The 72,089-nt window shown below is 43.3% G+C and overlaps 1 long non-coding RNA gene and 2 gene segments (V, D, J or C); all 3 read left to right on the top strand.

Moving 5' to 3' along the window:
• Nucleotides 1-17,363: 17,363 nt before the first annotated feature.
• On the top strand, nucleotides 17,364-17,939 carry LOC115461314. The segment is given in 2 exon segments: nucleotides 17,364-17,451; nucleotides 17,640-17,939. Coding segments are annotated over 2 exon segments (350 nt in total).
• A 19,905-nt stretch (nucleotides 17,940-37,844) lies between these two features.
• On the top strand, nucleotides 37,845-51,746 carry LOC115461317. Its single transcript, XR_003940687.1, has 3 exons — nucleotides 37,845-37,882; nucleotides 40,129-40,135; nucleotides 51,661-51,746. It is a non-coding gene; the product is annotated as an uncharacterized LOC115461317 (long non-coding RNA).
• A 1,764-nt stretch (nucleotides 51,747-53,510) lies between these two features.
• On the top strand, nucleotides 53,511-54,060 carry LOC115462144. The segment is given in 2 exon segments: nucleotides 53,511-53,562; nucleotides 53,753-54,060. Coding segments are annotated over 2 exon segments (360 nt in total).
• The last annotated feature ends 18,029 nt before the right edge of the window (nucleotides 54,061-72,089 follow it).

The following is a 72,089-nucleotide window of genomic DNA, read 5'->3' on the forward strand; positions in this document are numbered from 1 at the left end:
ACCCTGCCTTTAAAAAAAAATTTCTGAAGCGGAGTCACAGGCAGGCAGTGCCTCGCGTCTGCTCTGCTTGTAAAAGAAGTAAATCTGCTCCTCGTCGTCGGGCCTTCCATCACTGTGTCCTGCCCTCCGAGGTAACTTCCTATTTCCGCGAGAGCGGGACATAATGACGGAAGTTCCGACGACGACGAGCAGATTTACTTGTTTTACAAGCAGGGCAGATGCGAGGCGCTGCCTGCCGGCGACTCCACTTCAGAAAATTTTTTTTAAAGGCACGATGGAAGCAGCAGAAGAGGGCTGTCATGGTGGGGTGCCCAGATGGGAGAAGGAGATGGGTGGGGAGCCCAGATGGGAGAAGGGGATGGGGTAGGGAGCCCAGTTGGGAGAAGGGGATGCAGAGCCCAGATGGGAGAAGGGGATGGGGTGCCCAGATGGAAGAAGGGGATGGGGTGGGATGGGGTGGGGGTTCTCAGATGGGAGAAGGTGACGGGTGGGGAGGCGAGGGGGTTCTCGGATGGGAGAAGGGGACTGGAGTGGGGTTCTCGGATGGGAGAATGGGGCTGGAACTGGGGTCTGAGAAGGGGCCATGCCTGGGGCTGGTGGAAAAATGGGGCATGCCTGGGTCAGGTGGGAGAATGGGTCTGGGGCTGAAAAGGGGGGCCCTAATGCAAGGCATGTGGATGAAGGGGGCTGGAACTGGGGGCTGAAAAGGAGGGTAGGTGGGATAAGGGGGCTAGTACTGGGACTGGGGGCTGAATAGGGGCAGGGGCTGAAACTGTGGGGACTGGGGGCTGAAAAGGAGACAGGGAGAATTGGCTGGGGCTGAAGCTCGAGACTGGTGAGAGAAAAGGGCTTGGGTTGAAACTGTCTGGGGGCTGAAAAGGGGAAAGGGAGAAGTGGCTGGGGGCTGAAGCTCGGGACTGGTGGGAGAAAAGGGCTGGGGCTGAAACTGGGGACTGGTGGGATAGTGGGGCTGGAACTGGGGGCTGAAAAAAGAGGCAGAGAGAGGGGACAGATCCTGGATGGAAGGGGGAGTGAGAGGGAGGGCAGACCCTGGCAGGGCCGTGCCTAGGGTCTCTGGTGCCCTCCTACAGACTATCGGTTGGCGCCCCCCCCCCCCCAGCAGAGCAGGAACAGAAGGGAGCAGGCAAGTAAGCCGGACCTCAGGAAAAAATAGCACTGTATGTATCCCTCATTGATAAGTCTCTGACTCTAAAGTTTAGCAATTTCATTAAAGCAAAATGTATTTTCACATATCACATCCTATCCAAGGAGAATGTTTTATATATGTCACCCGTCTGTGGTAAAACTTCACACAGTATCAAAATACCTCTAATATGTAGTCGTGCCAGCCGAGGAAACTAACTGTGCTCAGCTCACAAGAGACAGAGTGAACATAAAATAAAACTTCATCCTTAAAAGATAATATCGGATGAATGCATGAAGGTGAATATGAATTCCTGTGAATGGAATCAATTTGATTTACAATAAATCCAGATACTACTCCCTCATATATATAACAAAAAATTATTTAAGTGGAATGGAATTATTTGACTGTACTGGTAAACAGAAAGAAATACTCTATTGCATTCTAATCTCCTTCGCACCAAAGGATATAATTCAGATCAAACATTTATCTCTGATCAACTATCTCAGATCAAATATTTATTTCAGATCAAATATTAAGGTTTCCTTGCTTACAGTCACTTAAATCTACCTAGCCTTTATATAGCTTATAGGATTTAAACACTCTTAAACTGAAATTCACCCTTTTCTATTCTTCATAAACTTCAAGTAATCCTGAAATATTCAGATCCTTTTCTCACTAGAGAAACTTCAATCGCCACCAATCTCTTTTCACTTATATTTTCTCATTTACCACAACCAGGCACTCTTTTATAACTGCAGTCAACAAACACAGGAAGTCACAGCTGGATGTCTCTCTTGGCAAAGGACAGCTCTCACTCTGCTCACTTCCCGGGCAGATTTCTTAACAGAAGCTGATCATCCAATCAGAGAGCTCTATTTGAATGCAGATTAACATACAGACACTCATGGGAATGTTTAGTAAAAAAACACCGGACTAATTTGCATATGATTTAAACAAATCTGAGCATATGACAACCAAGTACAGACTCCCAGCACCTGAATTCTGCAATTAGATTTAAGGCAAATACTTTTAAAACTTATTTTTAGCACTTTTAAAATTTCAGGTTCTCTTTAATTTGAATGCTGTTTCAAGCTCTGAAACTCACCCTGACTGAGGAGCTAGCCCCAAACTGAAGCATAAATAGCAATCTGGTTGTATTCTCATGTAACTTGAAGAGCGTGCCTGCCTCAATTAATACTGCTCCTTTGCATGAAAAGGGGAGGGCAGCAGAAATAGGAGAATCACAAGTTCAGGTGAAAGATTTTGCAAGTGAGCAGATGGACGGTGCTTACTGCATCAGCACGGCCCTAGACCCTGGATGGATGGGAGAGGGAGGGCAAATGGTGGATTGAAGGGGCAGACAGTGAATGGAAGGGGGAGAGAGAGCGGACAGACAGGGGCAGATGGTGGATGGAAGGGGGCAGATGTTGGATGGAGGGGACAGCAGAGAGGGCAGACACTGGATGGCAGAGAGAGATCAAAGACAGATGCTGGATGGAAGGAAGACAGTGAAAAGAAGATGAGGAAAGCAGAAACCAGAGACAACAAACTGTAAATAAAATATATATTATTTTTTTTGCTTTAGGATAAAGTAGTATTGTAGCTGTGTTAATAAATGTTTATAATAGAACGTAAACAAGGCAATCTTTTTATTGGACTAATTTTAATAATTTTGGCTAACTTTCAGAAAAAAAAAACCCCTTCCTCAGGTCAGGATAGGATACTGTAACAGCACTATACTGTATTGACCTGAGGACGGAGGTTTTGGCCTCTGAAAGCTAAATGTATTTGTCCAATAAAATTGTATTATTCTATTTTCTATATTTGTTTTATTTCTCTTTGTTAATTTGTAAAGTGGTGATTGGTACTTGTTAGTTTTTTCAAATTTACATCTGCTGTCTTTATATTTTGCACACTACTAGGGGACATTTTCTGTTTCTGTGGTGTTGCATTGTATGCAGAGTCTGGCATCTTAGGGGTTCAGTTTAATTTTTGTCTATATAGAAAGTTTATGATTACTTATTTTATAGTGGATTAGGGTGTATCTGTGTTTGTGAAAAAGACATGGCTTTCAGTTGGCATTGACTGTGCAGGATCGACGATCTGTACTATTCTGTCTGGTTTCATTTTACAATAGGTGAATTGATGTTCTAGTGCTCACTGTAGTGTTTTAAGATGTTTTCCTTTTCCTTGTGTGACTCGTAGAAATGACTGCTTATGGTATGGTAGAATTGCTCTATAGGTCCTGAGTGTTTTGCATTCTCGGCATGCCTAGTACTAGATTTTGGAGGGGGGGTGTTAAAAAATGACCGGCCCTGGGTGTCAACTACCCTAGCTACGCCACTGACTGATTCTCTTCAATGTCAAAGCAACACAATGAAACCTTGTGTACAGAACAATATTAACTCAAAGTACAGCAGGAGCACTGCAAGCCCAGAGTATGCCCTGTGGGGTAAATCCTCAAGAGCTCCCAGCATGCTCCCAGCCTTCCCATTTCCATTACACCAGCAAGGGAAACCAATGGACTGGGCACTAGAATTTTCAGCCTAATAAATGTAGGTGATGTGTTCTGATGTAGAAGAGTCTGTTTTGCATATTCACCCCCAGGAGATATTGCACAAATGCTGAGAGGATTTATAAATGTTTCCTCTTACTCTTTATGGTTTATTAATCAGCAACTGCTAGTCAGAAAGGATGAAGATATTACAGACTCAGCTCCTCTGGATCCTGTTCCTCTGGGTTAAAGGTAAGAATATACATTTTTTCTTCATCCAGCATAAACATATTACTCAGGAAAATGACTAATTTTCAAACATAATGTAGATGGTTTAAATAAGCAATCCCCTGCTTATTGGCACTGCTATGTTATTGTTTGGATTCTCTTTTACAATTTTGAGCTATATTCATGTAAAGTAGGTGTTAATCTAATCTTTATATTTGAGATACTAAAGGACAAGGTTACTTGCCCAAGGTCACAAGGATTTTTAGAGACAGGATTTCAACCCTGGCTTCCCTGCCTATGGTTCTAACAACCAGGCTGCTCCTCCCTTTAAATTTTGTTATATTTCATTGTATTTTTCCTCTATCCAGATTCCAGTGAACAGACTATGATGACTCAGTCTCCAGACTCCTTATCAATGTCAGTGGGGGACACAGTCACCATCAGCTGTAAAGCCAGTCAAAGTGTGAGCAGCAATTTACACTGGTATCAACAGAAACCTGGACAGGCTCCAAAGCTTCTGATATTCTGGGCTTCCACCCGTGCCCCTGGGACTCCATGGCGGTTCAGTGGCAGTGGATCAGGGACTGACTTCAATTTCACAATCAGTGGAGTTCAAGCTGAGGATGCTGCAGATTATTACTGTCAGCAGGGTAATAACCTCCCTCTCACACAGTGACACAGACCCATACAAAAAAAACTTTGTCTCTCTTTTTAGCTGTTGTTGCTGCTCTTCTTTTAACAACAAAGTATAAAGATAGGTCAGAATTCATCCCATAACACAGGATCCCTAATGTGCCCTGAAATCGCAAAGACCCACCCTCTTCTCATCCATTGTAAAGAAAAATCTCTCTTTATTGATTTATTTTATTATTGCAAATAGCAGAGATTTTCCTTTACCTTAGATGCAATACAGTGCACATTCAGTGAAACAATTTTACTATGACTGTAGAGATGTAGTTAATGCTGATATTGAACTGTGTTTAATTTAAATGAGTGTTAATATAAAAATAAAAAATTTATGTTACTATAAATTAAGTATCCAAAGGGGCATTTAGGTTCAATACGTTTTTATACTTACTACACATTAGGTGCAAAACTTAATGCACCCTAAGTGCAAAGTTTGTGTTGTAACAGTTGGGGGTGGGGGGGGTCTACCCTCGGTCCTATAATTACTGCAAAGGACAGACACTTACACCATGGTAAATGTATCACATAGTTACTCTGTCCCAGCAAGCAGTTTTAAGATTTTCCAATGTCATCAAACTTATATTCACATATTAACACATATATTATTTTTTTTTTTTTAAAGGGGATCCTCAGATGTCACAATACAAATGCTATAAACAACAAATCAAAATAATAGGATCTAGTTCACATAACTTGAATAGGTACACAACCACATAACGCAAGGAACATGAAAATGCTTGAAAAGGCTTTATATATAAAAACCTAACAATGCAGGTTTATATTTTCAAAAATAACAGGAGGAAGAAACCTCATCCAACTGAGATGGGTATTACAGCTCTCAGCTAAAAAAGTAGTCACTGATCTGAAAAATCTCCCCCAAGTTTTCTATTTATTTTTATATATAATCCGTACTGTGCATTTCTGTATATCAGAGCATTACCATGCAGCTCTCTCATTTATATTGTCCGTCACATGTACAAAAAGGGTTACTTACCATGAAACAATTTCCTCATGTGGTTCAAGAAGTGGCAAAAAATAATTCCTCTGCTCTTTTACATGTTTTTTTTTAACAGGATTGCTTTTGTAACTTGTTTAAACACAGCTTTTATTCTGCAGGCATCAGTGTGGTGAAGTCTCTTGAGAAAGCACGTGGCAAAACGGGTCTCCGTCGGGACTGACACTGATTTGTTCTTGGGCTCATGATCGTAGGACGCCCGCATTTGCTTCTGCTCATTGGCCCAATGTGTGGTAAGTATAAAAACGTATTGAACCTAAATGCAGTGGATATGAATGTATCAAATAGTTTGATACTTTCAATTCACTGATGTTGACCCACACGCGCCTTCATCTGGTAACTGCGAGCGGGTGGGGGTTGATTGGTACAGTCGCTCTGTGGTTGAAATCCTACTCGAAGGTTGCTTTAATGTACACTGTTGTGTTGTACTATGCATTTTGTCCCCACTGGAATCAGTATCATTCATTCGTCCACTAAAAACATTCTTAGCTGTGGTCTTCACTAGTTTATCTTTCTGCATCCAGTAGTAGACAATTATTTTCATAACCCCGTTCGTCTCTTTTAAATTTCTTTTTTTAAACTGATAAATACAATCACATGTAGTCTGCAATTTGATGGTCATTTCGAGATGCAATTTGTCATATTCTTCTTTAGAGGATTTCTGTTGTAAAGTAGTAGAAATCTCAGTAACCTCAGTATCCAAATCTTGTTCCATTGTTTCTGAAGTTTCCACAATCAGCAGCATTAAGTCCCTACTACATTTATTTAGAAACACTTTCCATTTTCATCATATCTAAACAGGGTTGGAGCTTTTTGAAAACGTGAACCCATAGGTATCATATGAAATGCAGTAATTGAGGTCTTATGCATAAAAAGAACCTGACTCTCGATGACCACACTCCCTCTCCAAAATAGCATCAAGCCTTGTATAACTATAATCCCACTTCCCACCCTCCAAAGAGCATCAAATCCCAATGGATATAACCCTCCACCACCCTAGAGAACATCAAGCCCCCAATGACCATAACCCCTACCCCCTGAAATGGACTCTGACCCCCCCCCCCCCCTTCTCAGTTTTCCCTCTAGCATTTACTGGGGATTTTCCTGGTGACAGTGGTGAAGCAGGCGTGATTCCTAGATACCCCTCCTACTCATTGTTGTCCTCCTGGCTCTTATCCCTACCAGTTGTCAAGTTGCCAAATAAGGATATGTCACTTCATGATAGATGGACAAGCAGTAGATTGTAAACAGAGTAAAAGAAGAGTGCCCAGACAAGGCAAAGAGGAAAGGCATTAAAACAGTAGAGAAGTTAGTTCTAGGAATGAAGGTAACCACCTATACTCTTGCTTTGGGGGGGGGGGGGGGGGAATTGACATTCAGGGCCATAAGAGGGACCTCACACTCCTGCATCCCTATCCTGCAGCTTGAAGACTCAGAACTATGGTGAAAAAGAAGTTTACATCCAAATGCATCCCTGACTCCTAGTCAGAAAGAGAAAGTCAAGCAGAGACTTGAGAAATGTATTGATGGTGATTTGTTTTTTATTGTTGTGCTGGAAGTGGTGGGTTGGTGAGTCAGTGAGTATACAGAAGTTAGTATTTTGGCAACCATAGCTATAGTAGCGTGCAGTGTTAGCTCATTATTTAATATTCCATAGAGGAAGGTTGACTTTCCAAGAACATCGGAACAGAAAGAGAAAGTGAGAGAGAGAGAGAGAGAGAGAGAGAGAGAGAGAGAGAGAATGAGAGAGAATGTGAAAAGGAAAGTAGCTACTTAAGAATTAGTCCAAGGGAAGACAGCAAAGAAGTCAAAGGATTTCGAACAATCATCTGTCTTTCAGCTTGTATATTGTCACCCGAGGAAAGGACTGTACATTTCTTTTATTGTGGGGATCACCTAATAAAGTTTTTTGTTGTTTAAAATTATTTGGGTTGATATTTAAAAACATTTATCTGGGTAGCAGCACCTGCTGCTTGGTGGCATTTTTTACATGTATATTTTTACAGATCGCCATAGAAGTATCCGGGTAGTGTTGGAGTGGTGTGAGACATAAATTAGGTGTGCCAAGTGATGCATACAGGTTATAGTAATCTAAAAACTATGCACATTAACTGGGAGACACGCTTACGGTCCACCAATGCTCAGCTTACTTATACATCCACCTTTGCAGTTAGGCATTATGTCACATAGGTATTACCTTGTAGAATAGCCTTAGTGCACATGGGGGCCTCTCAGCTTATGGCGCCTTTGATGCATGTAAGAAGTGCCGACCTCTAGGCACCGCTTGATAAAATTGTCCCCATAGCAAACTTGGCATACTGTAACAGCTCTAGCTCCCAGGTTCCACTGCAACAACATTACCTATGAAAAGCAACAGTATAAATATTACTCTGGGACATATAGCACCAATATATATATATATATATATATATATATATATATATATATATATATATATATATATATATATAGCATACTATGCCATACTTTGTATTTTGATTGAATATTTTACTGCTTTAATTGCCTATTGCTTATGTTTGACTTATTACATATGTATTGCCACACTGGGACAGACCAAAAGTCCATCAAGCCCAGCATCCTGTTTCCAACAGTGGCCAATCCAGGTTACAAATACCCAGTGCATCTTTTCTAGCAAAAAATGTGCCGGTACTGAAATGCTAGGCCACCCTTCAAGGGTGAGGTGATAACTGAGGGACCCACCCCACAACAGCCAGGCCCCCTGCAACCAGTCACAGAGCCTATGACAAGGCAGAATGGGTGTGTAGAACCTGAGCTCTTTCAGTAAAACTTGGGGTCCATGGGTCAATTTTAGCAGAGAATGGAAAAGGTGCCAGTACTCAGTACCCCCAAGTACCCCCTCAAAAAAGCCCTGCAAATACCTGACAAGATCCCAAAAAGTACAAAGCATTTTATGCTGCTTATCCCAGAAATAAGCAGAGAATTTTCCCCAAGTACATTTAATAATGCTCTATAGACTTTTCCTTTAGACTGCGTAGAGTGGATTCTTTCTAAAAGGCAGTAAATAAATCCTAATAAATAAATAAATAAATGTGTTTATTTATTTATTAGGAATATAGATAGATAGATAGATAGATAGATATTGTAGTTTTATATACATGTGTACTATGGGAGCAGACTCTTACCAAACTGAAATGGAAGTGGCCCTGCCTCCCTCCACCCCCAACACACATACACAGATTTTATGAGCAGCTTGATACTGGACAAAAAGAAACAGGTATGAATTTCTTTCTATACTTTGTGTAATACAAAATAGAAAAATGTGCATTTCTCATCCATAAAAAATTGGGGTGCAATATTCAGTGGGAGATAACCAGATAGAGGAGGCTCCTACACAGTTACCTCCTGCTGACTGGGTGATCCTAGGGCTGCCGAGAGACAGGGCCGGGCCCGAGACAAGGCCACCCCCGAGGTCGCCGCCACTCCCCCTCCACCCGCTCCCCTCCGTCCGCCACCAGGCTGGGCCCCTGCACTATATGTAGATCCTTCAAGAGGTAGTGTGTCATGATTTAGGCTCTATACTTTTTCTGATGTTTTGGTGCCACCTCAGTAAGGCCAACACACAATCTCTCCACTGCAAAACACTATGCACAAACTTGTGCAAAAACCCACTCATAACCTTACCAATCCATAACAGCACTAATTCCAAGGACAGGACAAGCTACAACCTTATGCATGGAAAGGCAGCACTGTAATTACACCGGGCTTTAAAACACCAGTACACTACATAATGAAAAACAAAAAGGGCTGCAAATACTACACACTAGCAGAATACTGCACCTTGATCACACATGAAAAACACATGACAACAGATATGACACAAGGAACTAAAAATAAAAAAATATGAAGGCAAAATACTGAACTAGAAAGTTACCTCAAGAAGTCAGACTCAGCATGCAGCAGTACTAGAAAAATTGAAATTTACATGAAAAATATCACAGATACACATTTCCAAAAGCTGACATATTCCAATTAATAAATTCTGAATAAAATACTTTTTTCTACCTTTGTTGTCTGAACATTTAGTTTTTCTATTCACTTTGGTCCCAGTGTCTTCTGTTTTATGCAGTGTCTTCTTTCCATTTTGATATTTTTTCTCTCACCATGTCCACCATCCTCCTGTGTCCTTTTGCGTCCTGTCTACCATCTGTAGCCCTGTCCCTATCCTTCCTCCAGTTTCAGCATCTGCCCTGAAAGTGTTCCGATCCAGCCCTTAAATTCAGCAATTTCATCTCCCTCCATATCCAGCATTTCTCCTCACTCCCCTCCCCTCCATCCATGTGCATGTACTTCCTGTCTTTCCTCCCCTCCATCCATGTCCAGCATTTCTCCTCTTTCCCTTCCCCTCCATCCGTGTGCATCTCTTTCCTTTGTCTTTCCTTCACCTTGTCCAACATTTCTCCTCTCTTCCCTGCCCTCCACTCCATCTATCCATGTCCAGCATTTCTCTACTCTCTTCCCTCCCCTCCATCCATGTGCATCTCCTTCCTGACTTCCCTCCCTTCCATCCATCCATGTCCAGCAACTCTCCATTCTCCCCTGCCCTCTCCTCCATCCACCCATATCCAGTAAATTTCCTCTCTCCCCTGTCCCCTCCATTCATCCATCCAAGTTCAGCAATTCTCCTCTCTCCCCTGCCCTCCCCTCCTCTCCTGTCCAGCAATTCTCCTCTCCTCTCTCCCCTGCCCTGCCCTCCCCTCCTCTCATGTCCAGCAATCTCTTCTCCCCTGCCCTGCCCTCCTCTCCTGTCCAGCAATCTCTTCTCCCCCCTGCCCTACCCTCCTGTCCAGCGATCTCTTCTCTCTCCCCTTCCCTCCCCTCCTCTCCTCTCCATGTCCAACGATCTCTTCTCTCTCCCCCCTGCACTCCTCTCCATGTCCTACAATGTATTTTTTCTCCCCCTGCCCTGCCCTCCTCGTCCAGTGATTTCCTCACCCCCTGCCCTCCCATCCATTGTCCAGCTATTCTCTCTGCCCTCCCTCAGCTCCCCGACAACCCTCCTTACCATTCCTTCCTACCCCCGCGCGCGTTTAACCATTTTACTTTCTTCATCCGTTGCCGGCAGTGCTGCCATTCATTCTCACAGGCAGCTCCGCTCCCCTCTGCCATGTCCATCTGGCCCTACATAAACAGGAAGTGCATCAGAGAGGGCCGGATAGACGCGGCAGAGGGGAGCAGAGCTGCCTTGTGAAAATGAATGGCAGCGCTGCTGGCGACGGATGAAGAAAAGAATGCTGTATGCAAGGGACATGCAGCGCCGGGCCCCCTGGGGGCCCGGGCCCGGGGAATTTTGCCCCCCCCCCCCGTCCCCACCTCTCAACGGCCCTGGGAGATCCCTAGATATTCAGTGGCACATCATTGGATAGTACCATTGAAAAATCCAGGGAGACCACTGCAGCACTATCTGTTTAGTGCTGTGGTGGTTAAGGGGCAAAATCTGAGCAGGGCTAATCCTGCTATATGAACTGTGCAGATGTCAGGGTTCAAATCATGAGAAATGCCTCACACTGGAATGTTCATGTGTTGTCTATTATTTTATTTTTCCAGTTGGGTTAGTCCTCATCTCTTTACCACTTCCTCTTATTGGCTTTATTGCTAAGTGCTTTTTCAGGATCTTATGTTCATCTTCTGTTTCTTTCCTTCCAAACCCTATATCTAACTCTGGCATTGATCCATTTGTTTTTCTTATCTGCCTTTTTATCTATCTATAGCTAGATAGTTTTCCATGTTGTCCCACTCCAGTCTTCCTCTTTTCACCTTTCACCTTTCATCTACTTAGCAGCTTCCATTTCACACTGTTCTTACCATCCAAATCTTCCCATTCACCACCTCTGTCTCATTACTTCCCCAGCCTCATATTCTCCCTTCTTCCATGCAATTTCTAGTCCCCAATTCAACCTCCCCAGCCTCATGTTCTTTCCTCTGCCTCTCAATCCTTTACCAGCTCCAGCTTCTTCCCTGTCACTCATCCCCTCTCTATATCTAGTCCCTTGACTACATCTTATCACTGTATCCAGACTCCCATTTCCCCTAACATTGTCATTTGCACAGCCACCTCACACATCAACTAATTGCATATCTAGTAAGTACAAAACAATATTAGCTTGGGAATGGTTTAGCTGGCTGTAGAAGCTTTTGGGCTTCACCTAGCCTAGAACAGAACAGAATGTATTTCACTCTCAGAAACATGGATTAACACTCATTCCTTGAAACTTAATAGGGATAAAGCCAAATTCCTACTTTTAGGTCAACCAAATGACATATGGAATGAGTTTGCTAAAACCAAGTGGTCAGCAGTTCTCATTTGAGAATAACATTTAGAAGTTACTTAATCGGAATCACTAACGGTGGAATCTCATATGAACTCTTTTATTAAGAAGTCTTTGTGATGAAAAATTCAGGAACATTTGAAAAATGCTTAATACCTATAAGTTTAAGCTCATTGTCCAAAGCTTTCTCTTGTCAATTCTAGATTACTATAGCAGCATCTATGCAGGTTGTCAGAAGAACCTTTTGAAAAAGATTCAGACAGTTCAGAACATGGGAGCACAACTGATTTTTTTTGAGTTCACAAAAGCGATAGTGTCTCCTTTGAGGCGGGACCTTCACTAGTTGCCAGTGTATGCATATATTCATTTTAAAGTATGTATATTGGTTTTCAAGATTCTTCAAGGGACCGTTCCAGCAGATGTGTCAAATTGAGTTCAGATGACCACTAAGAACAGGGGGGGTTTGTGATACCTATCCATAGGAGCCGACTCTGTGGGTGCTGTGGGTGCTTGAGCACCCCCAATATTGAGAAAATTCTTTGTATGTGTCCAGGGAGGGGTTATTTCTACTGGGCTTAGCACCCCTAATAATTATGAAAAGTTGGCTCATATGTACCTATCAACTGCATTATCCTGTCCGAGTGGCTTAAAGCATAAGACCAGTTTTTCAGCCAGTTTTCTTTATCAAGCACTTACTCTTTGGAATTCAAAATCATTATGTTTCTCCACTTTCCTGAGCATCAATTGCCCCTTCCTTCCGCCTCCTCATATATTTCTCCCCTTCCCTAATTATTTTCCATGCATATGCCCTTGCTGCTCCTCACACTATCTATCCTCCTTTCTCTTCTCCCCAGCAGCTAACCCCAGCTTCAAAATCTTTCTCCTAGCTTCCAGCATCAAACCTCCACCCCCCCCCCCCCCTAGTATCAGGATCAGTCTCTTCTCCCATTCCCAACCCCATCAATTTCAGCCCCCTTTTGTCAGCCTCCAGCTCCAACTTCCAACCCCTTTCTTCTAGTCTCCAGCTCTAGCATCAGCCTCAGCCTTCCAACCCAGCCCAAGCTCTCATGCTCAGCATCTGCATTGCGAATACAGCAGTTGGAACATGTTCCTTCACTCTTGCTGCTGTACTGTTCCTCTACTCCTCATATCCATGGCAGTGGGTCAGGTTTGAACCATGAGAAGAGGCATATCCTCTTGGGGCCTGGTACTGACAATGCAGATATTTGCATTGAATCTTGAAGCAGCCTTTATGTGAAACTGGGATGATTTTGAAATGAAAAGTGAATTGTTTTTGTATTTCATGATTTGACAAGCTGGTTTGGAGCTATAAATGTGAGACTATATGGATTTTGTATTTTGTGATAGTTAAGAATATTAAAAAGAAATGAAAGGGACAAAAAGAGGTTTTTTTCTACCAGTGTTTAAATGAATAGCCATTTTTTCTTAAAGGATTTTCCTTGAGAATAGAGTTTTCCATTTTCATAAATGGGTTATATTTTTTCTTAGGTGTTTTCCTCCTTTTCATGAATATTGAAAATAAAAATAAAAAACTAAGAGGCCCTTTTACTAAGCTGCGTTAGTGACTAACGCATACCTAAAGCAGCAAAATTGTTCTAATGCAGGACATGCTAAAGCATCCTGCATTAGTTTCACCATCTGCTCGCTAAGAGCATGGTATTTTTATTTTTTTAGGAGGAAAGGAAGCAGGGCATGGAGATGTAACAAGAATTCATTTCAGTTCTTAATATCCATTAAAATATTACAAAAATTTTACAGTTCTAATATGATATTTAAGAGCAGGGGGAAATTGCTCAAAGCATGTGCTGTATTTCTAAGCCTTTAAGAGCATGTGCTCCGACCATGTGGTCTCACACAAAGGCTATGCACGTCTAACCTTAAAAAAAAAGAATTTATTTTTACTACAGGTACTGTAAGAATGAAAATGTAACGTTATAAGAAATATTAATTTGGGGATATTACTCCAGAGCACTCACTAATATTATGGATCTTCGGTAGAAAATAAATGTAAGGTGTACGTGGATATTGTGTAAAGAGCCTTATGATTATATAGTACTAGTAAAAAAGGCCTGTTTCTGTTTTAAAGGAAACGGGTGCTAGCAAGGTTTTCCTCGGAGTGTGTATGTTTCAGAGAGAGCATGTGTGAGAGTGACTGTGTGAGAGAGAGTGAATGTGCGAGTGTGTGTGTGACAGAGAGAGAGTGAGACTGTGTGCGAGTGTGTGTGTGAGAATGAGAGTATGTGCCAGGGTCCCTCCCTCCCCCCTCCCAGTTGCAGGGTCGTTGTTTCCCCAACCCCCCCCCCCGTCTGTCTCCCAGTTGCAGGGGGTTTCCCCCCTCCCCAGTTGCAGGGTCCCCCCTCCCTTCTCCCTCCCTCCCAGTTGCAGGGTCTGTCTATCCAGTTCAAAGAGCTTTTGACTTGTTTCAGATGGAACTACATTTTTAAAACGACAATGTGAAGCAGCCGCAAGTGTTTGCTTGTTTCTGAGTGTATACGAATGACGGCTGCGTATGGGAGTGCAAACAGAGATTAACCAATGTGCTTCATTTCTTACCGAAGACTTGCTTTGCTCACTGTGTATTGAACATGCTGCAGCATCTCATAGGTCTCCTACCTTTGTTTTGAGTGAACGGGGATGACAGGTGCGCTGTAGTAGGAGCCGCTGCTCTTTGCCTCCTCCGTCTTGCGATTCGCCACTGGACCCCGCTCCCTGCCCTCAGCCGCCTGCTGCAGATTGGACATTCGCAGCAGGCGCTCGTTCGCTGTGTCGCCACCCTCCCTCTTCTTGCTCTCCGATTGAGGGCGGTTAGTGTGCGCCGGTGTTTCAGGAGGTTGGCAGGCAGTCTGCAGCGATTCCTAGGCAGGGGGAGGAGTAGGGAAACACGCTCTGCCTGGGTCGCTGTTTGCTGCTGGCTGGTTTGCCTGGGTCGCTTTTTTGTGCTGGCTGGGTCGCGTTTTGTTGCTGGGCGTCGGGCTGGAGGCACAGCCAATCAGTGGCACTTCCTGAATTACGTCACTTATCTACTCCACTTTTCTGAGCACCTGTGGCCAGAAACCACGGTTCCAGGCAACCTCAGAATGTTGGAGGTGAGAATTTATATAGGATAATTTGTAATTTATTTAGTGTTTGTTTCTCAGAAATCAATTAAATGTAATTAAAAATCTAATGAAAACTGCTCTCTTGTTGTCCTAATTAGAATATGTGAAGAGTTGAGCTAGGGGTGGGTGGGAATGTTGACCAAATTAAGCCCTACTGTGCATTCTACAGACTGTTAATGCTGTAGCAGAAAATTCAAGTTTTAACATTATGGGGAAAACGGTAAGACTAGCTAATGAAGTTTGATATTTTTTTTTAAATTCTGTTTATCAATACGCTACAGTTTCTCTTTTAAACCCAATCTTTAAGTTACAAAGCACAGAATAAAATAATGTCACTTACCCACAGAAATGTCCTCTAAGAACTTCTCATGGCCACATCGGGTCTTTGCTTTAATAAAACTTTGGTGTGTGATTTTCACTTCTGATCCATCCCTTTTCCCTGTTCTATTGGATCTAAGGATCTGATTTGCCTCTGATTTTGGACACAACCAAGTTTTATTTTTTCTGAAATTTTCTCCGTTTTTGTTCATTTCTCATGTGTTGTTAAGGTGTGTAAAATATGTAGGTTAAAATAGTTTTATTTGTGCAAGTCAATTGGGCATGCATTAATTCATAAGTGTTTGTGTGCACAAACATTTTTAGGTACTGAAACTAACCAAATGCAAACTAACAAATGTACATACCTAGTACCAGGCTTGCTGGACCTTTCGGCTGACTCAGTATGGCAATTCTTAGGTTTTTATTTTTCTCTGTAGGAATGCCTCTCCATGCTTTCCCTACTTGTTAAAATCTGAAGCTGAGTATTGTACACTTGATTTCTATTTATTGTTTTGTATGTTGTAGGTTTCAGTTCCTCTTTAGTTTTGCTCTAATATTTAGGCCTAACACAATAGAATCCTTTTACAAAGTTGTGGTAAGCACTAATGTGTGCTTAATGTAGATTAAAAAGCACTTCCACAAGGTTTGCTTAGGCATCCCATCGTTCTTTTGGCACCTGTTTGCACGTTCCACATGTCAATAAATATATTTTTTAGCACTGGTGGGCAGAGACTAGGCATGTTCTGCACTAATTGGATAGTGCAGCTACATCGTCAAATGTTAACCGATTAGCATGTGGTTAGCACATGAGCCCTTACCATCTACAAAATAGGTGGCAATAAAGGCTCATGCACTACTGGCCACATGCTAATAGGGAATTTAGCACATGGCCATTAATAGGAAAAATGGAAAATGGGGCCCTTTGTATCGCTGCAGTAAAAGTGGCCTCAGCACAGGGAAAAGACCCACGCTGGGGATAGCACAGGTCACTTTTTAGTGTGGTTTCGTAAAAGGGCTCCATAATTCAAGATGTAGCCAACTTGGATTTTACAGTAATAGATAGTTTCTATTTTAGTTCTGCTGCACTGATAGGTTTAGAGGTAACAATCAGACTAGAGCCATCACAGCATAGAAAGTAAAAGGGCCTCTTAACAAACTATCTAGCATTGTTAACAGCTCTTAAGAAGCAATAATAAGCACTCATTGGTAATAATTATAATTTACACGTACAAATGCCCAAGCGTATTCTGTAACATACTGCGCCTAAATTCAAATGTGTGCAGCAAATATTGGGCTTGGTTATGGACATGATATGGACATTTCATGGGTGTTCCAAAATTTACATGCATTGTTACAAAATGTGGCCCAGTGTGCATAAATCTACATGCAGGGATTTACACCATGTTTCATTGGTGTAAATGGGTGGACGCAGTTTTAGTCGCTTTGGCGTCTGCCTATGTGTATTCTATATACCACATGTAAATCTACTACTACTACTACTTAGCATTTCTATAGCACTGCCAGGGTTAAGCAGCGCTGTACAAGTTTAATCATGGGGAAGGACAGTCCCTGCTCAAGAGAGCTTACAATCTAAATCTAAGCAGTTCTTATAGAATACGCCTAGGTGGAGTTGCTTACCACACAGATTTTTCAGCACCATATATAGAATCCTCCCTTAGAACACTAAGGGCCTCTTTTCAATGGGCTCCGTCAGCATTACCACGAGGTAGCCGCAAGCGCAACTTGATAAAAGAGGCCCTAAGGACTTCTTTTACAAAGCCACACTAGTGATTCCTGTGCAGTAAATGAGAGGAAGCCTATTCAAATCCTATGGGCTTCCTCTCATTAGCTGTGCTGGAATCGCTTTGTAAAAGAAGCCCTTTAGTAAAAGGGATCCTCAGTTTATCACCACATTCTTTATTTTCTGGGGTATTTACAGGGTTGACTTAGAGGAAGTAAAATTTGCATGGATCAGATATTTTGCTTATTTTTCTGCAGATGTTTCTCCTCGTTGTTCTAAACCTTTATAAAAGTTTTATCACATGAAGGATAAGAGTTGAAAAGCTCCTAACACAGAATAATGAAGATGGTGTCACAGACTCAGTTTGTCTGGATGCTGATATTATGGATTTCTGGTAATAAATGTGAAAAAAAAAACAATTACATATTATTAAACTTAAAAATTATTACATGGATTATTGTGTCACATTTTGTAACTTGTATTACTAGTATTAGCTAAAACTTGTAAATGCATATTTTGAATTGTTTTCACTCATTCCGGACTGTATTTTCTGTGTCTTTTGAACTTTTTTTTTATCTCCAGATTCCAGTGGAGAGATTGTGCTGACTCAGTCATCAGAATCTTTATCAAGTCTGTTGGAGACACAGTCACCATTGGCTGTAAATCCAGTGAAAGTGTTGGCACTGCTGATTTACACTGGTACCAGCAGAAACCTAGACAGGCTCCAAAGCTTCTTATCTATCAAACCTGTAACCGCTATACTGGGACCCCAGAGCGATTCAGCGGCAGTGGATCTGGGACTGATTATACTCTCACAATCAGAGGAGTTCAAGCTAATGATTCTGCAGATTATTACTGTCAGCAGGGTAACAGCTGACCTCTCACACAGTGATACAGACCCCTACAAAAACTTCCTCCTCTACTTTAGAGTGTTCCATTAACAGTTATCAGTTTTAATCAAGGTTATTGCTTCTCTTAATTTAGAGGGTTTCTGTGTATACGTTTAGGCTGAATACTTTAAATTAGAGGCACTCTGACCTCTCCTGGTGTAATGGCAGCCTATTAGATTTTCATGGTGTGCATAATGAATATGGTTGAGATTCATTTGTGAGCATAGAAATGTATCTCATGCATATTCATTGTAGATATCCTGAAAATCTCTCTACATTGTGCTTTCCATTTAAAGTGTGAGAAACACTATTTTAAATGTTTTGACTTTATTAATACAAAAAATATAAAGTAGGAAAACTTATTGTTAAAAACAACTAATTAAAATTAAAATCAATTAACAAAATAAAGTTGATTGATTACTGTCACAGACGCCTAACACCCACCTGGGATTAACTCTGCGGCCACCTGGAAGTTCTGCCGTCAGCACTGCTCTGGCCCACCTGCACCTGTTGTCCTGGACTGACTAAGAATCCTGTTTTGTTTTTTGGGATCTGTGGGTGCTTTCTAGGAACTGTGGGACCCCTGGAATGTGGCCCCAGTGTCCTAGAAATCACCAGGGAATAACCTAAATGTAGATGGAAAGCGATGACCACAAATGCTCGCAGTCTAAGCAATAAAGTTCATGACCTTCAAGCCCTGATGTTGGAGGCAGACTTGGATGTTGTTGCAATCACGGAGAAGTGGCTCAATGGTTCCCATGAATGGGATGCAAACATACCAGGCTATAATCTATTTAGGAAGGATAGAGAGGGTCGTAAAGGTGGCGGAGTAGCTCTGTATGTGAGGAATGATATCACGGCGACTGAAATGACAGGGACCTGGGGAAAGGAAGAAGCGATATGGATCACCTTAAAAAGAGAGGATAGAACCTCTGTCCACGTGGGTGTTCTCTACAGACCTCCGACACAATTGGAGGAATTAGATAAAGACCTGATCGCAGATATTCAAAAGTTGAGAAGCAAGAGAGAGGTGCTGTTGCTGGGAGATTTCAATCTGCCGGATGTAGATTGGAAGGTTCCGTCAGCGGAATCAGAAAGAAGTAGAGGGATCGTGGATGCTTTCCAAAGTGTTTTGCTCAGACAAATGGTGATGGAACCCACGAGAGAGGGAGCGACACTGGATCTGGTGCTCGCAAATGGGGATAGCGTGTCAAATATCCGAGTGGGTGCCCACCTGGGCAACAGTGACCATCAAACGGTTTGGTTTGATATAACAGCTAAAGTGGAGAGCAGCCACTCAAAACTCAAAGTCCTGGATTTCAAGCGTGCTGACTTAGTAAAATGGGGGAATACCTGAGGAAAGAGATGATGGGCTGGGAGGAAGTACAAGAAGTGGAAGGACAGTGGTCCAGGCTGAAAGAAGCTATAAATAGGGCCACAAACCTTTATGTAAGGAAAGTAAATAAAAGCAAGAGAAAAAGGAAACCGATATGGTTCTCCAAGCAAGTAGCTGAGAAAATAAAGGCTAAAGAGTTGGCGTTCCAGAAATACAGAAAAACTCAAGAAAAGGAACACATGGAGGAATATCGGATGAAACTGAAAGAAGCCAAGAGAGAGATACGACTGGCAAAAGCGCAAGCGGAAGAACAAATGGCTAGAAATGTAAGGAGGGGTGACAAAAATTTCTTCAGGTATATTAGTGAAAGGAGAATGACTAAAAAGGGAATTGTGAGACTAAAAGATACTGCGAACCGCTATGTGGAAAATGATGAAGAAAAAGCAAATTTGCTAAATAGATACTTTTGTTCTGTTTTCACTGAAGAAAATCCTGGAGAAGGACCGCGATGGACTGGAAATAGTACAAATGAGAATGAAGTGGATAGAGCACCGTTCATGGAAGAAATTGTGTATCAACAACTTGAAAAGCTAAAGGTGAACAAAGCCATGGGACCGGATGGGATCCACCCCAGGATATTGAGGGAGCTCAGAGAGGTTTTGGCGGGTCCTCTTAAAGATTTGTTTAATATATCCTTGCAGACAGGAAAGGTTCCGAGGGATTGGAGAATGGCGGAGGTGGTCCCTCTTCACAAAAGTGGTGATAGGGAAGAAGCTGGAAACTACAGGCCGGTAAGCCTCACTTCGGTTATTGGAAAAGTAATGGAAGCGATGCTGAAGGAAAGGATAGTAAATTTCCTGGAAGCCAATAAGTTGCAAGATCCGAGACAACATGGTTTTACGAAAGGGAAATCGTGCCAAACGAATCTCATTGAGTTCTTTGATTGGGTGACAGGAGAATTGAATCAGGGACGAGCTATGGACGTAATCTACTTAGATTTCAGCAAAGCTTTTGACATGGTTCCCCACAGGAGGCTCTTAAATAAACTGGAGGGGCTGAAGATAGGACCTGAAGTGGTGAACTAGATTAGGAACTGGTTGACGGACAGACGCCAGAGGGTGTTGGTGAATGGAACTCGCTCGGAGGAAGGAAAGGTGAGTAGTGGAGTGCCTCAGGGATCGATGCTGGGGCCGATTCTGTTCAATATATTTGTGAGTGACATTGCCGAAGGGTTAGAAGGTAAAGTTTGCCTATTTGCGGATGATACTAAGATCTGTAACAGAATGGACACCCGGGAGGGAATGGAAAACATGAAAAAGGATCTGAGAAAGCTAGAAGAATGGTCTAAGGTTTGGCAATTAAAATTCAATGCGAAGAAATGCAAAGTGATGCACTTAAGGAATAGAAATCCACGCGAGACGTATGTGTTAGGCGGGGAGAGTCTGATAGGTATGGGCAGAGAGAGGGATCTTGGGGTGATAGTATCTGAGGATTTGAAGGCGACGAAACAGTATGACAAGGCGGTGGCCGTAGCGAGAAGGTTGCTAGGCTGTATAGAGAGAGGTGTGATCAGCAGAAGAAAGGAAGTGTTGATGCCCCTGTATAAGTCGTTGGTGAGGCCCCACCTGGAGTATTGTGTTCAGTTTTGGAGGCCGTATCTTGTTAAGGATGTAAAAAAAATCGAAGCGGTGCAAAGAAAAGCTACGAGAATGGTATGGGATTTGCGTTACAAGACGTATGAGGAGAGACTTGCTGAACTAAACATGTATACCCTGGAGGAAGGAGAAACAGGGGTGATATGATACAGACGTTCAAATATTTGAAAGGTATTCATCCGCAAAGGAACCTTTTCCGGAGATACGAAGGTGGTAGAACGAGAGGACATGAAATGAGATTGAAGGGGGGCAGACTCAAGAAAAATGTCAGGAAGTATTTTTTCACAGAGAGAGTAGTGGATGCTTGGAATGCCCTCCCGCGGGAGGTGGTGGAAATGAAAACGGTAACGGAATTCAAAAATGCTTGGGATAAGCATAAAGGAATCCTGTGCCGAAGGAATGGATCCTCAGGAGCTTAGTCAAGATCAGGAGGCGGGGCTGGTGGTTGGGAGGCGGGGATAGTGCTGGGCAGACTTATACGGTCTGTGCCAGAGCCGGTGGTGGGAAGCGGGACTAGTGGTTGGGAGGCGGGGGTAGTGCTGGGCAGACTTATATGGTCTGTGCCAGAGCCGGTGGGTGGGAGGTGGGGATAGTGCTGGGCAGACTTATACGGTCTGTGCCCTGAAAAGCACAGGTACAAATCAAAGTAGGGTATACACAAAAAGTAGCAAATATGAGTTATCTTGTTGGGCAGACTGGATGGACCGTGCAGGTCTTTTTTCTGCCGTCATCTACTATGTTACTATCAGGCTCATTTTCAAAGCACTTAGCCTCCCAAAGTTCCATAGAAACCTATGGAACTTAGCCTCCCAAAGTGCTTTGAAAATATGCCTATATGTAACCTGAGAGTGGGAGACTAGCCCAGAGGCAAGCGGGACCCAGTCAGTGGAAAAAGGGTGCTAGTATAGAGCATAGGAGCCAACTTTTCAAAATGATTGGGGGTGCTGAATTTTTTTTTTTAAGGCAGTGCCTCCCCCCCCCCCCCCCCATACCTTAAAATTCTGTCTACTGCAGTCTTCACCTGGGTAGTGGCAGCGCCACTTATAGGCTGCCTGCAACCTGCACCAGGACTTCATTCCTGAACAGCCCCACCCCTCTGTTATGGTATTCTGTTCTGACACAAGAAAGGAGGATTTGGTCTCCAAACATTAGTCAAAAATGTATTAAAATTAGTCCAGTAAAGATATCACCTTACTTCCATTTTCTGTATTTATTAACACAGCTACCACACTACTTTATCCTAAACTAAACATAAAATTAATTTTTTCCTACCTTTGTGGTCTGGCCATTTACTGTTTCTAATTGTGTTGGTCCCAGTCTCTTGTTTCTTCTTTCCTCTATCTTTAACTTTCCCCCCTTTCCATCCAGCGACTCCCCCCTCTCTCCCCCCTTTCCTTCCAGCATCTGCCCCCTCTCTTCCCCCTTTCCATCCAGCGTCTGCCCTCTCTCTTCCCTCTTTCCATCCAGCGTCTATTTTCTCCATCCATGTGTAGTTTTTCTCCTCTTTTCCCTTTCCCTCATCTCTGTCAGTACGCATCTCCTTCATCTTTCTTTACTCCCCTCCATCCATATGCAACTCCTTCCTTTCTCTTTCCTCTCCTCCATCCATGTCCACCATTTTTTCTCTCTCTCCACCCCTCCATCCATGTTCATCTCACTTCCTCTCTACCCTCCCCTGCATCCATATCCAGCAACTCTCCTCTCTCCCCTGCATCCATTTCCAGCAACTCTCCTCTCTCCCCTGTCCTCCCCTGTATCCATGTTCAGCATCTCTCCTCTCACCCCTGCATCCATGTTCAGCAACTCTCCTCTCTCCCCTGCATCCATTTCCAGCAACTCTCCTCTCTCCCCTGTCCTCCCCTGTATCCATGTTCAGCAACTCTCCTCTCTCCCCTGCCCTCCCCTGCATCCATTTCCAGCAACTCTCCTCTCTCCCTTGCCCTCCCTTGCATCCATGTCCTGCAAATCTCCTCTCTCCCCTGCCCACCCCTGCATCCATGTTCTGCAACTCTCCTCTGTCCCCTGCATCCATGTTCAGCAACTCTCCTCTCTCCCCTGTATCCATGTTCTGCAACTCTCCTCTCTCCCCTGCATCCATGTTCAGCAACTCTCCTCTCTCCCCTGCATCCATGTTCAGCAACTCTCCTCTCTCCCCTGCATCCATGTTCAGCAACTCTCCTCTCTCCCCTGCCCTCTCCTGCATCCATGTTCAGCAACTCTCCTCTCTCCCCTGCCCTCCCCTGCATCCATATCCAGCAACTCTCCTCTCTCCCTTGCATCCATTTCCAGCAACTCTCCTCTCTCCCCTGCCCTCCGCTATATCCATGTTCAGCAACTCTCTTCTCTCCCCTGCCCTCTCCTGCATCCATGTCCAGCAACTCTCCTCTCTCCCCTGCATCCATGTTCAGCAACTCTCTTCTCTCCCCTGCCCTCTCCTGCATCCATGTCCAGCAACTCTCCTCTCTCCCCTGCCCTCCCCTCCATCGATTCATATCCAGCAACTCTCCTCTCCCCCCCCCGCCCAATCCCACATCCATATCTAGCTATTCTCCTCTCTTCCCTGCCCTCCCCTCCATGTCCAGTGACACCCCAAACTCCACCTGCACCCCGAGTTCCAGTTTCAAACCCCCCCTGCCCGACCTCTTCTCCCTCAATAGCCCTCCTTGCCTTCCTGTCGCCCAGCCAGCTCTTAAAACTCATTTTACCTGACTGAACGGGAGTGAAAGAAGCAGAGCAGAGCAGGCTCGCCTTCAACCTTCTCCGTCCCTCTCAGCGTCCCACCCTTGCGTAAACAAAGTTATTCAAAGTTGTTAAATTTCAAGAGGATTGTGAAAACTTAAAAGGGGATTTTACGAGACTGGGAAACTGGGCATCCAAATGACAGATAATGTTTTATTGTGAGCAAATGCAAAATGATGCATGTGGGAAAGAGGAACCCGAATTATAGCTACGTAATGCAAAGTTCCACATTAGGAGTGACTGACCAGGAAAGGGATCTAGGCACTTTCGTTGATGATACATTGAAACCCTCTGCTCAGTGTGCAGCGGCAGCTAAGAAAGCAAATAGAATGTAAGATATTATTAGGAAAGGAATGGAAAACAGAAATGAGGACATTACAATGCCTTTGTATTGCTCCATGGTGCCAATGCACCTTGAATATTCTGTTCAATTCTGGTCACTGCATCTCAAAAAAGAGATAGTAGAATTAGAAATGGAACAGAGAATCGTGATGAAAGTGATAAAGGGGATGGGATAACTTCCCTATGATGAAAGGCTATAGCAGTTAGGCATCTTTAGCTTGGCGAAAAGACGGCTGAGGGGAGATATGATAGAGGTCTGTAAAATAATGAGTGGAGTGGAATGGGTAGATGTGAATTGCTTGTTTACTTTTTTTAAAAACTCTAGGACTAGGGAGCATGCAAAGAAGCTACAAAGTAGTAAATTTGAAACAAATGGGAGAAAATGTTTCTTCATTCAATGTGTGCGTAAACTCTGGAATTCGTTGCCAGAGAATGTAGTAAAATCAGTTATCTTAGTGGGGTTTAAAAAAGGTTTGGATGGTTTCCTAAAAAAAAAAAAAAAAAAGTCCACTGCTTATTTCCAGGATAAGCAGCATAAAATGTATTGTTCTTTTCTGGGATCTTGCCAGGTATTTGTGACCTGGATTGGCCACTGTTGGAAACAGGATGCTGGGCTTGATGGACCTTTGGTCTGTCCCAGTATGGTAATACTTATGTACTTATGTCCATCACAACTTGAATATAATTTTGTGTAGATCTGAACTAAACAGTAAAAGTAGGCTTTTAAAAAAAAGGCAGATCTGAACTGGGGTTAACCTGATGGGTACAGTAGCTCTAAGATCAAATTTGCAAAAATCGTATATTGACTATTGTTTTTTTTATTATTATTTAATTGTTCTAAATGTACAGAAGTAAAAAAGAGGTTCAGCAATTATTATAATACAAACAATAATAAATTGCAGGAAAACCAACTAGTCCACATCGAGAGGATGCAATTATAATCAAAAGAAAACATAACCAAGAAAAATAATTAGGCTACTCTAACCTTACACATTATAGTGTTAACTTATCTATTTACTCCTATACCTTTAAAGCTTTAATTCTCCTGTCCTTTCAGAAACTGTTCTAATTGTAACAAATCCCAAAATATATATTCTTTGCCCTGGAAGGTGATAACACATTTAGAAGGGTAATTTTTAAGAAAATACAGCACCTAAAGCCACGACTCTTGGCTTCAAAGCTAGAAAAAAGCCTTGCACCTAAACTGTGAACTTTGGTAACATCAAGAAAAATACAATTTTTTGCACTACAGAAATTCACTTGTTACTTTTGAAAGTAATGCTTCAAGATCAATGATTTATCACTCTCAATACCTAATGCTATTATTAGAGTAGATCTTGTATTAATCACACCTTGAGTATCTTCAAGAAAAATTTAGATCAATTTCAAATGAGACTAATTGATCCACTCCTTGTTTATCCATTTGAAGCCTATTTTTCTATTTGATAAGTAGTAACAGTTTGTAACTGGTATAGTTTCAAGGGTAGCTAAATCCAAGATCTCCTTGAGGTATTTCCTCAATAAAATCTCGTGATAATAGGTAGATACAAGGAAAATTTAAAAATGTGAGGCACTTGTCGCATGGCTAATTTGGAGGGAGCACTTACCACCAACCACTGAGGTAACGGTGAGGGTTCCAGCACTAACCTGGCGGTAACTGGACTCAGCACAGGAAATGGCTCAAATTGGAGGTGGGAACTACTACCGAGCTGCTGCAGTTGCCTGGCAGTACTTCCAGTTTAGTGATCTGGCCGTGTCGAGTCTTTTTTTTTTCAGAATTCATGATCTTCTTTTTATTGATTTTTATCCAGTCTCACTTTGTTTGCTTGTCTGATTTGCTTATTTGACTGTTTTTCTTCTCTATCTCTTCTAATAGCATTTTCCATCATTTATAACTTCAAATGAACATTATGAGGCCCTTTTACAAAGCAGCGGTAAGGCCACGGAGGGCTTGCCGCGTGACAATCCAGAGCTACTTCCACTCCAACACAGGCACTGGTGGTAATTCCAGCGTGTGGCATTTATTTAATAAATATTTCTGCAGAGGGTTACCTGGCAGTAATCGGGCAACATCACGCTCTACAGCTGGGTTAGTGCTGGAGCCCTTACTGCCACATCAAGTGCTTCTCCCCGCTTGGCCACACATTAAGAGCAATCTTACTGCACGGCAGTAAAAAGGGCCTCAACACTCAGCAAAAACAGCTGCCACAGCTGTCAAAGGACCCTTTTACGGCAGCTTGGTAAAAGGGCCCCTATATGAATCTTTTATAACAGAGACAGAAGCAGCTTGTAGAGAAGATACCTGCACTTCCATTCTGGCAAACTCATCCAAAATTACTATATTAGAATCCACAACTTCCTGGGAAAAGGTTATATTCTGAGAGATAACAGAGCCTAAGCATCCCCTCCAAGCACTGATTTAAATCCCAGAAGTATATATTGATTATTCATGAAAGATACTGAAAGGTTCATCACTATCAAGAAGAGCCATGAAGTGCCAAAAAGATGTGAAAGTCTGTAACTATGTTCTCCCGCTACTCTCTTAGCACAGATATCTTCTTTATATCAACTTTTCTGTGGCCTGTCAGTTTCCTCCTAGTCGTTGAGATCTAATTTAATCAGCACCAACCTCTGATGACCATGAAAGTTCTTTTGCAACTTCCTGAAGTTTTTCGCATTTTGGGGCCCTTTGACTAAAGGCTTACAGAGCAGCAACCCAGATCTACTGCCAGTCCAACATGGGTGCAGGCGGTACTTCCACCCCCAGTGTGCGCCATTTCTGGTGTTAGCAGAAATATTTAAAAAATATTTGTCACGGGGTTACCCAGCTGTAATTGGTCAGCAGTAAGTGCTCCCCCCAAAATAGCTGTATGGCAAGTGCTATTTCATTTGTGGCCATTTTCACCCATGTGGTAAAAGGGTCCCTGACACACGAAAAAACAGGCTACCGCTGCTAGCGCAGGGCCCCTTGTATTGCAGCTTAGTAAAAGAGCCCCTTTGGAATCCTCCACCTCACCCAATTCTCCACCTAGATCAGTTGCAGTACTTGAGGCACCAACTATTGTGGATCTCTCTAGAACCTAATATAGCTGCATCTTAAGTCCAGATAGCTGGTGTCATTGTTAAGGGGTGAACACTGGTTCTGGAGCATCTTCAGCTGATACTGTACTGAACAGCAGAAGAGAAACCTAACATCGTGCATGAGTAATCAGGTTGACATCCTGACCATTAATTATGTTTCATGTCACCAACTCAGACTTCTGTCTGATTATCTTTGTCATTCTTGCTCATTATCATGCCTTCATGTCTCAAATTGGCTAGTTTGTCACCAGTGTTGGAATAATGTATTGTATTTTACATGCATTGCCTGTCACCAATTTTTTCTCTGTGATTACTCTGTGACCTCTGATGTAAATTGCTTAGAGAGGTCACACCCATGCAATTTCCTGTGGGGGTTAGGCACAGCACATGGAGCTCATGATCTCTCCTAAGCTGAGAGAATCTATGGTGTGAGCATCCATTACCATCTAAGCACATGGAAAGAGCTGATAATCCAAATGTATAGTATTATGTATATATAAGCCTGTCTGAATATAATCTAACTACAAACTGTGAGTAAACAGATGTTTTGTTACTTCAACTTTAAAGTGACTCAGCAGTGAATTATTCTGGGGTGTATGAGAGAGATGAAGAAAAGAAATTAACATTTCTAAAGCTGAAGCTGTGTGTATAAAAATCTGCTAATTATTTACTACAAATAATCCAACAAAAGGGTTATGGGCCCAGGGGCCAGGAATTGAAAAAGGAAGAAGAGAAATATTACCAGGCAGTAAAAAAGCCACATTTTTCTCTTAAGTTTTAAAAGAAAGATTCAGTCTGTCTCTCTCTATCCCCCCACACACCAAGCAGGCAAGGCTAAGAAAATGGCTGAGGGAGGAAATTCACCATTTTTCCACTCTCTCAAGGTGCCTAAATTAACTGAATTTAATTATCAGCAGTGGGAACTAAGATTCAGATGTCTCCTTCAAGCAAAGAAATTAAATATATGCTTAGACCAAAACAGAACAGCTGAAAATATGGCTGAATGGGACAATGCAAACTATTATGTGAAGTGCATGTTTTTGGAAGCTCTCTCAGAGAAACAAGCCATATTAGTGGAGGCAAAAGATACAGTGAAGGACATTTTACATAAACTAAGAACTATGTATGCAACTACACATGCAAAACAGCAACCAATTTGGTTAGCAGAGTTGAATGAAACCAAATTAAGGGATAAAAGTAAATGTAATGATCACATTATGCATCTTATGTCTTCATTTCAAAAGTTAGAACTTTCTGGAATTCCCATGTGTGATGCATTCAAAAGAGCATTTCTTTTTACCTCACTATCAAAGAAGTTTGATGTTTTTAGGTCTGTAAATGAAGCCATTGAAGGGCAATCTTTTGAACAGGCAGCATCAAAACTGAGGCAGGAATGCATAATTAATGATTCTGAGGAGAAGTGTTCTCAAAGTCAGTCAGAGAGAAATGAAACAAATTTCTTGGCAAAGAACAGAGGAAGGCGGAGCTATGGGAAAACTCCACCCAAGGGCAAGCTGATTTGCTACTCATGTGGAAAGGAGGGACATGTATCTAAATGGTGTAAGGAAACACAAAACACTCCCTCTAGCTCACCTAAGCCAATGGAACAAAAGAATTCTCCAACCAGGAAATGTATGAAGGACAATAATAAACATAAGAGCTTTCTAATGGCAGAAAAATCTTTGACTATGGTAAATAATAATTCAAATGAAAGTACTTGGATTTTGGATTTGGGGAGCACATGCCATTTAACCAATTGTAAGGATTTCTTTCAGGAAATGTGTCCAGAAGAAGGTATTCTTAATACTGCAAACGCAGGGACTGCTAAGATCCAAGCAAAAGGCATTGGATTCTTAAAATGCAAAGTGTCTAATGAAGTTAAAGAAATTCCTGTAAGTGATGTCTTGTATATTCCCCAAGCAGTTTGCAATATGCTTAGTGTATCTACATTAGATAAGAAGGGATTTGTGATTCATTTTGAAAACAGTAAGTGCACAATCTCTAAAAATGATGAAGTGTATGCTGAAGCTTTTATGCATAATGATGTTTATAAACTGAGCATTTCAGGTGAAGCCTCACATATGGCGCAAGTAAGGAAGAATGATGGTAAATGTAGTCTGGAAATCTGGCACCGCCGCCTGGGACATCGTGATTTTAAGGTGATCCAGGATCTTTACAGTAGGCAACTAGCCACAGGCATTCAGATCAGTGCAGATACTGGTAAAATGGAGAAATGCATAGACTGTGTTACTCAAAAAGGTGTGAGACCCTCATTTCCTGCATACACAGGAAATAGGAGTAATAAAGTACTGGACTTAATACACAGTGACTTATGTGGACCGTTTAATATCCCATCATTGGGAAATAACAGATTTGTGCTAATATTCTTGGATGATTTCTCTAGATATTGTGTGGCCTATTTGCTGAAAGAAAAAAGTCAAGTCACAGACATGCTGAAGAAATACGTAGCCATGGTGAGCAATAAATTTGAAAGAAAACCAAAGGTTCTTCAGACCGACAATGGTGGTGAGTTCACTTCACAAAGCATGCGCACATTTCTAGAACAAGAAGGCATTCAGCATATCACAACAGTAGCTTACACACCAGAGCAAAATTCTGTTGCAGAGAGAAAATTTAGGTCACTTGTGGAAATGACCAGATGTATGCTGTCAGATAGCAATCTCCCTAAAAGACTATGGGGGGAAGCCATTCTCACAGCAGTGTACCTACAAAACAGAATGCCAACTAAAGGCGCTGAGCGCACACCACATGAGACATGGCATGGTAGGAAGCCAAACCTGTCACACATAAGAACATTTGGAAGTACAGCATATGCTCATGTACCAAAGCAAAGAAGGCATAAGCTGGATTCCACAACAGAAAGGGGCATTTTAGTTGGCTATGCTCCAGGACACAAAGGATATAGAATTTTGAATCTGAAAACTGGCATTGTTGGCATAAGACATGTTACATATTTTGATGAAAACAAAAGGGTTGATAAAGGCTGGATTATCCCAGATGAGCCTTATCATCCAGAATATGAAACTAGAACCATAATAGACATGCCAGTGTATATAAATGCCATACCAAGGCAGATGTCTGAAAGCAACTCATCTGTATCTAACGAGGAACAGGCAGAGGAAGCAGACACAGAAAGGATCATCGCAGGAGACAGTACAGTTGGAGAAGGGGAATCAATTGCTACTACTACTATTTAACATTTCTAGAGCGCTACAAAGTGTACGCAGCGCTGTACAAACACAGAAGAAAGACAGTCCCTGCTCAAAGAGCTTACAATCTAATAGACAAAAAGTAAAGCATTTAAATTTAAAATATTTAAGCAGTCAAGCACAAGAGAACAGTCACAGAAGGACAGAAGATGTTGAAGGGTGGTCAGTGTGATTAGGTGTAACTCTGGTTGGAGTAGTGGGAGAAGGTGATAGAAGAATAGAAATGGGTGAGGTAAAGTAATGAGTGGGTTGATAGGGAGGTTATATAAGACATGTCACTCTAGGGTGGGTGGGTAGAGGGGTAGGGTGGGTAGGATTAAGTCTAAAGCAGGAGAAGGTATTCTCTGCAGCCTATCTGTGAGATGGAAAATGCTCTCTGAAGCTGCTGCTATAAGTTGTTAGTTTTCTCTCCCTGAAAGAGATCCAAGCCACACCCACGAAGTTCAAACTGTCAGTGGGGAGGGTGAGGGGAGGAAATGGCAGTGCTTGATGAAAAAGAGAGCTCAGTTTGATAGGAGATATACTATAGGATGTCATTCTGAGGCCAGGCTAAGTCTAAAGCAGGAGAAGGTATTCTCTGCAGCCTATCTGTGAGATGGAAAATGCTCTCAATTGGAGAAGGACTCTCAGATTTAGAGGATGCGGAAAGGTCAGACCAACCTGTTGTCAGACGCTCATCCAGGGAAAACAAAGGTGTTCCACCCCCAAGACTGTCTTACCTAACAAAGTCAGCAGAAGCTCAAGAGCCCTTAACATGGGATGAGATTGAGAAAATGCCAGCAGAAGAAGCTGCTGAATGGCGTAAAGCTGCACGAGAAGAAATTGATGCATTGGATAAAAATAATACTTGGATTCTTACAAAATTACCTCCTGGCAAGAAAGCTATAGGATGCAAATGGGTATTCAAGTTAAAAAGGAATGCACAAGGAAAAGTGGAAAGGTATAAAGCCAGATTAGTCGCAAAGGGATATCTTCAAAAATATGGAGAAGATTTTGATGAAGTGTTTGCACCTGTAGTGAAACACACGACAATTAGAACACTTCTGAGCATTGCAGTCTCAAAAGGCATGCAAGTCAACCACATTGATGTGAAAACAGCATTTCTTCATGGAGATATAACTGAAGACTTGTACATGGAACAGCCAACAGGTTTCATAAATACAAAACAAAGACAGCTAGTGTGTAAATTAAACAAAGGTCTTTATGGATTAAAGCAAAGTGCAAAATGTTGGAATGACAAATTGCATGAAATATTGACAAATTTAGGATTTAAGCAAGGTGAAGCAGATAAATGCTTGTACACTAGGTGCAGAAATGGACAATATGCATACATTTTAGCTTTTGTTGATGATCTGCTCATTGCAAGTGAAAGTGAGCAAGAGTACAAGGACATTGTAAAATATTTAAACCTGAATGTTGAGATAAAAGAACTTGGTAATGTGTCATACTATCTTGGTATAGAAATTGAGAAACAAAATGATGGTTCTTATCTTCTAAGCCAGAAGCAGAAAATAAATGAGCTTATTGAAAGTTTAGGTATGCAAGATGCCCAAGTTGTAAGCACTCCCATGATCACTGATTTTCTGAAGGATGAAACAGTAAGAGAACCTTTACCAGATAACATCCAATATAGATCAGCCATAGGTAAGCTTTTATATCTGACTACCACATACAGGGCTGATATAGCAAATGCAGTAGGAATTTTGAGCAGAAGGGTCAGCTCACCTACCAAATCAGATTGGACTGCAGTTAAAAGGATGGTAAGGTATTTAAAAGGTACCATTGATTGTAAATTAAAGATTTCAGCCAATAGTAATCCAAAACTAATATGTTACTGTGATTCAGATTGGGCAGGGGATCATTCTGATTATAAATCCACAAGTGGATATGTGTTTATGTATGGAAATGTACAAATTTCTTGGGCCAGTCATAAACAAAGTATTGTGAGTCTGTCTTCTACAGAAGCTGAATATGTGGCTGTATCAGAAGCATGCAGAGAACTGATGTGGATTGAAAAACTTTTGCTGGATTTTGGAATAGCTGAACAGAGACCAATCCAGTTAATGGAAGATAATCAGAGCTGCATCCGACTGTCACAGAATGACAAGGTTCAGTCACGCACCAAGCACATCGCAACGAAATACCACAACGTGCGAGAGCTGGCGAAAGAAGGGGTCATCAGTCTACACTATTGTCACACCAGTGAGATGACAGCTGACATCATGACCAAACCGTTACCCAGAGAACGTTTTGAGAATCTGCGAATAAAGCTTGGACTTTGTATGAATAAATAATTGCATGACAGTTATGCATGAGAAGGGGTTTGTTGGAATAATGTATTGTATTTTACATGCATTGCCTGTCACCAATTTTTTCTCTGTGATTACTCTGTGACCTCTGATGTAAATTGCTTAGAGAGGTCACACCCATGCAATTTCCTGTGGGGGTTAGGCACAGCACATGGAGCTCATGATCTCTCCTAAGCTGAGAGAATCTATGGTGTGAGCATCCATTACCATCTAAGCACATGGAAAGAGCTGACAATCCAAATGTATAGTATTATGTATATATAAGCCTGTCTGAATATAATCTAACTACAAACTGTGAGTAAACAGATGTTTTGTTACTTCAACTTTAAAGTGACTCAGCAGTGAATTATTCTGGGGTGTATGAGAGAGATGAAGAAAAGAAATTAACATTTCTAAAGCTGAAGCTGTGTGTATAAAAATCTGCTAATTATTTACTACAAATAATCCAACAACCAGAAGCTCCAAGAACATGATAGTAAATATCATTCAACTATCTATAATACTGAATAAAGTGAAACACGGGTAAAGTGACCTGCCTAAAACTGCAGAGTCAGTGGTAGGCACAGGAATTAAGAACTTCTCTAAACAGTCCTCTGAATGAACAGGATAAATTGGACTGCAGATTCTAAATTTGATTCTCTGCATTGTCAGTTCAACATAATGAAACCTTGTGTATAGAACAATAATAACTCAAAGTACAGCAGGAGCACTGCAATCCAGAATGTGCTCTGTGGGGTAAATCCTCAAAAACTCCCAGCATGCTCTCAGCCTGCCCACTTTCATTACACCAGCAAAGGAAACCAATGGACTCAGTTCTAGAATTTTCAGCCTAATAAATGTAGGTGATGTGTTCTGATATAGAAGAGTCTGTTTTGCATATTCACCCCCAGGAGACATTTCACAAATGCTGGGAGGATTTATAAATGTTTCTTTTTACTCTTTATGGTTTATTAATCTGCAACTGCTAGTCAGAAACGATGAAGATATTACAGACTCAGCTCTTCTGGATCCTTCTCCTCTGGGTTAAAGGTAAGAATATACATTTTCTCTTCATCCAGCATAAACATATTACTCAGGAAAATAACTAATTTTCAAACATAATGTAGATGGTTTAAATAAGCAATCCCCTGCTTCTAGGCACTGTTATGCTATTCTTTGGATTCTACTCTCTTTTAAAACTTTGAGCTGTATTCATGTACAGTAGGAGTTAATCTAAGCTTTATATTTGAGACACTGGAGGACAAGATTACTTGCCCAAGGTCACAAAGATTTGTAGAGACAGGATTTGAACCCTGGCTTCCCTGCCTACTGTTCTAACCACCAGGCTACTCCTCCTTTTAAATTTTGTTATATTTCATTGTATTTATCCTCTCTTTATTCAGATTCCAGTGAACAGCCTGTGATGACTCAGTCTCCAGAATCCTTATGAATGTCTGTGGGGGACACAGTCACCATCAGCTGTAAAGCCAGTCAAAGTGTTAACAGCTATATAGCCTGGTACCAACAGAAACCTAGATAGGCTCCCAAGCTTCTAATCTATGCTTCCATCCATGCCTCTGGGATTCCAGGGCGATTCAGTGGCAGTGGATCTGGGACTGATTTCACTTTCAGAATCAGTGGAGTTCAAGCTGAGGATGCTGCAAATTATTACTGTCAGCAGGGTAATAACTTCCCTATACCAACCCTCCTGCCTTAGATTAAAAAAAACATCTCTTTACAACTCACAAATATATCTACACAGTACCATAAGATACATTAACTTAGGAACACAGTTCAAGGGTCCTGTCATAGTTCAGGAAAGGTAAGCCTTGAACTCCAGCCGAGTTGCCAATACTTGGTCAACCTGAGTGTTAACCAGGCCCCAACTGCCAACAGGTAAGACATCCACAGTAGGCACAGGACTATGCACAGTAGGCAACCAGAGTCTGGGTTAACAAAAACAGAAATCCAGGCTGGAACTGAAGGGTTGGCAAGGCCTAAAGGCAAGGCAAAAATTGAGGCAAAAGCTGGAACCATGGCAGGAACTGAGGCAAGGCTGGAATCGAGGCAGGAACTGAGAAAAGGCTAGAATTAAGGAAGCAGGAACACACACTGGGAACTACTAAGCAATCCATTGCAAAGGCACTGAAGGAGAGCCCCAGCCTTCCTAAAATATCCCCAAGCCCCACCCAGACCTGTGTCATCATCCACAAGCGAACCGACAGTTTCCTGCCACTGGCCCTTTAAAACCTCGTGCAGGCCTAGGAAGGATGTTAGCATGGCAGGAAGGCATGCAGCAGCCACAGGGCCCAACCACTTTGACCCTTCCCTGGGAGAGGTAAATCAGCTCAAGTCACAGCGGTGGCGGTTACAATGCTCCCTCCTCAAAGGGCCCTTCTTCTCAGGAGCAACGAAACAAGACAGTAGCTAGCAGCTTCCCTCAAGCTGTCCTCAGACCTGTTGATTTTCCTGGAATCAGGGGGGTCCTGGACCATGCTTCCAAGGTCCGGATCTTCAGGCATGGTACATTATATAGGAGGTTGAGCAAGTTCCTTAGGAAAATATCTAGCCATGTAGTCAGCCATGGCCTGGGTCTTGGAAGTTGAGAGTGAGTAAGTTTTACCCTGAAGAAGCCTCCCTCCCAGTAGGTGATCCATGGCATCCCTATTCTCCTGACGAGGAGGACATGTCTCTGCTTGCTGCTCAAGGCATAGCTCAACCTGAACCTCACTGGTTTGGGGTGAATCATCAAGAATACTAGTAATGGCTAGGGTAACAGCAGATATCACGGAGTCTAAACAACGTTGATGACAGGTATCACTCCAGGCAGTAATTTTGCCTCTCACCCAGTCTATTGTTGGATTTTGTTTCTGAAGCCATGGTAAGCCCAAGACGATTGTCTTCACAGATGTCTGGAGGACATAAAGGATGATGGCCTTACTGTGGGTATAGTTTGGAGTATAAATTTTTAATTAAATTTATTCAAGTACCCCAAGAAAATATGTGAAAAATCTTTGCCCGATTAAGCATGAGGCAGAGGAGGTTCACCTGTTTCGGTTGTGAATAAACTATAGCCCAGAAAGGATAACTGACTTGCCAGAGATTTACAGTAGTTCAGTGGTAGGAAGTGGAATTAAAATGGGAACTCTATAACTGAGTGACCGCATTTACTCACCCCTATCCCTTTTACACATAAACTTATACCCCCAGAAATTCAAAGGCTTTTAACCGTCCAGGATCAGCACTTGGCTGGTTAAATGCCACATAGCCGGCTATCTGCTGATATTCAGCAGGACAAGGCCGGACATGTCCCAGTGAATATTGCCAGTTAACAGCCAATACAACTGACTATCCATCGATTTTCTGGGCATCATCGCTTAACTTTAGCTGAATATCGGCTTGGCAGGTCAAAGTCAAGCCAACCAAAAGTAAACTGGATATTCAATACCGGTCACCGGAAATGGCCAGACATTGAATATCCTGCTTTACTGCCAACTGCAGGAGTTAGCCCAGCCAGCTCTAGCAATCTAAATATTGGCTTCATAGAATACTAGCACTCACATTTCTCAATATACTCATGAGCACAAGTATTAGCAGGGAATCTACGAGCTATTCTGAAAGACTGTGTGTAAGTGGCATAGCGTTTAAATGAGAAGCAGACCTTAAGAGAAAATAGTCTTTATTAACTCTTTAAAACTCCCAGGTGTTAAACAACGTTGCCGAACACCGCCATGCCTCACCAGACGGCTATGTCAGGGGCAAGAAAACCAGCTGGTGAAAAGTCTCAGGTTGCACCAAAACTGATAATACCAGTTCCTCGGCTAGGATAAACTGGACAGCATTTTTATATAACTGAATCTCTGCACAGTATAAGTACTTCATAACGTGAGGATGGTATATATAAGAATAACAGTAACACAAAGCTTGGCAATTATAGAACCAGAGGATGCAACAATCACAAGGAGCATTCTGAATTGGGTACGCCAGAAAATATTTATTCACGTAAGAACCAACACGGGCTGTGTTTCGGCAGATGGCTGTGTCAGGAGTCGTGAATGTTATGGAAAAGGAACTTACTGTCCCTTTTCTTATTTCTTCCCAAGACAAACAGCAGCATAGGAGCTCACCATTCAAAATTATTGGGGTTGCTAACCCCCCCCCCCCCCCCCCCAAGAAAGGAAATTACTTCTTCCTGGACATAGTGAAAGAGGTTGTTCAATATTGGGGGTGCTCAAGTACCCGCAGCACCTACTGAGCTGTCTCCTATGAACAGCAGTAAACCATGATGGTGTGGCTGGAAGGCTGGCCTGCTCTCCCCGGCCAGGTCACAAAGTACTTTGCTCCAACTTCCAGCTCATGCACTTCAGGGTTGGCCACGTTCCACCTTGGCATTGGCAACAACAGTTTGCCTAGCGTTCCAGCAGTGCCGTTGTGATTTACTGCTGTTTGTCTTGGGAAGAAAATAACAAGGACAGTGAGTCCTTTTTCCACAACATTTACGACCCCTGACACAGGCATCTGCCAAAATATAGCCCATGTTGGGACTTATGTGAGAACATATTTTCTGGCACACCCAGTTTAGAAGGCTCCATGTGCTTGTTATTTCCTCTTCTCTCTGTACACTTTGGATTCCCTCTTGGTTTTTCACCAATTTATAGAACCAGCCACACAGAATGCAGGTGATGTGTTTCTGGTATAGAAGTGTCTATTTTGCATATTTACACTCAAGAGACATTTCACAAATGCTGGGGGGATTTATACATGTTTCCTTTTACTCTTTAGTGTCTATTAATCAGCAACTGGACAGGAAGGATGAAGATATCACAGACCCAGCTCATCTGGATCTTGTTCCTCTGGATAAAGGGTAAGAATAAAACTTTAATAGTGGATTTAAAACTGACAAGCGAAATGAATTTAGAAACATACTTCTGTTATCTGAAAAATGTATTAACGGGTAATTCTTTGTTCATAAACATTTCATGAAGTAATTGGTTTAAACCTGTTCCCTCATGATTAAATAATATGCCCATGTATGTATTCTTTTTCTTTCTTTTAAGATTCCAGTGGAGAGATTGTGATGACTCAGTCTCCAGAATCCTTAGCAGTGTCTATAGGGGACACAGTCACCATCAATTGTAAAGCCAGTTTCAGTGTGCAGGGTAGCTACAAGTACCTGGCCTGGTACCAGCAGAAACCTGGACAGGCTCCAAAGCTTCTGATGTATGATGCTTCCACCCGTGCCTCTGGGATTCCAGGGCGGTTCAGTGGCAGTGGATCTGGGACTGACTACACTTTCACAATCAGTGGAGTTCAAGCTGAGGATGCTGCAGATTATTATTGTGAGCAGCATAGGAGCACCCCTTTCACACAGTGATACAGACTAGAGAGCTGCACGGGAACGGGGTTCGCGGGAATCTCGCAGAACCTGCGGGATTCCCGCGGGGATGGAGGCAGTTCCCGCGGGGTTCCCGCGGGGATGGAAGCAGTTCTGCAATCTTCTCGTAGAAGTGTAAGCTGCACCTGCACCAGCCTCTCATCTACCGAATACCAATTTCTTTGAGTGCTGTCTTCTCCTCCTCTTCTTCTTCCTTGCTTTTAACAGCACAAATGTGGAAAGTCTTCCATTAAGGAGGTGGTAGAGTCACAAATGATGATGGAATTCAAAAAGGCGTGGGATGAATACAGAGGATCTCTACTTAGAAAATGGAAGTTATATAAAACCTAACCTTAAATGGCTGCATGTGTGTGGATGTGTCAAGTGACGCTTAGATGGCGACTCTGGCTGTGATGAACTAGGACTGATACCTGGCAGACTTGTATGGTCTGTGTCTCATACATGGCAATCTGGTTTAGGATGGGCTGGAAAGGGCTTAGACAGCGACTTCAGTGGCTGGAACATGAGGACAGTGCTGGACAGACTTTTATGGTCTGTGTCCCACAAATGAGAAGACGAATAGACTGGAGTGGGCTTCAACGGCAACTCTAGTAGTTGGAACATAAGGATAGGGCCAGATAGACTTCTGTGGTCTTTGTTCCAGAAACACGAAAGAAAGACCATAATCAAGTATATAATATCACACTCGTTGATTTAATGATGAATTGATCATGAGTGTGACTATTGGCAGAGTGGATGGACCGTTCAGGTCTATTTGCTGTCACTTACTATGTTACTATTAATCCTCTTTGCTACCAGGCTGGTGCACAGACCTCAGCTCTGACACAGGCACAAGAATCAGATGTCACCTGACCTACTGGCGCGTGCATGTGGCGACCTCTCAGCACACAGTGCAAGTGAATCGGAGACAGGTCTTACATGTGCGCACCAGAGTGTTCCAACTTCCGTTCCTTCCTTGCCTACAGTGCTGTGGTTCAAATCCAGAGAGAGACTAAGGGAGCTGACTGGAATTTTCCTTTATGTACCATTAAATTCTTATGGGGATGGGTGGGGATGGGTTAAATTCTTGCGGGGACGGGTTGGGATGGGTTAAATGTTTGCGGGGATGGGTGGGGATGGGTAAGATTCTGGTGGGGACGGGTAAGATTCCAACAGGGACGGGCGGGGATGGGTAAGATTTCTGTCCCCGTGCAACTCTCTAATACAGACCCATACAAAAACTCTGCTCTTTTTAGCTGTTGCAGCTGCTCTTTTGTTTCCACCTACAGCACAAAGATAAGACCTTGTATAATGAGATGATCTCTGAATTAAGTAAACATATTTGTTCAGAGTAAAAGCAATATCATCAGTACTGAATGAAGGATATTTTGGCTTTGGCATAGCAAGATCATGGATACTACATCACATCTAATTTATAGAATGTCTCATTAGAGATAGATGTATGTATATGTTTACGTAATATTGTTCCCATGATCTCATTATGAAAGAGGGCACTGGGCAGCAGGCAAACTTCAAGATCTTTAGGGTGCAGCCCTGCAAAATACTCTTTAAACTTAAGATATTTAAATTCTTTACTGAAACAAAACTCTTTATCAATAGAAACTACATGACAAAAGTGCTCCAACTTGCTGAATCATCCATAGCCTCTATTCAGGGGCGAACTGACAGTGACCTGGGCCCCCAAGCAGTGAGGGTGATCTGCCCCCCCACTGCCGCTCCAAACCCTCCTCCCATACACCATAGTGCCCCAAGCCTCAGTTGGCCCTTCCCGGCCCTACCTTGAAGGGCCCTGGTGGTCTAGTGGCTTCTTCAGGGGCAGGAAAGAACCCCACTCTTTCCTGCCCTCTACCACTGTTCTGCTTTGTGCTGCCATGTTTTCTAAATGGTGGCCAAGACTTCCTGCAGTAGTCTCGTAAGTCTTGACAGTCTTGTGAGACAGCCGTATGGAATCTTGGCAGCCATTTTTTAAACATGGTGGCACCAGACAGAATAGTGGCAGCGGGCAGTAAAGAGTGTTTTTCTAACCTGCCCCCCCCCCTCTCCACGCAGAGGCCACTAGACCACAGGGCCCTTCAAGGTAGGACCGGGGGGGGGGGGGGGTTGTAGTGTGTGGAGGCGGCAGGTAACTGGGCAAAGCCACTGGGCCCCCTAGAGCCTCTGGGCCCTCAGGCACTGCCCGGTTGCCCAATGGTCAGTCCGCCCCTGCCTCTATTCATTCATCCAATAGCTCAATTTGCCAAAATAGTGCATGTAAATTCTAATTAATGTCAATTAGTGTTAATATCCTATGATCTGTGCAGATTAGCTAGTTAACCAATTAGGTTATGCACATTATTATAGAATACACCTCGATGTCCACGCAGAAATTTTGCGTGATTAATAGAATCCAGGGGAAAGTGCATTAACTTTCCTCATGATAGTGTAAATCTGAGAAAAGTAGTAAAACCAGGGCAGAATATTGGTGAAAAAAAAGACAAAACAAAACATTAGCATGCCAGCTCTGCATCATTGGGTCACTACATTAACATCTTTGGATTCCACTCCAGCCAGTGGCATAGCCAGACTGCCAATTTTGGATGGGCCTGAACCCAAAGTGGGTGGGCACAAAATTTTCTCTCTACCCCACCCCCCAGCAAAATTTAGTCACACTCAGATGCATTTGTCACACAGGGTAAAGTGCTGCTTTTCAGTGCATCCGATTTCAGACAATTTATTTAATAGCCTAATCCTTTTCAGTGAGCTTTCAGAGGCCAAAACCTCCTGCCTCAGGTCAGTATAATGCTGTTACGATATCCTCTCCTGACCTAAGGAAGGAAGTATTGGTCTCTGAAACTTTATTAACATCATATTACTTTATCCTAAATTAAAAATAAAATTATTTTCTTTACCTTTGTTGTATAACCATTTACTTTTTCTCATTGTGTTGCTCCCAGTCTCTAGATTCTGCTTTCCTTCGTTTTCGCTTAACTCTTCTGCCAGGGTTTCCTGGCCATTTGTCATTTTTCTCTCGTTTTTCTTTGCTTTCTTCAATATTTTTCTGCCTCTCTCTGTGTCCAGATTTAATTCATTCTTACTATCCATTCTTTAATTTCCTTCATCTACTTATGGCTTTTCATCTTTTTCTCAACCTTGTTCTCCCCATGCCCCTTCCTCTTATTCTCCAATCTTTCACTACTCCCCCTTTCCATGCAGCAGCTCTCCTCTTTCTCTCCCCATCCTTCCAGTGTCTCCCCTCTCTCTCCCCATCCTTCCAATAGTCTCCCCTCTTTCTTTCTGCATCCTTCCATCGTGTCACCTTTCTCCCTTCCCTTCCATCCAGCGTCTTCCCTCTTTCTCTCCCCATCCTTATACCCATCTACCCTCTCTCCTGATCCTTCCATCTATTGTCTCTCTCCCTCCTTCTAACCAGTGTCTATCTCTCTACCCTTTTCTGTTCAGTGTCCCTTCTCTCTCCACATCCTTCCAGTCTCTCCCCTTTTTCTCTGCATCCTTTCATCCATCTCCCCTCTTTCTCTGCCATCCTTCCATCTGTTTTCCCTCTTTCTCTGCCATCCTCCCATCCATCTCCCCTCTTTCTCTGCCATCCTTTCATCTGTTTTCCCTCTTTCTCTGCCATCGTTCCATCTGTTTTCCCTCTTTCTCTGCCATCCTCCCATCTGTTTTCCCTCTTTCTCTCCCCATCCTTCCATCTGTTTTCCCTCTTTCTCTGCCATCCTCCCATCTGTTTTCCCTCTTTCTCTCCCATCCTCCGTTTTCCCTCTTTCTCTGCCATCCTCGCATCTGTTTTCCCTCTTCCTCTCCCCATCCTTCCATTTTCCCTCTTTCTCTGCCATCCTCCCATCCATCTCCCCTCTTTCTCTGCCATCCTTCCATCTGTTTTCCCTCTTTCTCTGCCATCGTTCCATCTGTTTTCCCTCTTTCTCTCCCCATCCTTCCTTTTTCCCTCTTTCTCTTCCCATCCTTCCGTTTTCCCTCTTTCTCTGCCATCCTCCCATCTGTTTTCCCTCTTTCTCTCCCCATCCTCCGTTTTCCCTCTTTCTCTGCCATCCTCCCATCTGTTTTCCCTCTTTCTCTGCCATCGTTCCATCTGTTTTCCCTCTTTCTCTGCCATCCTCCCATCTGTTTTCCCTCTTTCTCTCCCCATCCTTCCATCTGTTTTCCCTCTTTCTCTGCCATCCTCCCATCTGTTTTCCCTCTTTCTCTCCCCATCCTCCGTTTTCCCTCTTTCTCTGCCATCCTCCCATCTGTTTTCCCTCTTTCTCTCCCCATCCTTCCATCTGTTTTCCCTCTTTCTCTCCCCATCCTTCCATCTGTTTTCCCTCTTTCTCTGCCATCCTCCCATCTGTTTTCCCTCTTTCTCTCCCCCATCCTCCGTTTTCCCTCTTTCTCTGCCATCCTCCCATCTGTTTTCCCTCTTTCTCTCCCATCCTTCCATCTGTTTTCCCTCTTTCTCTGCCATCCTCCCATCTGTTTTCCCTCTTTCTCTCCCCATCCTCCGTTTTCCCTCTTTCTCTGCCATCCTCGCATCTGTTTTCCCTCTTCCTCTCCCCATCCTTCCATTTTCCCTCTTTCTCTGCCATCCTCCCATCCATCTCCCCTCTTTCTCTGCCATCCTTCCATCTGTTTCCCTCTTTCTCTGCCATCGTTCCATCTGTTTTCCCTCTTTCTCTCCCCATCCTTCCTTTTTCCCTCTTTCTCTTCCCATCCTTCCGTTTTCCCTCTTTCTCTGCCATCCTCCCATCTGTTTTCCCTCTTTCTCTCCCCATCCTCCGTTTCCCTCTTTCTCTGCCATCCTCCCATCTGTTTTCCCTCTTTCTCTCCCCATCCTTCCATTTTCCCTCTTTCTCTGCCATCCTTCCATCCATTTTCCCTCTCCCGATTCAGGCCCACCAGCCCCAGCTCCCATTGCTGGCCACTGCTGCTTTTCCTGATGAGCAGCAGGGCCAGCGCTACAAAAAGAAGAAGCGCTCAGCTGACTGAGCTGAGCGCCAACGCTAATGACGACTTGACGAGAAAATGTTTTTTAAAAAACGCGGCACCGCAGGGAGCCTCGAAGCATTGGCTGCTGGCTCTGCAGGCTCCTCCCGTCTCTTACGTCACTGCCCCTGCTTCGCTCCAGGGCAGTGACGTAAGAGACTGGCGGAGCCTGCAGAGCCAGCAGCCAATGCTTCGAGGCTGCCTGCGGTGCCGCGTTTTTTAAAAAACATTTTTTCTCGTTGAGTCGTCGTTTGCGTTGGCGCTCAGCTCAGTCAGCTGAGTTCTTCTTCTTTTTGTAGCGCCGGCCCTGCTGCTCATCAGGAAAAGCAGCAGTGGCCGGCAATGGGAGCTGGGGCTGGCGCGGGCCTGAAGGAAAAGTGGGTGGGTGTCCAGAGCTGAAATTGGGTGGGCCCAGGCCCACCCGTAGCTATGCCCCTGACTCCAGCACACACAAAAAAGGTGAGCAAAGAGGCACAAGGCTGGCCATAGAGTGTTGGCTATGCAGATTGTGTGTAGTGCTGTAGAAACAGAATCATAATAAAAACAGTCCCTTCTCCATAGAGACTTCTAGTATAAATGAATCAAAGTGTTTTTGGGTGGGTGAGGGGTTGATGCTGGAAATGTTCCTGGAAGCAGAGGGGGTGGGGGGAGTTAGTTGATGACTCAAAGAGATCTAGCTGAAACAGCAGCAGTGGCAGGGAGGAACAGAGAGGATGGCCTTCACTCCAAAGAAGTCCAATAGTCAAACTGAAGGCGTATTAGTTTAAGAAGAGAGGTCCAACAGCTGCATCTTCCAATGTAAATGTGAACGAGCAATTTTCTGCTTACATGTCCACAGAGGGGATAAGGAAGATAGAGGAAGTGCATGTATATGTCACTGAAATGACTAGTTATCTGCCAAGATGTGAGTGGAGGAGTAGCCTAGTGGTTAGTGCAGTGGATATTGATCCCTGGGAACTGGTTTTGATTCCCACTGCAGCTCCTTGTGATGCTGAGCAAAACAGTTAACCCTCCATTGCCCCATCAGGCTTATTTTCGAAAGAGGACGCCCATCTTTCGACACAAATTGGAAGATGGGCATCCTTTTCACAAGGTCGCCCAAATTGGCATAATCAAAAGCCGATTTTGGGCATCCCCAACTGCTTTCCGTCGTGGGGACGACCAAAGTTCACAGGGGCTTGTTGGAGGCGTACTGATGGCGGGACTTGGGTGTGCCTAACACATGGGCATCCTCGACCGATAATGGAAAAAATGGGCACTTGGATGACTTTACCTGGTCCTGTTTTTCTTATGACCAAGCCACAAAAAGGTGCCCGAACTGACCAGATGACCACCGAAGGGAATTGGGGATGACCTCCCCATACTCCCTGGTCACTAACCCCTTCCCACCCTCAAAAGAATCTTTCAAAATCTTTTGTGCCAGCCTCTATGCCAGCCTCAAATGTCATACTCAGGTCCATCGCGGCAATATGCAGGTCCCTGGAGCAGTTTTAGTGGGTGCAGTGCACTTCAGGCAGGCGGACCCAGGCCCATCCCCCCTACCTGTTACACTTGTGGTAGTAAATGTGAGACCTCCAAAACCCACCAGAAACCCACTGTACCTACATCTAGGTGCCCCCCTTCACCCGTAAGGGCTATGGTAATGGTGTACAGTGGTGGGTAGTGGGGTTTTTTTTTTGGGGGGGGGGGGTTGGGGGGCTCAGCACACAAGGTAAGGGAGCTATGTACCTGGGAGCAATTTCTAAAGTCCACTGCAGTGCCCCCTAGGGTGCCCGGTTGGTGTCATGGCATGTCAGGGGGACCAGTGCACTATGAATGCTGGTTCCTCCCATGACCAAATGACTTGGTTTTGGTCGTTTCTGAGATGGGCGTCCTTGCTTTCCATTATCACCGAAAATCAGAAACGACCAAGTCTAGGGATAACCATCTCTAAGGACAACCTTAATGTCAAGATGTGGGCGTCCCTGACCGTATTATCAAAATGAAAGATGGGCGCCCTTCTTGTTTCGAAAATACGGGTTTCCCCGCCCCCTCGTCGGGACATTTTGCGAGGATGTCCTCAACAAAACTTGGGTATCCCTTTCCATTATGCCCCTCCATATATACTATGTAAATAGCTTTCAATATAGTAGGCAAAAACACACACACAGAAATGCAGTATATCACGTCCCATCCCCCCCCCCCCCCCCCCTTAACCGGCTGGTTAAGCAACAGTGAATATCAGCTGGTTTCTGTTTATTTGGGTACTTTGTACAATGTTAAAATTAATAAAAATAAAGATTAAAAAAATGTCATAGCTGAAGAAGTACTTGATAATGTTATTCATAGCATGTTGTGATGAAGAGGTATGAAATGATATTGCTGGGGGCCAAGCAGCCTGTTACTTTTCACCTTCTGCTATAGCCTCAGCAACAGTAGCATAAAAGCTGCAGCAGCAACAGCACCAGGAGTTCTCAAAGAATCAGAGAGGAAGTCATGCAAAATATTTCAAATGTGGAGACATTTTGAAAGCACTTGAAGAACTGCATGCTTTCAGATGGCCACTAGTACAGAAAAGCTCATTGACCATCTTTCCAACAAAGGCATGCTGCATCATTTGTAGAGATATCACTCTTGAGCTCCATTCAGTGAGTGTGCTGATAATACTAGGCTGAGGGATCCATCCTGTACTGCAAGTAGAAATGACAGGAAAGCAACACAAAAGAGGAAATCTGTATCCTGAGCGGAGACCCCAGAATCTTCTTTCACTGAGGTATCAAGTATGCAGGCTTATGGGGTGGTATTTGGCATCGCTGTCCCTAGGTAAATAGCAGGCAGTTGGAATAACAGAAGAGTCTCTCAATATATTGCAGAGAAAATATCAAACATTTTATTGAATAAATCACGACCTTCATAGAGCACTAAAAAAAACTGCATTGCATTATTCAATTGCAAACTATATCTCGTGCACTTCTGCATTTCAATTCACAAAGCGATGATGGTTTATCGGTATTTAAAGCCAGGCAGCACTTTAAAAACCATGTGCTGGAACCAAAGCACTGAGAGTTGGCAATGTTTAAAGCCGAACGACAATTTAGAAGCTTCAATGTTGGTAACAACAGGACCTGTTTCACCTATAATTCGGCTTCCTCAGGGTCTAATTATAAACAGACAACCAATCTACAAAAGAACATAGTAACTGTTAGCTAATAGAGACAAAAATACCTATATCTTCACCTAGTAGGAATTAAATTTTAACCCTTACTCTGCGGTTGATGTGTATGCGGTAGAGATTCACTTACATCTCACCAAGATGCTGCTAATTGTCAGATGCTAACTTTTTGGTGTTATGTGATTAAAATGAGGACCGATGTCCCATACGTCACAGTCCTCACATTAATCACATAACAAACTACCACATAAAATGTAAAAAGCAACTATATGTGCTTAAGAGGCACCATAAAGCTGTGGAGGAGTGGCCTAGTGGTTAGCTTGGTGGACTTTGGTCCTGGGGAACTGGGTTTGATTCCCACTGCAGGCATAAGCAGCTCCTTGTGACTCTGGGCAAGTTACTTAACCCTCCATTGCCCCAGGTACCTGTATATAATATGTAAGCTGTATTGAACCTGCTATGAATGGGAAAGTGTGGGGTAAATATATATATATATATATTAAAAATACTCATCATACCAAATATTGCTTACTTATTGAATCTGGGGTCACATCGCCATCTAATGTTCAAATACAGATATAGTCATCACAGAAACATTACCCATTCCACTTCGTGATTTAAGCCCACAGGTTGCAATGATTTAAGTCTGTATATCCACTTGGCTTCACGTCTTTCTAACCTTTGTAATCTGTTGCCACCCTGATACCATGGCCATTCAATATCTATCACAAAGCATCTTATACTACTATCATGTCTTATCATTATCACGTTGCCAAAGATTCTTCTGTAACACTAAACGCCTATTTTCTTATATATTTCCACTATTCATGATTATTATAAGCCCATTGAGCCTGCAAAGAGGTGGGAAAATAGGGATACAAATGCAATAAATAATAAATCACTGAACTAATGATTGTTGTCCATACAGTGTTCAACAAAGGGTACTATAATATGGCTCAATTTTAGATTAGATTTGTGCTGCAATAAACGTTGCTTCAAACTGCGGTTTGTCATTCCTACATATAATTTCTGGCAGGGGTAAACAATTACATAAATAACATATTCACTTTTACAGTTTTGAAAAATGATGCAAATTATATACTCTACCATCTACAGGATTCTTAAATTCCATAATTTGCATCATAATGTCACATAATGAACATTGCATACTGTCAGCTGGTCCCCCTTCCACAGACCAGCCCAATACTGCTTAGCTTCTATGGATTCAACATTACTGGAAGGCTTCCACCATGGTGCTGGCCTCATGCCACACGCTCTGGTTCTGGTGCTCTTCTCAAATGGCTGCTACCCTTCACTATCTTTATCACAGATTTTTACCAAGAAGGCACAGCAATTTCAATGCTTCTTATAGGTTAAAGGGTTTTATTTTGCTTAATCTTTAGTTACACAGTTCACAACTCTCATTGATTCCCCTTCTCTTTACATAGTCCAGCTCACCTTGCTAGGAAGGTTCAATGAGTGTCTAGCTTCTTCTAACACAGCTTTAACTCCTCAGCAGTTTGTCAGTTCCATTAGCTTCACACCATTAGTACAGTTTCTCACACAGTCTCAGGTCATACAATAGGATAATTTCATTTCTTCCCTGTAACATTCTCCCTCATAACACTCCCTTCTGATCCCTCAGGTGATTCAATAGGTTAACATCCTCCACAGGCTTCTTCCCCACTGCATCAACCTTCTCTCCATGGTCTTAAACAGTTTGGGTATTGTAGCAGACAGAAAACCTTTTACTTTACCCACCTGGGATCCGTGCTAGAGCTGAGGTCTCCATACACTCCTCCCCTGCACCTCAGTTGCTTCCATTTTATCATACTCCATAGCCTCCTCCACCCAGGATTCCCCAAGCTGCTCCTCACCACCCTGATCAGAGATCATTTCGCAATCACCTTCCCCGCCCTTCAACTCCTGCCAGTCTTGCCTAGGGCATGATTGATCCTGGGAATGGTAGTTCCTTCCCTTATTCAATATTTTAACTGGTCTCTTGACCACTAGGGGGTGAATCTAATGTGTACTAGGAACCTGAGAGTGAAACTTTCTCTTCCTTAAGAACACCTCCTTCTCAAATCCCTGCCCCAGCACTCTTTCGATTGGATTTCTCCCAGACCCCTTACATACCCCCCTGCTTAAGCGATTGCTTAATACAGCATCAGACATACCAAAAGAACGTACTACAAAACCATAATAGGACCAGACTACAAGGATACACACAAACTCTTTTCACTCGTAAACAATCTCCTAAACACCACACGAGTCACCTCAAACAGCACAGATACCCCATCAGCAGCCAACCTAGCGAAGTATTTCAATGAAAAAATTACAAAGCTCCGACGCATGATACCAAGTAAGACCATTGAATATTCAAGTATCCTTGAATGCCTAGACCCAACACCCGGGGAATACCCATGGACCAACTTTGACCTAATTTCAGTAGATGAACTCACACACTGGCTTAAAAAATATGCCAAATCTCAGTGCAAACTTGACATTTGCCCCACCAGCCTAATAAGAGCTGCACCCAAACAATTTAAAAAAGACCTCACAAACCAAGTAAACTATAGACTCCTACATGGTCTCTTCCCCACAGAAAATGGAAACATACTACTCACGCCGCTGCCAAAAGATGCCAAGAAAAGCACAATGGACTTAACCAACTACCGACCAGTCGCCTCTATCCCACTCACTACAAAATTGATGGAAGGCATAGTGACGAAGCAGCTCACGGACTACCTGACCAAACACTCAATTCTACACGAATCACAGTCAGGATTCTGATCAAATCATAGCACCGAAACCTACTAGTGTCTGCAATGAACTCCTTTAAAAAAACAATTGCAATTGGCAAGAACATACTCATATTACAATTCGACTTGTCCAGTGCCTTCGACATGGTGGATCATGAAATACTAATACACATTCTAGAATACTTTGGAATTGGAGGCCCAGTTCTCAAATGGTTCAAAGGATTCCTCACCACTAGATCCTACCAAGTTATAACGAATACTGCCAGATCACCACCCTGGACACCGGAATGTGGAGTCCCTCAAGGATCCCCCCTTTCACCTACAATCTTCAACCTAATGATGACACCACTACCAAACTCTTGGCCAATCAAAACCTTAACCCTTACATATATGCCGATGATGTCATAATCTACATCCCGTTTAAGAAGGACTTAAACGAAATAACCAACAAAATCAACCAGAGCTTCCAGATCATGCACTCATGGGCGGACTCATTCCGGCTAAAGCTCAATGCTGAAAAAACACAATGCCTAGTTCTCACCTCCCAATACAATGCAAACAATTATTCCACTATAACCACACCTTACTGCACACTGCCTATATCAGAAAACCTGAAAATTCTTGGAGTCACTTTTGATCGAAACCTCACACTCGATACCCACGTGAAGAACACAACGAAAAAAATGTTCCAATCAATGTGGAAACTCAAAAGAATTAAACCTTATTTCCCAAGAAATATCTTTCGCACCCTAGTGCAGTCACTAGTTATAAGCCACTTGGACTACTGCAACGCCTTGTACGCAGGCTGTAAAGAACAGACCATTAAAAAACTCCAGACAACCCAAAACACGGCAGCTAGGCTCATCTTTGGAAAACCTAAATATGAAAGTGCGAAGCCCCTAAGAGAGAAACTGCATTGGCTTCTGCTCAAGGAACGAATTGAATTCAAGATTTGCACAACCGTGCACAAAATCATTCACGTAGATGCCCCACTCTATATGCTAACCCTAGTGGACCTACCACCCAGAAACGCCAAAAGATCGGCCCGCAAATTCCTAAACCTGAATTTCCCCAGCTGCAAAAGAGTGAAGTACAAACAAGCTTATGCGACGACTTTTGCATACAAAAGCAAACAGTTTTGGAATGCGCTACCCAAAACCCTGAAAACCATGAACAATCTAACCAGCTTCCGCAAAGCTCTGAAAACACACCTCTTTAACAAAGCCTACAATAATCACCCTCAATGATACAATTCATCCCCCAAATCACCCAAACACACCTAAAACATTTCTCATACAACCTACCCAACATCAGCCCATCTATCACTCTCTTACCTCAGCTTATGATCAACTGTATTTAAATCATGTACTGACTCTATCATAACCTTACTCTGTAAGCCACATTGAGCCTGCAAAAAGGTGGGATAATGTGGGGTACAAATGCAATAAATAAATAAATAAATAAATTGCTAGTGTCCTCCACCTCCTCACTAGCAATCCGAGATAAAACATCAGCATTAGTTAGTAATCTCCCTGCCCTATGCTCTACCGAAACCTGTAGGGCTGCAGAGCTAGGTACCAACGTGTGAGACAAGCGTTGCTGTTTTTCATGTGCCCCAAACATTTTAAGGGGGCATGGTCAGTCACCAAAGTAAAGGGGCAGCCATCCAAATAAAAATGGCATATCTGGATAGCCCACTTTATGGCCAAGCACACCCGCTCTATCGTGGAGTACCACGTTTCATGAGGCAATAGCTTGCGGCTCAGAGACTGTAGGTAGGATCCAGCCAGTGCCAAGATAGGAGCAGAGGCCTGGAACAGAAATGGAGGAATTCATTTAGAGGCAGTTTCTGTGCTGTAGAAGTGAAGTACATGCATGGAAGTACCTCTCCCCCAAAAATGCCCCATTTCTATAAGAGAAGAGTTCCAACACTTACTCACGGTAATACAATGATTAAAGAATTATATCATTCAAAGTGTGTTCGCTCTCATATTCTCTCCTTACCACAGAAACGCAGAAAGCACACACACACAATGCAAGCATGTCCACACACCATAACAATACAAAACATGACCACACACACACATGCATTATTGTGGAAGAGTTTGAAAGAATTCCATGAGCCATGCTCTGCATCCTTTCCCCCACATGTTTGATTATAATAACCTATGGCACATCATACTAAAAGCAGCCATACATCTTTGGCTTCTAAATGCAGGTGATGTGTTTCTGATATAGAAGAGTCTGTTTTGCATATTCACACCCAGGAGACATTTCACTAATGCTCAGAGGATTTATAAATGTTTCATATTACTGTTTATGGTTTAATAATCAGCAACTGACAATCCTGAAAGAATGAAGATATCACAAATTCAGCTAATCTGGATCCTGCTCCTCTGGGTTAAAGGTGAGAATGTTAAACAAGTTTACCTTGCAAGACAATAATAATAATAATAATAATAAAAAGATTCTCTTTATCCAGCATATTCTCATAAAGTAGCTAACTTTAAACTTTTTCATATCTAACCAATAAATAATACATCTGTGTACATATTAATTTTTTTTCATCCAGATTCCAGTGGACAGAAAATAATGACTCAGTCCCCTGAATTCTTATCACATTCAGTGGGGGAAAGAGTCTCCATCAGCTGTAAAGCCAGTGAAAGTGTGGACAGCTATGTATACTGGTACCAACAGAAACCTGGACAGGCTCCTAAGCTTCTTATCCATAGTGCATTCATCCGTGTTCAGTGGAAGTGGATCTGGGACTGATTTCACTTTCTCAATCAGTGGAGTTCAAGCTGACGATGCTGCAGATTATTACTGTCAGCAGGGTTATATCCCTCTCTCGCAGTGATACAGACCTGTACAAAAACATCCCTGCTCTTTTTAGTTTTTGCAGCTGTTCTTCTATGATGTCATTTGGCACCAAGACAGGTCAGAACTTGTCCCATAATGGATCCTCATCACCGATCATTTATTGATTTAAAAATAAATATATAAATAAAGGACAGTCAGGGCTGGATTAAGGATTTTTGACCATGACACTGAAACGTACCAAACAAATAAATGTCTCTTTCTTTCTTGCATCTTATGCCCTCAATGGAGTTGTTACAGCATCATGTTTGATTAACTGTCTTCCCCAAGGAACACCACAGGGTTCAAGTCCAGTTCAAGTCATGTGGTGCCTTTGGTGATTTGCAACCAGTTCACTGTCAGAACCATTTCCCTGCTGACCTGTGCCCTTTCTGAACTTGATTCCTTTTTCTTATTGCTACAGGAAAGCAAAGTGGAAATTGTTGCAAGTCCATTGGAACTTTTAAATTTGGAGTCACCAAACAATTTTATTTAGTCATTTTATTTTTTATTATTTTAGTTTTCTTGTTAATATGAGATGTAAAACAAGCAACAAACAGGAAATTATGAAAGTCTAGATCAAAGAGAATACAGAGAGTTCAACAAAACATAAACCATCAAGCAACAGGAATTCAATCCCCTAATACCTTGGATATATTAGCCAAAATATAAGTAGGGAATGTAGTTGAGTGGATTTTATATATCGTGCCTAAAGTTCTGTGTCAATCCAAGCAGATTCTATAACAACATGCACAACTTAACTGGCTTAACAAGCTGATCAATGATTTCAACAGCACTTAAGAAAGCAATAATGTGCAGTAATTGGCAATAATTAGAATTTACGTGCATAACTGGCTAAGCGATTTCTGTAATGCACAGCACCTAAATTCTAATTTGTGGAGCCAAAAAGGGGCATGGTTATGGGCAGGGAAATGGGCATTTCATGGGCATTCCAAAATTTACACACAGTGTTCTAAAATAGGCTGCTCTGCGCCTAAATATACGTGCTGATAGTTATGCCACATTTTCCTTGGTGTAAATGGATGCATGTAGTTCGAGGTGCTGGGATATCAACTAAGCGTATTCTATACACTGTGCCTAAATCTAGGCACCACTTAGAGATGCTACCTCAATGGCTGGTGTAAATGCTCATATCTAACTGTTGTCAGGCACGTAATTGATAGTATTCTGTAGCCTGCGTGAGTAAGTTCTTGGCCTGTCCCTGACCCGCCTATGCCCCTCCCAGGTCTGTGCCCTCTTGCAGTTGTGCACTATGAATTTTGCACACGCAATTTGCAGAATCCCGAACTAAGGGCAGTTATGCACATAAGTGTGTATTAGTGACAATTAGCAACCAATTAATGGCAATTATTGGTTTTTAATGCTAATTGGCAGCTAATTTAGCAAATAATTTAGCAATTTAAATTAATCACCTTACTCTAACTCTTCTTACTCTCTACCTATACCTGTTCCATCTTTGCTTATACTCTTCAGTATTAATTACACTGTGCGGAGTAGGGAAGGCTGTGAGTGTGTGCTAAAATCTCTCTATCAAAAAATGTCCCCCCCCCCCCCCCCCTTGGCATCTCTGGGGTTTGTTTCATAATGCAGGTGATCTGTTTCTGATATAGAAGAGTCTGTTTTGCATATTCACACCCAGGAGACATTTCACTATAGCTGTGAGGATTTATAAATAAATGTTTCCTTTTACTCTTTATGGTTTATTAATCAGCAACTGCCAGTCAGGAAAGATGAAGATATCACAGACCCAGCTCATCTGGATCCTGTTCATCTGGGTTAAAGGTAAGAATATTAATTTTCTCTTTATCCAGCATGAAAGAACTAAACAGAATATCTACAAAACTGCAAATATAATGTTCTGTTATTTTAAGAATTTCTCTATTCATATACTTTTTTTTCAATTAGTTGACCTTAATCCTTTTCATATCTCACTAATAGATCACATGCACATATTTATCATTTCTATATCTAGATTCCAGTGGACAGAAGATAATGACTCAGTCCCCAGAATTCTTATCACATTCGGTGGGGGAGAGAGTCTCCATCAGCTGTAAAGCCAGTGAAAATGTGGGCAGCTATGTAAACTGGTACCAACAGAAACCTGGACAGGCTCCCAAGCTTCTTATCTATGCTGCTTCTACCCGTGCCTCTGGGATCCCAGAGCGGTTCAGTGGCAGTGGATCTGGGACTGATTTCACTTTCACAATCAGTGGAGTTCAAGCTGAGGATGATGCAGATTATTTCTGTCAGCAGTATCAGAGCTACCCTCTCACACAGTGATACAGACCAGTACAAAAACCTCTCTGCTCTTTCTCTTGCTGTAGCTGCTCTTCTGTTACCACATTCAGCACCAACACAGCTCATAGTTCATCCCATAAAACTAAAGACTACCAGATATTTGGATTGTGGATCTCTAGGGGACACCCAGGTGGGTTGGAGCACGGTGTAGCCTCTGCTAGGCAAATTCCAACCATACTAATTATAAAATACTAAAAACAATTATTTTATTCCATTATTTCTTAATATACACCAGAAGTCAGCATTTCTTTAAATGCTTAGACCTGTATATTCAGTGGTGGCCCTTATCTGGGTACTGGCACTAAGGGCAAGATGCACTAAACTAAATGAGCCTTTAACAAGCATTAACGAGTCTTTAATGAACAAGGAGATTACCCTTGCATGCACTAAAGCCCAATTTCCGACGACGGTAGCAGCTAACGAAAACGGAATGCAGATGAGCAAATTGTGCACAAACCCTATTGAAATGAGATGCACTAAGGTTTTCCGCTTGCCCTAATGCTGGAAAACGCCAGGAAAGCCAATGAGAGGTCTGTACCTCTCGTTAGCTTAAATGTCAAAAAACTTAAATGTTAAAAAAAAAAATAGGGAGGGGCAAAAACGCTCATCAGGAGCATCCTTTATAGATGGCCTTGCCCCCTTCCCGCCTGAGGTCCTTTATTGACGGCCTTGCCCCCCCCCCCCCACCGAGGTCGCCGCTGCTCCCCGCTCCGCCCTGAATTGAAATCATAACTTTAGGCAGCCCCTGCCCCCTCCCTTCCTTCCTCCCTTCCTTGAAATGACAGCTGCTGCCATCCTCCACCCCCGCCGCACCCCCTGAGGTGGTCGCCGCCGCTCCCCCCCCTCCACCGGGCTCCCCTCCATCTGATACCGGGCCCTCACAGTGCCTCTCACCTCTGTGTGAAGGCACTGCACCGGCAAGAACAGCTGATCGCCTCTTTGGACTTCCCTCCTTTCCTGCTGGGCCCGCCCTCGTCTCACGTAAGTAACCTATGTAAGTTATTTACATCAGATGAGGGCAGACAAAGCAGGAAAGGAGGGAAGTCCGAAGAGGCGATCAGCTGTTTTTGCTGGTGCGGCACCTTCACACAGAGGTGAGAGGCGCTGTGAGGGCCCAGTATCAGACGGAGGGGGGCCCGGTGGAGGGGGGGGGAGCGGCGGCGATGACCTCAGGGGGGTTGGCGGGGGTGGGGCCACGGAGGCGGAGGATGGCGGGAGCTGTCATTTCAAGAAAGGGAGGATAAAGGGAGGAAGGGAGGGAGGGAGGGGGGCCAGGGCTGTCCAAAGTTATGATTTCAATGCAGGGGGGAGCGGGGAGCAGCGGCGCCCTCGGGGGGGGGGCAAGGCCATCAATAAAGGACATCAATAAAGGACGACCATAAAGGACATGTTTGGGGGTTTTTTCTGATGTCCCTGGCATGCACAGAGCAGTCAGCATAACGCTTGGCTGCTCTGCGCATGCTCTACCGGCTGATTATCCGACTGTTTTACGAAGGGTTAGAAAATGCAAGTGAGCTGCAACGCGCAGCTCATTTGCATTCCCTTTCCTTCTTGCATAGCTGTTCCCTACCAATTCGCTATGGAATTCGGTATGGAACGGCTCTAACGATGACTTTAGTGCATCCCCCCCCCTAAATATCTGAGTCTGGGATGGCCTACAGGAGTTACTCAGACAGGTAACACAGATATTCATCATTGGTTTCACTGATAGCTACTGATGAACATAGATAAGCCTTTCTGCTCGACATTATTTCTCTCTTCCACTTCTCATCCTCTTCCTCCAGCATTTTATACCCACATTTTCTCCATTTCTCTGTTCTTCATTTCACTCTCTTCCCCTTCCCCTGCCTTCAGCCAGCATTTCCACCTTTTCTCTTGCATCTGATCCATCTGATCCAGCTTCTCTCTCTTCTTTCCCTCTCTCTTCATTTCTAGCATCTCCACCAATGTATCCTTTCTCCTTTCTATTACAGTCCCGCATCTCTACTCCTCTCTCCTCGCCTCCTTCCTTCTGTGCTAGCATCTCTACTTTTCTTGTCTCTCCCCCTTCTAGCCAAGCATCTTTCTGTCCTCTCCTCTCCTCTTGTCCCCTTTACTCCTTCCACCCTTCCTTTGCACCTTAAACTTTCCTTTGCAGCTCCTTCTTGTTTGATCCACATAGTCTCAAACATGCTACAAGTCTCTGCCAGATCCCACCCACATGACAACAGGAAGTGTGCATCAGAACAGAATCCTGCAGAGATCGACAACACACTTGAATGGAGGCTTTGTGGTGCATCACTTTTCTTTTTAATGCTGACATTCACAGGCGGTCGGTGACTCAAAGGTTTGTGGGCCGATGCTCAGAAGGTAACACGGGTAATAGAGGCCATTAACGGCACACTAGCCCCCGCGTATACCGGTGTACAATGCTCATAAGGCCCTACTACGGGAAACAGCGAACTCACCAGACAACAATGCAAATAGCATGCAAATGTAGCCAAATTAGGCCATTTCCTATTCCCTCTGATCTGATGCTCAAACAACAGTGTAGTCAACAAGTGTGCCGTTACTGCTGAAAACCTAATGCCAGATCGGAACAGGCATTAAGATGGCTGAAGAGCAATTTCTCATGGGGACCCAGCTCTGAGGAGGGAAAAGGGGCTCAGGATCACAAGGAATGCACACTCTTTCATTAAAGAAAAAACTTCAGATTTTTGCCTGTTGTTTCGGGACAGAAACAACATGAAATGAATCCCTAGTTCAAAATGTTGCTGACTGAGGCAAATGTTGTGAGCTTAAAATTGTTCGATACTTAGCCTGAGTGAGCTTGAGTGAGCCCACGTCTGTGAAAGACAGGACACCATAATTGCAAATGTTTCAATAGAGTTACAATATTAAAAAATGATTTCAATTTAGAGTTTACTCCAGTCGCTCTGTCTCCACACCTCGGTGTAGGCGCATGCGCACAAGAAGTTTGCTTTAATGAAGAACTTCTGAGCTCATGTGCCAGGCACAGTCCTCCCCCTGAACTCCCTAATACTCAACGCTAGCAGGATGCCTATATTTGCATCTCATTAGCATTGAGCATTAAGGAGTTGTTCTGACCTGTTATTCTGGCGCTATTTCTCCGGCGCTGTTCAGTAAAGCACTGGGGTTTTGAACACAGGGACATTGGGGAGGGTAAAATGGGCTGGGGAAAGGTTGGGAAGGGATGGGACATGGCACAGAAAGTTAAAATTCTTGGTTGGTGTGAGTGATACCTATGTCAGCAGTAAATAGAGAGTGGGTCACTTTGAACATAGCAGGGATCTCTCTCTCCACTTTGTTGCTCTGCTTCTCCCTCCTCCACACCAATATCTCTGAGAGGGGCCCTTTTACTAAGCTGTGGTTAAAAGGGCCCTGTGCTAGCAATGGGGGCTGTTTTTACCACAGTGGGTAAAAATGCCATCCATTACCGTGCGCTGGGGGTAGAACTATTACTGATGGTAATATGCACATTTAAAGTATAATAAAATAGAGGAATGTTATGATCCTAATGGGACAGGCAGAGCAGTGACTTGGCCTGATTGGCCATGTCAAGGATTGGGCTGACGTCTGATTCAGTTGACTTCAGATGCCAAACCCTATTTAAGAATACCCCTGCCTGCATAGGATGCTCTAGTATTATCTCCTTCAGCTGTGAGCTTACCTTGCTTCTGCATAGTCTGTGCATGTGGTACAGTGTGAATTCTCTTTTGTATGGCTGCCATTATTTATTTATTTATTGTATTTGTACCCCACATTTTCCCACCTTTTTGCAGGCTCAATGTGGCTTACAGAGTATAGATATGATAACGTTGTTACATGATTTAAAAAAAACAGTCATTCATAAGTGGAGGTGAGAGAGGGTTTAGATGGAGAGGTGTTAGGTGAGGCCGTGTGAGAGGTGTTTTTTGGTGTACTTGGGTGGTTTAAGGAATGTTTTGCTTCATTGAGGCTGACTTTTGTAGGCTTTATTGAAGAGATGTGTCTTCAAAGCTTTGCGAAAGCTGGTTAGATTGGTCGTGGCTTTCAAGGCCATGGGCAGTGCGTTCCAAGACTGTGTGCTTTTTTTACGCAAAGGTAGTAGCATAAGCCTGTTTGTATTTCATTCCTTTGCAGCTGGGGAAGTTCAGATTGAGGAATTTGCGGGCCGATCTTTTGGCATTTCTGGGTGGTAAGTCCACTAGGTTTAACATATAGAGTGGGGCATCTGCGTGAATGATTTTGTGTACAGTCGTGCAGATCTTGAACTCAATTTGTTCCTTGAGCGGGAGCCAGTGCAGTTTCTCTCTTAGGGGTTTTGCACTTTCATAATTAGGTGTTCCAAAAATGAGTCTGGCTGCGGTGTTCTGGGCTGTTTGGAGTTTTTTGATGGTCTGTTCTTTACAGCCTGCGTACAGAGCGTTACAGTAGTCCAAGTGGCTTATTACTAATGACTGTACTAGGGTGCGGAAGATGTTTCTTGGGAAGAAAGGTTTTATTCTTTTGAGTTTCCACATCGATTGGAACATTTTTTTCGTTGTATTCTTCGCTTGGGTGTCGAGAGTGAGGTTTCGATCAATGGTGACTCCAAGAATTTTCAGATTTTCTGAGATAGGAAGTGTGCAGTAGGGTGTAGTTATTGTAGGGTAGTTGTTTGTATTGTATGGGGAGGTGAGAACTAGGCATTGAGTTTTTTCTGCGTTGAGTTTTAATTTGAATGAGTCCGCCCAGGAGTGCATGATCTAGAAGCTCTGGTGGATCTCGTTGGTTATTTCGTTTAAATTACTTTTGAACGGGATATGGATCGTAACGTCATCGGCATATATGTAGGGGTTAAGGTTTTGATTGGCTAGGAGTTTGGCTAATGGTATCATCATTAGGTTGAAGATTGTTGGTGAAAGGGGGGATCCTTGAGGAACTCCGCATTCCGGTATCCAAGGTGGGGATCTGTCCGTATTCATTATTACTTGGTAGGATCTGGTGGTGAGGAATCTTTCAAACCATTTGAGAACAGGGCCTCTGATTCCAAAATACTCTAGTAGGTGTAGTAAAATTTCATGATCCACCATATTGAAGGCACTAGACATGTCGAATTGTAGTATGAGTATGTTCTTGCCAGTTGCGATTGTTTTTTTGAATGAGCTTTTTTGTTTTTTGTTACATTTGTACCCTGCACTTTCCCACTCATGGCAGGCTCAATTTGGCTTACATGGGGCAATGGAGTGTTAAGTGACTTGCCCAGAGTCACAAGGAGCGGCCTGTGCCTGAAGGGGGAATTGAACTCAATTCCTCAGTTTCCCAGGACCAAAGTCCACCACCCTAACCACTAGGCCACTCCTCCACTCCCGTTGCTGACACTAGTACAGTTTCTGTGCTATGATTTGATTGAAATCCTGATTGAGACTCATGTAGAATTGAGTGTTTGGTCAGGTATTCCGTGAGTTGTTTCGTCACTATGCCTTCCATCAATTTTGTTGTGAGTGGGATAGAGGCGACTGGTCGGTAATTGGTTAAGTCCATTGTGCTTTTCTTGGCATCTTTTGGCAGCGGAGTGAGTAGGATGTTTCCTTTTTCTGAGGAGAAGAGACCATTTATGAGTCTGTAGTTTACTTGGTTCATGAGGTCTTGTATGAATTGTTTGGATGCGGATCTTATTAGGTTGGTAGGGCAGATGTCAAGTTTGCATTGAGATTTGGCATATTTTCTAAGCCAGTGTGTGAGTCCATTTACTGAAATCGGATCAAAATTGGTCCATGATCGATCGGCTGGGTATTCCCCAGGATTTGGGTCTAGGCATTCAAGGATGCTTGTGTAATCAATAGTGTTGCTTGGTATCATACATCGGAACTTTGTGATTTTTTCATTGAAATAGTTCGCTAGGTTGGTTGCCGATGGGGTGTCTGTGCTGTTCGAGGTGACCTGTGTGGTGTTTAGGAGATTGTTTACAAGTGAAAAGAGTTTGTGCGTGTCCTTGTAGTTTGGTCCTATTATAGTTTTGTAATGCGTTCTTTTGGTATGTCTGATTTTATATTTGTATTTTCTTTGTGCCTGTTTCCACTCTTTGAGTGTGTGTTCATCTTTTTTTTTTTGCTCCATGCTCTTTCTAGTCTTCTGACTGTTTTTAGCTCTCAGTTCTTCATTAAACCATGGGATTGAGTTGTTCCTATGTGAGGTTCTAGTTTGGAGCGGTGCTATTTTGTCTAACACTGCTCTGCATCTGTTGTCCCATTCTTGTAGAAATTGAGGTGATTCTGTAATTGTAGTCCATTCCTCAGTATATATTTGTTGCCAGAATGTTAGAGGATCTATTTTGCCTCTCGTAGTATAGGTTCTCTTTTCTTGTTTTTGTTATTTCTCTTTTGTTTTCCAAAGGAGGGAGGTGATTGCTTTATAATGATCTGACCATGGTGTAACTATCCATTTTGTATCCCTGAATATGAGGTTCGCTTCTGATGAAAATTTATGAGTTATGATATCTAGTGTGTGTCCTTTTTTGTGGGTGGGTTGCATATTAGGCCAGTGGATCTCCCATAGTTGTAGGAATTCCTTGCATTCGTGTACGTTGTTTGAGTTGGTGTCTTCAAGATGGAGGTTTATGTCTCCTGCTATGAGGACATTCTGAGAGGACAGACAAGTATTTGATATGAAGTCTGTGAAGTGTATCTGTGCTCGTGCCAGTTAGCCGGGGGTCTGTAGAATAGGATTATGTTTAGTTGATCATGTAGGTTAGGGTGGGTGATTCTGACTGTGGCTATTTCAAGTTGGGGGAGGATCGATACAGCTGTTGTTGTAACTGAAGTGGGATTTATAAATTATAGCTATACCTCCGCCTATTTTTCCTTCTCTCGTCCAATGAGTGATTTTGTATCCTGGTGGACATAGCTCAAGGATTATTGGGTCTTTGGCGTCATGGATCAAAGTTTCATTGATGAGAAGGAAGTCAAGGTGATCTGCCGTTATCCAGTCGGTTATCGTTGTAGTTTTTTTTATTATTGATCTGGCGTTAGTGTATCCTATTTGTATTGATTGGTGTTGCTTCCTTGGGTTCAGGTTTGTGGTGATTTTTATCAATTGCCTGTTTTCTTGATGTGCGGGTTTGGTGTCTTTTTTTGATGTACTTTGTTGGTGTCCATGGGCATTAGGTTTGTCGTGCTCTTTGTTATTTTTTGGGGAGGGCATTGTGTGTCGGTAAGTGATGTGTGATTTGTGCGTTGTGGGGTTGTTGTTATCTGTGTCGTTGGTTGTGTATGCGCGTGAGAGTAGGGTGAGACAGTAGATAATTAGGAGTGTTTTGCTGGGGTTCATATCAGTGTTTAAGGCACTACAGCAATTTTTAGGCAGCAGTGTAGCAGTGTGTAGAATCTACAGTACAATGTGTGCAGTGTATTCGTGGCACTGTGTTTACAACTGGGTCTCTAAAGACAGTGCGTTTAAATAAGTCAGCTGAATTTAGCTCAAGGTAGATAATGCGTTAAGGCAGGTCGGCATCCAGTTCAGTAAAGCAGTGCACTTAGAGGTAGATCTCATTTACAGTGGAGAAAGAGAAAAAAAAAAGGTGATGGAAGTCTCAATTGACGTGTACATTACATTCAGTTCTAATCTGCGGAGTCCAAATCGTGTCTATGAACGGTGCGATCAGCACGAGGCAGTTCAGTCTGGGCAGTATATTCAGCATTAGTTCAGTCAATCTCACTTGCCTTAGACTTGGCAACAGTTCATGCTGATCTTACTTGGTTTACAGTCAAAAGCAAAGCAGAGCCAGCATTTATATTTAAAGCATTACTATTCAGGCAAAGCAAAGCTAGCATTTACATTTAGAGCGTTACTATGAGCAGTATATGCTATTTCCATTTATCTTACTTGGTTTGCAGTCAAAAGCAAAGCAAAGCCAGCATTTACATTTAAAGCATTACTATGAGCCCTTGGCAAAGCAGCTCATTTGTCTTCTATTTAAAATATTCTCTTTGTCTGTGTTTGTTCTTTGAGTCTGTATGAGTCAGCTCCCTCTGATTGCTTTGTTGTTGTTGTTCAGCTGTGCTCAGCTTCTCTGTGTACTCTGCTTTCCTGTGTGCCTTGACTTTCCCTGTCCTGCTGTGTGTGCTGGGTGAGTCCATGGGAGTTTACTTCCTTCTTTTGGGTTTCCCTATTAACTCTTTTCCTACTGTATCTGTTGAGAACTGTTCCTTGTCTAAGCTGTGTCCCTTGAGCAGTCTCTCTTAACCTTTTACCTGCTGTATCTGTTGCATGGTTCTTGTGAGCACTGCTCCTTGTCTGGGCTGTTTAGCTTGAAGCAGTCTTTCTGTGTAGCCTGCCATAACACTTTACCTGCTGTATCTGGTCTTGTGAGTACTGCTCCTTGTTTAAGCTATGTAGCTTGAGCAGTCTCGCTGTATAGTCTGCCTCAACCCTTAGCCTGCTCTTTGCTTCTACTGAGGACTGCTCCTTACCTAGCTGTGTAGCTCTTGCTGTCTTTCTGTGTGGTTTCCCCTTTACCCTATTCTTTCTGTAGCTCTTGTTTGGATCCTGTGTAGGCCACTCTGTGTGGCACAGCTTGGGGTTGCCTCACTGCATGGGTTCCCTTATTCTGGTTGTTGTCTGTATCTGTGTGTTTGGTCTGGTGACCTTTTGTTGGTGACTATGTGTGGTACTCTGTGCACGGCCTGAGTGCCAGTCCCTTCCAGGACTCTTCTCTGTTCTTTTCCCTTCCCTTTTGCATGTTTGGATTCCAGTTTGGAATTGCGGCCCATACGTTTGGATTCTGTACGTGTGGGTTCCATTTCGGCCTTGCGGTCTTTACGAGTGGTTTATTAAACTTACTGGTAGTGCTCGCTGGTCTCCCTGAGTGTGCTGAGCTTCGTAGCCCGTTGTCTCTGTATAGTGTGAGCTTCTTCTGCCTTAGGCCTTCGCCTAGGTCTCTCCTAGGGCTCAGCTTAGGCCCAAGGGCTAACAATCAACCTAAAAAGGAAAATGTCTCTCTATCTTTCTGTCCATATATCCAAAGCACTGGATGCCCTCCAAGAAATTGTCATAAAATTATGTTTATGTTAATCCAATCCAATTTGATTAACTACCTTTTCCAAGCAACACAACAAGGTTTAAGTTTAGTTCAGGTCACTTGAAGTAAGTGGTGATTTGCAACTAGCTCATTGGCATTACAACATTTTACTGCTGACCTGGGCTCTTGCCTTCTTTCCTTAGTGCAGCTGGAGGGTAAGATCAAAATTGCAGCCAGTCCTTTATTCGTCTATTTATTTATCTATGTTTATATGTATTTATTTATTTGTATATCCTATGTTTTAAAGACAATTAACTGATTGGTAACTTAAAAACATTGCATTACTGCACAATTTTAATGTGAGTAAAATAACATGGAATGTACTAAACTCCAAAACCCAAGTAGCACATTTTAGTAAATCTAGCAGTAGAACAAAAAAGCTGCCTTCAAGATTAGACAAAAAGTTGTCAGTCTAGGTCAGAAGTACCTGACAGAGTCCTAAAAATTAGCTAAATTCTTTTTTACTTCACCCCAAGGTTAAGCAGTGGCTTTTTCTGGGTCTAACTTAATAATGGGTTATGCACTTTTTCTCCAGGAATTTGTCCAACCCTTTTTAAAACCCAACTACATTTACTGCTTATATCACTTGCGTTGGGATCTAAATCTGCTTCCACAATCAGTTCCAGAGCTTAACTATAAGTTGAATGAAAAAATATTTTCTCCTTTTTGTTTTAAATGTGCTACTATATAACTTCATGGTTGTTTCCTGGCTTTTGTACTTTTTGAATGAAGAAACAATTGATTCAGGTTTACATATTCCACTTCATTCAGGATTTTATAAACCTCCATCATATATCCAAGCTGAATAGTCCTAACCTTTAGCCTTTCCTCATATGAGAATACTTACATCCCTTTAATCTTTTTGGTCACCCTTCTCTGTACCTTGTTAAATTCTACTATATCTTTTTGAGATGCTGTGACCAGAACTGTGCACAGTACTCGAGGTAAATTCATTGTCCATTATAACACCTAAATCCTTTTCCTTGGTGGTGATTCCTAATGTGGAACCTGGCATCACATAGCAATAACTGCATCACTTAGCACTTGTCTGTATTAAATTTCATCTGATATTTGGATGCCCAGTTTTCCAGCCTGTCAATATACTCCTGCAGTTTTATGCAGTCTGCATGTGATTTAACAACTTTGAAGAGTTTTGTGTCATCTGAAATTTGATCACCTCACTCATCTTTCCCATTTCCAGGTCATTTATAAATATGTTTTAAAAACTCTGGTCACAGTACAGATCCATTTAACTGTGCATTCCGAGCAATGCACGGCCATTTCCAAGCGATGTACAGACTGCAGCCCCTGCCTTTTACAACAAAACTTTTACAGGAGGTCAGGACCTGTTGTAGCAGCACAATGGTAAACTGAAGAGGCAATTTCCCATGTGTTGGAAGCACGCTAGTACTGAACAGTGCTGTTGGAGAGGAGCCCTACTGGTTGGTAAGAGTTGTCTCCACTTGTGCTGGATTCTTTCTCTCTGCTTTCTCATCTTTGCCTTCTCTTGCGGGCAGGTGAGCTCCAAGGTGCAAGGGATCATGAGTGTTCATGTGCATTCCCTATATAAGTGTAGCGCCCCCTAGGTTTCAGCGCTGCCCCACTTCGCTACAATAACAGAATCTGCTATTAGTCTCGGCACCGAGGTAAGATGTTTTCCCCTGAAGTGGAGCACACTTCCACCCAGCGCTACTGTTTTTCTAATAGCTAAAAAAATAAAATAAAAAGTACTAGAATAAAATAATTTTTATTAACAGAGTTGATATAAATTCAGAATGTGAGGAACCCCATTCAGGCTGGCAAAGAAATGTGTATCACCACCTTTAACAAGCAAATATGTTTAATTTATTCTGCAACTCACATTTGTTTAACGGTTACATTTACTTAAGCATTATGTGAACAGCTCAAAGTAGCTTCTATTCCTGTTTACACTTTTCAACCTTACAGAACCTTTAAATGCTTATACTGAAAGAAATGCAAGAATACAAAGCATTAATTTGTGCACTAGCAAAGGAATTTACTCCCTTCTTAGGGTTTTCTGGATTTCATGGACCCAAGCTCAAAGATTCCTGAAAACTAAGTTCAAAAATGTTTGGAGACCAGAACCCAGTAAAACTCAAACCTCAGCATATCATTTGATAAGTACTTTACCAGTCCAGGACTTTTTATCTCCTGTTTTAAACCTTAAAAGCAATTTTCCTTTGGTTTAAAAAAAAACAACGGGTACCTTTACTGTTTCAGCTGTTCAAAGTTAAAATTATGTGTGCACACAAAAAAAATAGTTCTAGAAAATTATTCAAAAATTCATAAAGGTAAATAACTTATCCACTCCTTCCAGTTTTGATCCGGTAACCTCTTGCTGCTTGAGACTGGATCCCAGGAAACACTGCTACCACCAGTGTTGCCAGGTGGGCGGTTTTACCGCCCAATTGGGCGGTTTTCCGCGACCCGCCGCGGGAAATTTTTGCCCGCGGCGGATTGCGGTTTTTTGGGCTGGTTTTTGTGCTTCGGGCGGTTTTTTTAGGTGGCTTTTTCGGCCGCGGTGGGCGGGGTTAGTGACGTTTTTGGGCGGGGTAAGTGACGTGGGAGGCGGGGTAAGTGACGTGGGAGGCGGGGTTAGTGACGTGGGAGGCGGGGTTAGTGACGTAGGAGGCAGGGTTAGTTACGGGGAAGGCGGGGCCGATGACGGCGGGGGCGGGGTTGATGACGGCGGGGGCGGGGGTGATGACGGCGGGGGCGGGGGTGATGACGCGGGGGCGGGGGTGTCAGGGGCGGGGTTTGAGTTTGGGCGGGTTTTGGGCTGGATTTTGGGCTCCTTTAGGCTGGAAAAATATTTTCCACCTGGCAACCCTGGCTACCACAAGGAAACACCGCCACTCTGGAGGAATCAGCAGCTGCCCCTCAGAATTACTGCTGCAATTCCTAGGAATCCGCTTTGCTGCAGTTGATGCACAGGAACAGGAAAACCTCAACTCTATTGTGACTCTGATACAGGAGTTCTGAAACTAATGCTGGCTAACCCCCAAACTCAGGTCCAGTTTCTTCACTTGACCATACCCTCTGTCCAAGAATCATATGCAATGCTCTAACACTTATTCCTCCCTTTGTAATAATAACTTTGCTGGTAGCTTGAATTTCCCAGCTCATCACCTTCAAGGTGCTCTCTCTGAATTCCAATACTTATTGATGGAAACCTTTCACCCTGGCTTTTCCCAATACAGCTAAACCCCCCTTACCAGTACTGGAGAGTCCCGTTAAAAGTCCCTTCCCTTACCAGTACTGCCTCTGAGTTATCAGCTGACTCTACAGAAAGAAAACTTTTTTTTCCTCTCAGCATAGAAAAAAACCTCCCTGTCAGTTCTCTTTCTCCTATCCTTCTCCCTGCTTCCCCAAGCCGTAGTCCAGGTAACCAGAATCAGCTGACATCATCGGTCCCTTCTGAGCCAATCAAGCTCTCCAGCACTTAAGCTACAGTTTGCGCTGAGAATATGGAATCTGAATTTCCCTGGTGTCAGCTCCATTTTAAAACCATCAGACCCATAGACTTTAATTGAGAAGAAACCTTTCCTAAATATTTTGACATCCGCTCATGTCACATCCCTCCCGCTCGCTGAGCAAGTGTAGCACATCTCTCCTGGTACCCTGATAACCTTAGAATTTAAAAATACCTTTTCTCCTGACCACACCGCATTTTCCTAAACCCCCCCCCCATAAAATAACTTATAAAATTCTCTGATCACCATCTAATAATTTCCCTTACACCCCCCTCCATCCTATATAACCATTGGAATTCCAAAACACCCCCCCAAAGATGCGCAGCCTCCTTGAAATTGCGTATCTCCCTATAGATAACTTAAAAACAATATTCTTTTTTTCCAGATCCCCCTAATTCCCCCAAACAGGACCCCTAAATGCCCTACTACCTCAAAAAAAATTTAATTAATTAATCCTCCCAAGGCCCTGTCCAGGCCCCGATTTCAGGCCTACTCAGAGCTTCAGAACCTTACTGAGCATGTGCAGAACCTGCCATTACCCAGTAATGCTCTCTGCCTCTCCTTCACTCAAAGCCAGCCAGCCATCCATCAGGGCTGGTCACAAACAACTCCTGCCCCTAAAAATCCCATCTCTGCAGCCATAGGCGTAGTTTGACTGTTTCATTTGGGGGGGCAAAGGAAGGGGCGGGGCATATTAGCATATTCATTTGCATATATGTATATGCAAATTATGCTAATATGGAGGAAGGAAGGGAGCAAGAGCTGGCTTTTTTGGGAATAACCAGTGTTCGTTTGCCAATGGATAGCCACTGAATCAGAGAGGCAGCGGGTTTGGCGACAGGCAGTGGTGTGCTGGTAAATGTTTAACAACAGGCTCTCCCCCCAGTCCCCCTCTGCGCCCCCCCAAATTGCAGAGCTGGCTATAGCCGGGGAGAGAGCCTGGGGGGGGGGGGGGGTATAAATAAGTAAATATAAACTTTTAATGTTGAGCACCTGATTCTCAAAGTGAACATATTGCAAACACTATAATGAAAATAAAATGATTTTTTTCTACCTTTGTTGTCTGGTGACTGTTTTTCTGATCATGCTGGTGCAGTATCTGATTCTGCTGCTATCTGTCCTCTTAACTCCGTTTCCAGGGCTTCCTTTCCATTTATTTCTTTCTTCCTTTCTTCTTCATTTTTGGTCCTCAGCTTCTGCCTATTTTCTTCATTCATGTGCAGTTTTTCTCCTCTCTTCCTTTTCCCTCATCTCATCTCCTTCCTCACTCTTTCCTCCCCTCCATCCATGTCCAGCATTTCTTTTCTCTCCCCTGCCCTCCATCCACCCAGTCCAACAGTGACCCTCCTCTCCCCTGTCCCCATACCCAGTGGCCCTCCTTTCCCCTGCCCTCCATCCACTCAGTCCAGTAGTGACCCTCCTCTCCCCTGCCCCCATGCCCAGTGGCCCTCCTTTCGCCTGCCCTCCATCCACTCAGTCCAGCAGTGACCCTCCTCTCCCCTGCCCCTATACCCAGTGGCCCTCCTTTCCCCTGCCCTCCATCCACTTAGTCCAGTAGTGACCCTCCTCTCCCCTGCCCCCATGCCCAGTGGCCCTCCTTTCCCCTGCCCTCCATCCACTCAGTCCAGCAGTGACCCTCCTCTCCCCTGCCCCCATACCCAGTGGCCCTCCTTTCCCCTGCCCTCCATCCACTCAGTCCAGCAGTGACCCTCCTCTCCCCTGCCCTCCCTTCATTCCGCCCTCTCCCCGTTCCTTCTCCCCCCCCCCCCCAGCGAGCCAGTTCTCCTCCCTCCCTCCCTCCCTCCGGATCCGTCCCTCACCAACGATCTTCGAATTTTTCACCTGCCCGGCCCGCTAGTGCTGACTCTCCACTGCTGGTTCACGCTTCAAAATGGCCGCCGAGACTTCTCGCGAGGCCGCCTCTGAAAGTCTCGGCGGCCATTTTTAAAGCGCGAACCAGCAGGGGAGAGCGCTAGCGCCTAGCGGGCAGGCAAAGGATTCGAAGATCAGGTCGGTGAGGGACGGATATGGAGGGAGGGAGGAGAGCCGGCTCATGGGGGGGCCAGGGGGGGAGGAGAAGGAACGGGGAGAGGGTGGGGTTAAGGGAGAGCTGCCTGTTGCCGGCCCTGCGTTTGGGGGGCATTGCCCCCCCTCGCCCCCCCCCAGTCTAAGCCCATGTCTGCTGCCCTGAGGACCCCTCCAGCACTCCAAAAGGAAAAGGTAAAGTTTGTATTTTGTTTTTAACCATATTTCATAAGCAAACCAATGTGCCCCTGTTTATAAAACATGATAGGTGCATTTTATACAGTGTAACCTGCTTTGAGCCAATCATTTTTTGGGGGGGTTAAGCAGATGCTTTTAAATTAGATGAAATGAAACAGAAGCATGTGAGAGGGGGTGGGAGTCCATGCACCAATGCAGTGTGCCAGCGACATCTCTCCCTTCCCATGTACACTATTTTCTTGATGTACTTGCAATCTACAGAACTACGGAAAAATTAGTACTGCCAGTAGTAGTATACAGAATATTGATTTACAACATTGTGGACACACACAAAGTAGGCAGTAGTACATATAGAACACTTTGAGAGTAGAAACTTATAAATAAATAGTAAGTAGTGGAGATTTTTTTTGAAACTATATGATGGCATGCTGAACACATGCCTTATAGTCTGCAAAGTTGAGCTGGCTGGGTGGCGACTCTGATTTTTTTCTCCACTTTAAAACATACACAATCAAGTAGACAATTGAGTGGGTGTACCACATTATAGTTACATAGCAGGTGTGAGGAATTTCATTTACAATGAATAAGCCACAAAACAATTGCCCTAAATGACCCTCCTCCCTTACTACCCCAGTGGTCACTGACTCCATCCCACCCCCCAAAGAAACAGTACATACCAGCCTCTATGACAGCCTCAGATGTTATAGCCAGTCCCTGGAGTAGCCTAGTGGTCAGGGCAGTGCACTGTTCAGAACAGGCCCATAATCCACCCTAACTGTTAACGTGGTGGAAAGTATCAGCCCTCCAAATCCCACCAAAAACCTACTGTACCCACATATAGGTGACAACTTCAGCCATAAGGGTTATTGTAGTGGTATACAGTTGGGTACAATAGGTATTTGGTGGGTTTTGGGGGGCTCACTATACAATATAAGGGAGCAACAATGAGATGTGTACCTGGGAGCTTTTAGGTGAAGTGCACTGCAATGCCCCCTAGGGTGTCTCACGGCTCTTCTGGTATGTTTGTGTGGCTAATCTACTAAGAATGCTGGCTCCTCCTAAATCCCAATGGCTTGATTTTGTGCACTTTTCACTTGGACTTTTTTTTTGCAAATGGGCCAGAAAGATAAATCACAGAGCACAAAAACATCTAGCAAATAGCCATTAAAAAAAAAAAGGTAGACATTTCTCTGTTTCAAAAATGGCTATATTCCCCACTTGAATTTTGGACACACACACACACACACACATCTCCAACAATTGAACCCTTTTCTGAAACCCTGATTTGAACCTTCCCTACTTCTGTTTCCCCCTGACACCCCAAATCTGATCCCCTAAACCTCCACCTTCCCAATCCAATTCCACCAATTCTGGTAGCTGAACCCACTATTCCGATCCCCCTGTAGTTGAACCCCTCTGGACCAATCACTCCATCTGCATAGCTGAACTCCCAATCCATTTCCTCAGCCCCTGCAGTTGAATTCCCCCTCCCTCATCCTATCCCCCTGATCCCCATAGTTAATTGTCTCCTTGTATGGAAAAATGCCTCCTAAAATAGTACCATGAAACTACTATTAGCGATCACACAGACATTTTGCTTCTCAGGGCCAGAAGGGGTACGAGTGGAGAGAGATCTTGCCTAGCCCAGTCCACTAGACTACCAGAGATCACCTACAGGTAAGTACAGGGGTAGTAGGGGTCGAGGGGGACAAAGGGTTGGGCAAGGGTTTCCTTGGCTACATGTTGGTGGGATTTTCAATCAGGGGTGGGGCTTACCAAAGAAATAGGGGATTGGGGATCGGGAGGTTCAATTACAAAGATCAGAGGAACAGATTTGGGGGGTTTCACTACAGGCATTGGTGAGATCAGATTGAGGTTTAGAGAGATATCAGAACCTAAAAGAGGGATGAAAGCAGAGAGACCAAGGATACTTAACCACATAAGTTAGACCAGGCAAAGATAGGACTGTTTTAGCTTAGGTTGTTAGAGGGGATATTCAACAGCACTATCTGGTTAAGGGCCACTGAATATCTCCTGAACATATGCTATTTAACTGGGTAGGAGCCTCTCCTGCTGTGTTAAATTGCTTTGAATATGAACCCTATATTTTCTAACGTGTCTTGCTTTGCACTTCTCAACACTGAAACTCATCTACTACAGTACTGCTGCATACTCAGGGGCCCTTTTACTGAAGCTTAGCACACGCTAACAGACATTAGCATATGCTAAATGCTGCACATCCTATTTTGTACCTACGGGCTACATGGCACTTACTGCCAGATTCTACACAGCCTGCCTAGATTTCCGTGCAGAAATCCAGGCGGATTTTATAACAACGTACATAACTTAAGGGGCCCTTTTACTAATGTAACCCTATGGGTTAAATTTGAAAAGATTACCTGGCTCCTTCTAGACCTGGTGTAGAGACAGTGAGCAGTGCAGTGAAACTGAGTAGTCTGTGTGCATGCGCTGAGTGTTCCGCATGCTGATGGAACTCTCAGGAGAGTGACAAATAGCTCAGGCTGGCAGTTGGGAGAGAGCTCTGTTGGTGAGAACATGTTACTAGGGAAAGACTGGAAGAAAGTTGATGCTGGATATCATCACCTGAAAGAAAAGGCGCCCACCGTTCAAGAGAGCCAGAGAGAGAAAACAAAGCGAGCAGCTAAGTGACAAACTATTTTTAAAAAAAGTGCACATAAGAGAAAATAGTAAAGGAAACCTGAACAATAAGTGAGAGATAACAAAGAAGAAGAAAAAAAAGAGTAGAGGAAAACTTACATGTTGAGATCCTTGAAGGTCTCTGGAAATCTGAAAGACAGGAGAAAAGAAAGTTTAAAGAATCTAGTGTTTTGTAAAATTGAATGTGCTTAAATGATTTATGTACCTAATATTTTTACTTATCTGAAAATGCTCCCAATGTTTCTAAACTGATTTATGTTGCAAACCTGAATTGAAATACATATGTTAAATTTGCAAGTTGGTAAAATTTCATTAACAATTAAATATAATTCAAATAATAAAAAAATATTTTCTTTTTATTGTTAAACTCCCTGGTTGGTGTTGTCATTTTGGGGAAACACTGTGACATATTTGGTACCATCATTGTAATACCTTGTTCTGCCACCAGGGGGTTTACAATTGGCATCACGGACAGGATAAATCACCCCACTTAACACCCTGGGGGTGACCTTGCCTGTAAATTTAAAGTGTATAGTGGAATGTGTATCAGTGGGTTCTTTCTGGCTAATGTTTAG

This window comes from Microcaecilia unicolor, chromosome 2 (assembly GCF_901765095.1).
Source record: "Microcaecilia unicolor chromosome 2, aMicUni1.1, whole genome shotgun sequence".
Taxonomy (NCBI): Eukaryota; Metazoa; Chordata; class Amphibia; order Gymnophiona; family Siphonopidae; genus Microcaecilia; species Microcaecilia unicolor.